The following is a 63560-nucleotide window of genomic DNA, read 5'->3' on the forward strand; positions in this document are numbered from 1 at the left end:
ACTACAAATTGTAATTAAAGATTTTTAAAAAGCAAGGTGCTTTTGCTTCAGATATCCTGTGGACTTTATCTTTAACTGAATTTATAAAAAGAAGTGGTCAGCAAGTCCAAGTCACATGAGAAACTTGGCTGAGAAGTTCAAAGGCTGAAGTACAAATTCTTCCTTCATGTTTCCTTTGACATACTACACCTTCTCCAGTTGACAGCAGTGAAGCTTCACTGAAAATGTACTTCATAGGACAGTTTTCCATTTGATTTTTACTCTGATATATTCCAAAGTAAGAATTCTCTAGGGACAACCAGAGCATCTGAACAACTACTTCATTCCTGTCAGCCTTTTTTTAACACAAGGACACAAGCTTGGAAGTCCTCTTACATTCAGTCACTCACTGTGTGTCTGCAACATCTGTAGCAGTGCAGGGAAGTGTACAAGAGCAGACAGTTTACCTTACGGCAAATTCCAAAGCCATACTTAAATTTCAAATGAAATTCCAGCATTCAAAGTGAGAGGTCTGAGGAAAAAAAGTCTTCATTCCGTCAGTGAAAAGTTTAACTATAGAGAAGATGACACACACATAGTAAAGCCCACAAAGGCAGCAACACACTGTGGAAGCACATTCTAATAAAATCTTAAAAGATTTCTTTAATAATAAACTATGCATTCCTGAGCACGCTATCACAAGATTAGTCACCATATTGCTTTGCTGCAAGCATACTCTTCACAAACAGTTATTGATACCACTGTCAAGGCATTCATGTGAGCTGATTTCTTCCGAAAGTCTCTGCACATTGGTGTTTTTATTTCACACTGCTTCCCCAGTTTCCACCCAGACTGGAATCCCAGTGATCCTAATAACAGACTGTGGTTTGAGCAGAGTTAACATCCAGAAAAATGATAGAAAAACTAAGGAGAAAGTTTCCAGCTGCAACTTCAAGACAATTTTAGACCTGCTGAAAAATGGCATGTGTTTGAAAAGTGCTTAGGCTGACACTGTTCTGTACAATAAGCAGTTAAAACAAAACAAACAAACAAACAAAAAAACCCACCCTAAAACCAGTGGGAAGGGCTCAAACCTACCCTGGCAATGGTAAGATCAGATACAAAAACTCTGAGAAAAATAGTCATCAGCCTGGAAACCATAACACTGCCTCTCTACTATAATATTTTAATAGTCATACTTAAAGTTGTAACAGCTATTGTGCATTTGATTCTGTTTTTACTGTAAAGAAATTTAAATCCTTTCACTTTTTACAAAGTGTAAAGCATGCCCTTTAAGTCCCACAGCACTGTAGAAATGAAATAACTGAATTCCTGTGAGCCCTTCTGCCTGGATTCCTCCTACATTCAGAAAGCAATCCTATTACATACAACTAATGTAACGGTTATGAATTTTAGCATTTAGCTCAACGATGTGGGACATCAGGAGATCTGTTCTAAGTTGAATTAGAAAATAGTCCAGTCCTTCAAAGCTTGAGAAATTTTTATTCTCTAAGAAATTTGTAAATTTTTCAAGCTGGTTATTAAACTTTTATCAGAAAAAAATTTTTCCCTGAGATTATTAATGATGTCCCAAGTGCTGGTAGATAGTGAAGACCTTTTGCTGTCTCTGTTAGTAGACGCATTTCCTTGCACCTCAAAAAGGGTTTTTGAACTGCTCTCTTTGGCAAATGAATAGCATATTCATATCTTCCAAATTCAACTACAAATAGTATAAATCATATTTGTAACCATTAGTGCAACTAGTCAAGGTAGTTCAGTCAAATGTGCCTGGGTTTTGAGTTGGGTAAAGCACAAACGGTAATTCTGCTTATGCCAGCACGAGGATGGGGCGCTTTATAGAAGTTGCTTTGTTACTGCACCATGTTTAAACTAGGCACCATGTCATCCTTCACGTTCAGCAGACTGTAACTCCCAGAAAGCACACTGAGCAAAGTATTATTCTTTAAAATACATACTGCCCCAGGACCAAGAAGCTCCAGTCCTGCTGGTAGGTGTTTAGCACAACATGTTCAAAACAATGTACCGTGCAGCGCAAGCTGTACAAAACCGACATTGTTAAACAGGAATACAAATGTCCCAAGGAATTCAGACCTAATCCTGCAAACACCATGTGTGTGGCCAGCAACTTAACTGTAGCAAATACCTCCTTACTTAAGTGGCATGCACTTCCTTCCGTGAGCACTAAGCTACTGTATAAAAATACATCACTCATGTCCTTTTTGGTTAAAATTAGAACTTCTTAAATGAAAGGCAGATACAGGCGAGTGAGATGCAATTATCAGCTTTTAGTCACCTTAGCCACAGGGCTCCTACCACTTTTGGTATTCATAAAAAAAGAAAAAGTGTACAACAGCACATAAGGGAAAGTACAGTAGCATCTGGTATCTTTGGATGTCGATGGTGACCAAATACATCCACCAGTTCAGTTTTGAACCCTGAACTCCCCGGTGGCAAAATCATTTTGTATTCAATTTAAAAAGAGAAAAAAAAAAGAGCAAGAATTTTCCTGCAGTTTTAATAGATTTCATAGACATTTCTAAGTGTTCTGGAAGAAGAAAATGTTATTATTTCAGAGGGCAATATCACTGTTTTGAACAGAAAAATTTAGCACTGTTTTGAGAAAGTCAATGTTTGGCGAAGCGTACAGCCTTGAGAAAAAGTTAAGTTCCTTCCTAAGGACAAAAGTGTGATTTTTTTTTTATCAGAGGCTCTTTCATGCAACTTGTAAAACAGCTGTACTGTGCTGGGAAACACAACATGGATAGATGTTTGAAAAAAGATGAGTGGGAAGTACAAAGGTCAGATCTGGATGTGACCCAGAAACTGAACTGCACTGACCCAGTATTTTGGTTCAGCTACCCACAGATTTGGGGCGAGGGGCGAGGGTAGTATTTTGGTTTTGGTCGCTTTTGGGGTGGCGGTTGGGGAGGGGAAGTGGTTGTTTTGGACTTGGATTTTTGAACAGCATCACCGCACCCACGTTTATGCAGACGGGGTGTGGGGACCCGTTTTCTAGCAGCGCGTTCCGGGCCCGTTGGTGCCTCGGGAGCTGCAATACCCGTGCCCCGCAGACCGCGGCCCCTCCCGGTGCCCTCCGGGGGCCCCCACCCCCTGCAGAGAGGGGCGGCCCGCGCCCCTGCCCCCCGCCCCCGCCGCGGGGGCTCAAGCGGCGGCTCGCAAGGGGTTAAAGCTTGTGAGCAGCAACTCGTTGAGGAGGAGTAGCCAAGGCCAAGCAGCAAAAACATCACGGCGCATTCCTGGGTAGCTCTCATCTGCCAGCATCTGATTAAAACCGTATCTCTCGCTGTGAGTGGCTAACTAATCCGAAGGCGAGAGTACAACCGAGTATTTAAGCGGGCCCCCGGCTCCAGCTAGGCCGTGGTTCCAGCGGATCATGCACAGGGCTCTACTGCTCTTGTCTGTAAGTAGCTTTGCCCGCGGGGCTCGGCCGCGGCGAAGCCCCCGGGGGGACAGCGGGCGTTACCGGGGCATGGGGGGCTCTTCTGCCGGGGCGGCGGCAGCCGGTGCCAGTGGTGGGGGCGACAAAGGTGGGGCGCTGTGGGAGGGGTCCCCCCCCCGCCCCGGCCGGGCCGCGGCTCGGCTGGACTCGGCCGCTGCCGTGCCCCGCGGGCGAGCGGCGCTGGCGGGGCCGCGCTTGGCCGCTGGAGGCCGGACGGGTCGCGGCGCTGCCCGGGGGCGGCTGGGGCGGTCCGGGCCCCGCAGGGGGGGGTCTCGGCCTTGCCGCGGGGGCGGCGGGGCGCCGTGTCCCGGCTGCGGCGGGGTGGGAGCCGCCGGCACCCTGGGGAGGCTCGGGTGCAAAGCACAATAAATGCTCGTTTTTGGGTTTGTCGTTGGGGGTAGGGAATTAAGGAAAAAAAATATGTTATGGCCAAATTTCACCGAAATAACTGATATGAAGGAATATCTCTGGTAGCTGAGAGGATGGAAAGGCTTAGGCTCCTGCGAAGCAGGGTTGGGGGTTGTTTTGGTTTTAGATGGAGCATCCTTGCTGGGCACCCCTCTCTGTCTGCTGGTGAATGTCTTGATGCTGCTTCTCTCTGTGGGAGATGGGTGTAGTTAGTCCTGGACATCTCTAACTGGAATGAGTCTTCTACTTTGTCAGAGAAACCTGACATCTGAGCTGGTGAGACTCAGTCTAATGATCATCATATCCTGACACTTACGACTGTACTAGTGCCTTGCTCTGAGCAGTACGATAGATGCAGGTGTTGCTGATACAGCTGGACTTCACTGTTGGAGGGCTTTTACTCCTCAGATATGCTGAGGCTGGTTTCTTGAGCACTTAGCAGGGAAGCATGCAAATCCACTGGTAAGGTAGAACTAACCTGATCTTTTAATGAAGGTAGTTTGCCTTAAAAGGCCACATTGTTGCCTAAGAAGTCTTCTGTAACTCCCATAAACAATGCTGCCCAAAATGGAGCAAATCTGAGAGCATATAGGGTTAGATTTGCCTATTGTATGCTAAGAAATGGGCATAGATATGATTAGGGATGGGAACATCTGTGCAGATTGGCAAAATAGAGATGCAGATTCAATTAGAGAAAAGTAAGTATGAAACTATGTATTCTAGCTGGCTTTGAAGAAATACCAGGCACTGGTAAATTGAAAATATGTCCTTGTGTCTGATAGTGACCTGTTAGCTATAATGCTAGCAGTCTCCAGATCACCTTTCAGTAGGTGGGTGAGGTAGTAGGTGGCTAGTTGGAGAGGCAAATCAGAACCCAAAGAAAATCTTTTCAGCTGAGAAGGGGATTGCCTGAGGGAGACATCAAAGAATCACTGCAGTTGCATCCAACACAATGGTTCCTGAGGCATAATTTGGTTTCCAAAATTCCCTGAATGGTCTGAGGATGTGGTCAAGTCTAAAGTAGAAATTTCCATTAATAGTAACTCACTAGAGTTTGCATTTGGAGAGGAACCAAGTGGTAGAAATGTTTAGGAGGTGAGTGCTAAATGCGTGTCAGGTGAATCCTCAGAACAGAGGCTTAACTAGCAAACCCCATAACTTGGAGTATAGGAAGGCTCAGGGTAAAGTGCCATGAATGCCAGGTTCTCCAGTTCCTAAATTAAAAGAGATGGCTCTGCTGAGGGGAAATCTCACAGCATCCTGCATGCTTCTCACTGTAGACAAGAGACTAGGAGAATGGCAAAGCACTATGCTGATAGTCCTGAGACTTACAATATTTCTCATCTCTTGTGCTCTTACTTCACAAAAAGCTATTGACTGAGCACCCTCGTGTGGAAGGATGGGCCAAATGCCAAAACTCTAGCATCAGTTTCCTTTTGTGGAGGGGTTATCCATCTTAACATGTGCCCTCTGCTACATTTAGAAGTATCTGTATATCTGCAGCACATAAGCCACTGTCTCACTCAGAAGGGTATTACTTGTTAAAGTACTTGCATAACCCTATTACCAGACACTGCAGACCAGTAGCTGCTGTGGACACCTTGCTTAAGGCCTTTACTTCATAAGCAGATACAGAAAGAAGCACTCTAAAATAGATGAATATAACGTATGCAAAGGTTGGCAAAAACAGCTCTTAGATTTTTGTCTCTGTGGGAAGGCAAATGTGTTTAATATCAAGGGCTTTTGTCTGGACAGGATGTTTAGGATAAAAAACATAGCTTGAGATATGAAGTGAATGAAAGTGTGTATTATGCAGTAATTGAGCATTGCTTCCAAGCCTGCAGGTTTTTCTTTGATGTTCTCTCCTGGTGAACTTTACAATGCTAGGACATTTGTGTGAGCTGGTAGGTTAACCCAGTTCTTGGGAATGTTTGTGGACTTCATTCAGCAAGGCTAGCAATATGTGAGCACTACAGAAACACTAATTTGCTTGGACAATGAAGCAATAAATTCCACATCCTGAGAAAGCCAGCTTATTCTGGAAACTACTGATGGTGCAGATCCTGCTTGTTGGCTGAATTCTGTCAAAACAAATATGACAACTCGTAATGGGTTTAAACTGAAAGAAGGTAAATTTAGACTGATATTAGGAAGAAATTCTTGACTGTGAGGGTGGTGAGGCACTGGCACAGGTTGCCCAGAGAAGCTGTGGATGTCCCATCCCTGGCAGTGTTCAAGGCCAGGTTGGATGGGGCTTTTGGCAACCTGGTCTAGGGGAAGGTGTCCCTGCCTGTGGCAGGGGCTTTGGAACTAGATGATCTTTAAGGTCTCTTCCAACCCAAACCAATCTATGAAATGATGAAGAGATAGTATGAAGGTAAACTGTAATCTGCAAGGGTTTTGGAGAAAAACCTAGATCGTGCATGGAGACTAAGAGATTATCAGTAGAATTAAGACTGTACCTCCTGGGGAGGGGTAGTGCTAAGATGTCTTAACCAGCTTCTGCTGTGAAACACAACCAACCATAAGCCACTACTCCTTTATTTCAGCATGGACTCCACAGAAATACAACTTGGGGTTGTGTTAGAAGGCTCAAATAGAATAAGTTGTCTGAGTACCATAACTGACAAAACAAACTGACTTTAAAAAACTGATTTTGAGGCTGTATCTCAGTTCAAGGGTCTTGGGTTATAAAGAAGCTGGATGAAGCATAGTGGCAGGCTTAGTCAATAAACAAGAGGTACTAGTTTCAACAGGATTAGCTTGTATAAACAAGCTGGGCAGCTGAGTGCTGAACAAAGCCCCTTCTCCTGTTCGGTTCTTGTCAGCCCTTGTTAATGGGGGCATAGAGCATTCCAGTTTCCCCTTTTCTGAAAGGATATGCTTTGCATATGCTTTGAGGGTGAAGTATCTCAGTTGAACTGCCTCCAGATCTTTTTTACTCCTAGCTCTCTGTGGGATTTTTAAATAATTTTTCCTAAGAGCTTCTAATAAAGCTTCATAGCTGGTGCATGTAACCTTAAACCTCAAAGCTCAGGCTTTATGGGGCCAGTCAAGGACAGGCTGTTGGCCTTGGAGCTGAATTTCCTGCTGCTTTGTCAGTTCATGTTGCATCCTTAAGCAATAAGATGACCAGTGAAATACTTGATGGGGGTTATCACTTGAACAGAACAAGTTGGTCTGGGATAACAGACCTTTACCTTGACTGTCAGGTGGCTTCATGACAATGTCAGCTAGGAACTAGCTCCTCCAGCAAAGTGTACTCAACTCTAAATGAAGATGTGTTGCAGAACAGCAAGTCTCCTCTTATGAGAACTCTCATACACCTGCCCTGTGGCTAAAATGTATATGGACGAGACTTCCTTCCTAGGATGGGACAAGACAAATGGGGAACACAAAGTATGTAGTGTTAGTATTGTTAATGTGTGTTTCTACCTTACAGACATCTTCAGCATTTTCTCAGAACAGGGTTATCTTTGCTTTAAGGGAGGGCACAAAGGTCACCACATGAGTGAGAACTAGTTTTCTAGTAGCTTGAGTAGCAGATCTATCTGCAAAGAGTTGCTAGCCTGGATGATGGAAGTTAAACTCCAGAGCAGGATGGAAGGCTGACACGTGTTCATCAAAAACATGCAAGGATGGGGGCATCCCCATAATATGATAACAAGACTGTCAAAGAGATGGAAAACTGGGGAGAGTCTGGTCATGTTTACTTTAGAGTCTGGATTTAGGAGCAATAATGTAGCCTTCCTTTAATGTACATCACAAATCTGTGTAACTGCAATTACCAACAAGGCAACTGCAGAATAGTCATCTCTGAAACTTGACTAGCTGTTTAGTAGGATAGCTGCTGAAGGAGTTGCAGTGGAGCTCTGAAAATCCCGGTTAATCTTTTTTTTTTTTTTTATCTCATGTATAGATCTTTTTGTACCACCTCTTTAGAATTGTCTTGTTTAGTTTTCATTGCCTTTCTCACTACATATACAAGGGAGAGCTGGGGCCTTTGGTAATGACTAATAGAGTAACCCTTGTATTAGCATTGCACTTCATAATACCTGAGGACTGAAACGACTGTAGAAGAGTCTGCCCTCCTAAGGTGCAAATCAAATTTTCATCAGTCTTCTAATAGCACATGATGAACATAACTTGCATCTGTTACAAGAGAGAGTGCAGAGTGACTCTGACAATAACTGCTATAACAGTGTATGTGTTGAGAGGCACAGTGGTAGGGAGCTACGTGGAGGGTTCTTGAAATACTGATGAAATTAATGTTTAAGGGTGGGGTTTTAGCTGCCTGTGGGATCATCAGTAAGCAAACTGCAGTACTTGACACTTTGGCTCTGACTACATGGTTTTAGGTTGATGTACTGCTGCTGCATTCACTCAGAATCCCATTGCTCATATAGATACATTGGTGAACGGGTAGAGAACACCTACAGTTCAGCAGAGACTATGCAGAACATACAGTCTCTCTTAGTACAGCTTGCACACACCCAAACTGTAAAAAAAAAAAGTAACTGCCAGCACTGGACGTTTAACAACATGCAGCTGAAATAACCTATGGTAACAACTTCAGTATGCCTTAAGTTCCTGCTTTGAGGCACGGAGAGAGAAGCATGGCTGTTGGCAAGAGTCCTTTGATATAGTAACTAGCAAGAAGATAAGAAATAGTCCTTCTGAGCAGGAGTGCGTTAGGGATACAATTAGAAATGAAGTGTTTGGGGTTGTCTAGTTCAAACTAGTTTGCATCTGAATAAACATTAGCCACCTTGATTAACAACTGCTTTGCTTCCAAGTTGTTTGGTATATCCAGTGAGCCTCAACAAGTAGTATTGACATAAGATCAAGTGGTATGCACTGTAGGCACATGGCCTGAAATTCCTCATCCTGTGAGTAGGCAGGTGATGCTTTCCTGAGCAACAGCTAGAACAGACAACTGAACTCTGGCTCAGGAGCCACTGATTTGAGGCTTCAGCACTGGAAACTGGAGAGTAGTATAGAGGAGCAGCTCCTTATCGTGCTGCAAAGCATGCTGTCTTTCTGGAAGACAGACATGAAGCAACTTCTTGTGGATAATTCAAGTATATAATCTAATAATAAGCCTGTGTTACCGACTGAATAGCTCTCTATCAAGAAAGAGCATACTGGAATACCAGTCTCTTCCTAGAAGAAGAACCTGGAGTTCAGATGCTGGTGTTGCTGGTACTGAGGGTGAAGGGGGTTTCTTAACCTACAAAATGAACTAATAGGTTGGAATACTAAACGCTGAAGAGACATCAGAAAGGCTGCTGCCAAAACTTGTTGCAAGATGCTGTGTTATTCCTGAAACAAATCATAATTTGAGATGGACTAGCTCTGTGTCTGGACACTACCTTTGGACACTGAAGTTCCTAGCTGAAGAATAACTCTGTCAAACAAAAACTATGACAGTGTGAGTTCCCTTCAGTTTAAGATTAAATCTTCAGGGAACCAGATTGCCCTAGCTCATGAAAAGAATTTCACTTTCTTTCTTTAAGCAGGGGGCAATACTTGCTGATTTATATAATTCCAAGTTGTTAGTCAGGTACAGCTTGTTTAAACTGGTCATGACTTCTCCTGAGCCCTCTGTTCTAATATTCCTCCAAAAGCTGGATATATTTCCATGACAAGTGGAAGAAAAATCCAACATAGAGCTACTGTGGTAGCTGTGCTGAGAAGTAACTAATTATCTCATCAGAAATTATGTGCTCAAAAGCACAGTACAATGGCAAAACATCCTGGTCCAGCTGCACCACTTGAACTGAGCAACCTGTTCAGTTCCAGCTGCTAACTTAGTGATGTTCACTTGGCTGTGATTTCAGTGATTCAAGTGTACAGAAAACGCTTTAAGGAACTTAGTTTGTGTTTCCATGTTCTTGCTAAAACCTGAACAGCTCGGAGGAGACTGATGCACTGATATGATGAGAACAGACTGTTCTGTTCAACTGATGAAATAGCAGTTGGCAAATTGACTGAAATGTTAAGATGTCTACGTAGTTTCACAGGCATGATCCTGCACCAGCAACGGTACGTGCCAATGTCAGTAGCTGAGATGACTAGGGTACCAAGATCTTATCTACCTTGCAGATGGTGCTGAGGGAAGAACCGGCATGAAGGAGATATTCCCTGATGTGTCCGTTACCACAATTCTATCCCACTAAGCAGATGAATGTTACCCTTCCCTGTTTCTCATTACTGGTTGTGTATGGTGAAGACACCTGGACTACGTGCTGTATCCTGTGGTGTCTTAAGTACAGTTGTAGCTTATTCCAAAAGGGTATTCCTGTTGGCAGTAGAAGGCTATCTTAATACCTCGGCAAAGTATTGATCCATCTCATGGGTGGGAGGACAGAACATCGAATAGGGCTTAAAGCAAGCTGCATGAAAGAAGCTCCCTAAAGTAAAATACTGTTAATCTAAAAATATTCTGTCCAACAGGCCAAGTGCCTGGTTTAGCTGAGGCCATGAAACCAAGCAAATGATCTCTTCACCATAAATCATGTTTCTAACTACAGCCTAAACAGGACAGTTAAAGAGACTTTTTGAACTTAAGCTGAGAATGCTGGTCTTTGTTTCCCTGCGATCAAGGAATCGCAGGGGAAACTGGTAGGGGCATTGCTTGTCTAGACCTTACTGACTGCATGAATGGCAGATACCTTCACTTGCCGGGTAAGGCAGGTCAGTATCCTTTTCAGTTATTTCTCTTACAAGACTAACAGAGGTGTTAGGCCTAGCAGTATAAGAGCCTGTATTTAGTCATCTTTCTGGCAAGTGATGCTGCTCTTGCGTTCCAGACATGGCATAAACTGGGGGGGAACAGTTCCCAAGCTGTCCATGAACTCTCTTCCACCATTGTCTTCAAGCAGGTATGTAAGTGTGAGCAATTCATATCAGGTATAACTTACTTTTAGGTAAGGCTAGTATCTTTCACATGTACTAGTTACTGGCTATGCTAGTTCCTAACAGACACATTTGATTGTTTTAATAGAGGAAACAAACTAATGGTAATGCTTGCATCAGAACAAGCAGCTGGAATTTTCCATCTAAATTATAGTAATCTTATGCCATGTTACAGAAGGTTTATTCAACTTGAACTCTTAGACACTGTCAGATGCTAGAGCAATGGGTATTCTAGTAATGAAACAAAACATTTAAGATATTTTATTTGACTCCTCAGCATGAATGACCCTGTTTAAAAGGCAAAAGTCTGAATAGCACATCTGTGTTTCTGATTTATTAATGCATGCCTAGTGCTTCTCAAGACTACTTGGGGCACTACCACTGTAGCAGGAGCTAGGCAGAAAATGTTAATAGTTATGCACACAGAGATTTGTTAGATGCAAATGTAAGTCAGTCATACAGGAGCCCACACAAATGCATTATTCTTCTAATATGGGTAGAATGCTGCTAGTCAGGATAGTCCATTATTAGTAAAAGTATCTGGCTTTACAACTTTGACTCTTGCTGGTCACTGTATGTATTGCTGTTTAACCTTTAGTCCATTTCCTCAGCCTGTAAAACTGAAGTCTTGAGTTCACTCAGGTGGATAGCTTGTTTACCAGCCTTCTGAAAACAGCTCTTCTGTCAGGAACCTGATGGCTAGAGATATTTCAAAGAATACATTGTGCAGGTCCTGATACAACCTTCTAACCAGAAGAACTGGACTAACTCTTCCAGAAGGCATGGGCAAGGAACAACCTGTCTTGGAAGCACAGTCAGCATTTGAAGTATTGCTGTGTTTCCGGTTACTACCTCATCCTTGGAGGCTATATTGCACTTGGCAGTAAAAGCTTCTCTTGTCCTCTCCTGGCCTCTCAGATTCTAATTTGAGGTTAATATTTACATGCAATAACTCTTTAAGCTGAATCATGTACTTGCAGTATCAAGGGACAAAGAGGGAGCACAGGCTGTGAAAAGGACAAAGTATTAGACTGCTGAGCAGATGTTTCATTTGTCTGCTTTTCCCCTGACTTTTTTTCAGTGTCCCTAACCTCTCCGCAGACAAGCCTTCATCAACACTGAGGCAACTATTTGTCTGCTTAGGGGAAAAAGCATATCTGTTTCTTTAAATCCCCTGAAATACTGCAGCCATAATGACAATTCTCAACCCTCTATGCACATGACAAAAACATAATCACTAAGGGTAGCTGCTATGTTGCCACCCCTTGCTCAAGTACAGGATAGTTGCCAAAACATCTCTTCAGGGAAGCTGGATGTTGCTCAAAAAATTCTTTGGCATGTGCTTAACATCTTGCTAAGAAACAGGCATTTCAAGGATGACTTGTCACCACCAATAGGTCTCCTTGGTGTCTTCTCTGAAGTCTCTGCAAGAGTACAGTATGCCCAGAGACTGACTTTCCCAGGGTAGATGTGTGGCAACTGAGTGCAAGGCTTGGATGGAGAGTTGCCTGACCTGAGGCAGTAGGTAACAAGTCATACTTCGAGGCCTATGCGTTGAGAGCCTGACATGGCCTTTCCGTGAAGAGTGGTCAGTACTCGCTCTTCACAGGATTGTCCCTATAGGAAAGGAGGAAAAATCTATCGGTGGTCTCTTAACAGGCGCTTTCTGAAGTAAATTGCAAAGTGGGTGAGCAAAATGTGGTGTATATGTGCCGATACAGGCAGGAGTCTGGGGTACTTTTCCCAGGGTGGCAACATCCATAAATCTGCCTGTAAGTCTACAAATAACAGTAAGTCTAAGGCTTTTTTTTAAATAGTGCATTTAGCATAGTAGTTAAAATGGGCCATACACTTGCATAGTGAGTAAGCTGTGTTGATAGCAAGATTCAGAAGGCATCACTTAACAGTCTCTTGGCATAGCTGATGTGGAAGTGATCTTGTTCTTCACTATGTCAGTATAACTGAAGGCATGACTGTCCTTGCATAAAAGCACATGCATCTCTAACACTGCCATACTGCTGGCTGGCTCTTTTCAGATGAACTCAGAGTGCAAATGCAATAGAACAGTCTAGTCTTTTGTTGCCTTACTCCTGCAGTTTAAGTAAGGAAATATTAAGAGACTGAGTACAGTGAAAGCTAGCCTCCATGCAAGGGCAAGAACTGTGAACAGAGGATTTTAACTCTTCTTTTTTTTTTTTTTTTTTCACTTGCATGTAGAGCACACTAGCACTTTCCATTAAGGTAAGCCAAACTTAAGTGTGAGAAAGAAAGACCTTGCACAGCTTTAATTCAGATTTAAAACACAGAATCCAAATATATTACTCCCAGCTCAAGCTACACAATCTGGTCCCCATCCCGGTAAAATCTTAAGGTAAAGCCTAAGGCAAACTTGTGCTAGTCTTGTGGCTTAACGATGATGTCAAGAAGTAGTTATTAACATTATGAATGTGTATAAAGGCAGCCTTTGACTATCCTTGCATTCTAGTTTAAATAATTCTCCTGCTCCAGAGATATGATTCCCAAAGACAATGAATTCTTCAAAGGTGTGATAATGTACTGTGAACTCCTGCCAGGTGAGCTGAGCTGTACCAAGCCTCAGATAGGTGAGTTTGTCCTGTAAACTGGCCAGAACACCCTCACTAACCTTCTCCCAATTGCATTGCGAACACTGAGAATGGGCTTCTTCACAGTGAGATGGGGGGCATTTGCAAGGGTTCTACCAGATTTAAATGTATCTCTGCCCATCTTCCTTCATCTTGGGATTTTATGCTGTCTGGCCCTATGCTAGTAAGTGGCCTGGCTTCTATAGGATGGAGGCAGATGGCAATAATGGAGGGACAACTAGAGTTTAAAGATGGCAACTGCACATCTGGATTTCTACCACTTTACAGTTGCCTGAGTGAGGTCTTACTTGTGCATATTTGGTCCTCCCTACATTAATTGCTTGTTATTGCCTCTTAGCTTTACTTCAGAGTGAGGTACTTACTGTGGCTGTATAACACCAGAGCTGGCTGTAGCTGTACCAATTAAATTGGGAGAGCGGGATCACTGACAGGCAGGGCTTGGTGCTTCAAAGTTGTTGTTTCTTCTTTCCAGCATGGAGCTGGGCAGAATGTCCTAAAGATGTGACTTGGCTCCTAGAGAGCATGTCTTAGGTCTGGTCTTCTCCAAGTCTTTCTTCTGTTTTCCAAACAGTAACGTTCCAGATGGGAGTGGGTGGTTAACTAATGATTCAGCCTTAACTCTGTCTGTCTTCTCTGTTTCTGAAGGACTTGATAAATATAGGGAGATGCTCATTACGCTTAAGTCTAAAGACTATTGCCATCCAAAACTATACCATCAGGCAAGCTAGTCTAATTTTGGAGTAGAATTCAGTTGGCTTCATTGAAAACCACATATAAAGCTGGTAAAATGGACACACTCCTTTTTACCACTGTTATAAGCATCCTGCAAAATCCCTGTTGGCTGCTGTAGTTTTTCCTTTGCTCCTTTGTCAGAATGGGCACACAAGCTACTCTTAGGAAATGTTATCACTGCAAATAATCATGGCTTGCTATATAAACTCATCCTCTAACATCCTTTTCTACTCAAAACCACTTGAAGTTTTCACAGCAACACCTTTATTCCCTTGCATCAAATGTTTCCTAGGTGTGGCCAAATAAGTTCCTTACGGAGGAGAATAGGTATAGCTGCCAGAGATCTGTCCCATACGAGCACTTTTATCTCTGACTTATTTGAGCAAAGCTAAATGCAGTTCACAATCTGGTAAACAGCTAGACCTAACTTTGCTATATTAACAGCTATTTCCCTAAAGGCCTCCTTCCTGGCTAAATGGAAATGGAGGTCTTTAGGGTAAAATTCTGTCTTAAGACCTGTGTTCTTCCTAGGCTTAAGAATCAGTTAAGTATTGACATCCATTGCGCTGTTAATGGCAAGCTGGATGAGTCAGTGTGTAGCTATGAACTTGGTAATGAATTGAGGAAAGAGAGGATGCCCGGAGTAAGAGCAAAACCCTGAATGCAACTTCAGGGTAATGGATAAACATTAGCTGTAACTAAGGCAAATGAGGAACAGGCTTTTGAGAATTAAAGCCTCTAATGCTAGAGGATATGCAATGCTTCAGCGCTCCTATCTGGGTACATAGTGTGTTTTAAATGGTGTGCTGGATAAAACGGGTGTCCTGGTCTGTGCCTGCCTGCCTGGATATAGGGGAGCTTACTAGTAGAGGATAGCCCAGCAACTTCATCATCTAAACAACCTCTTGGCTTCTTTTGTCATCCCAAAATTCAAGGGACTGACTGAAGCCACTGCAATACCCTAGACAGCAGATTCATCAACAGTTTCTGTAGCAGATGTGAATGTTCGGTTCTTTCTGGCTGGGTATACACCAAAACCAGGACAGTACAGATCATCTTCAGAACTCCATAAAGACAATGAGTGCCTCTGTTCGATAAGTGTGAATGAATGCTTCAGCTGTATAGGAATAAAATGTAGTGATTGCAGATTATTATTTTTTTTCTCAGAGGCAAAAGGGTCTCATGGCATACAGTTAAGTCATATTAGTCCATAGTTTCTGTGAACTTGCAGGGTTATTTTTTTTTTTAATCTAAGGTTACTTGATTACTGTTAAGAGCAGAGTGTGGAGTTCTAGTTTTGGGTTTTGTTTTGGATTTTTACCGGAACTGTCTGCAGCCTAAGGAATTTATTTGCTTTTACCTGTTGGGTGGTATAACATTCTGCTAGTTACAGAAACATGAGTTATGATCTAGTGGCTTCTTTTGGGTGTTCTGGTGTCACCTTCATAGGTATTTGGAACAGATCCTAGCAAAAGTTTCCAGTTTCCTGCAATATCTCCTATCCTCCTACAGAAATGAAGTGCTGAAGGAGAATAGAGCAAAATATTGGAGGTTCTTTAAATAGCTTTACAGAGTAAAAAGCTGAAGGTTGACAGATTAAAACAGGGTGATGCAACTACAACCTGTGGATGTAGGTCATCATGATCTACTGATTAGGTATTACTGAGATGAGGGTTTATCACCTAGTGGACATAACTTCATGCTTTCTGTAGCCTGAGATAAATAGGCAGCAAGTCAGACTTTCTATGTGGTCATTACTAAAACTTCTAGACATTAGCGGGCTTCAGTGTTCAGCAGAACAAAACTAGACTAATAGGTCTAATCAGAGGATTTCTCCTTCAGGGTAAAATGTCTGCCTACTGATAGGTTTTTTTCTTTTTTAAAAACTACAGCAAGCATAGCTGACCATCATCTGATCACCATGGCTAGTGAAGCCGAAACGGCTGCTATTAACAGCCAGCCTGAGGAACCAGCTTCACCAAAAGCACAACCTTTGAAGAAAGAAAAAAAGAAAGGTAAGAAATGTTTACTTCTTGTAGACCTTCTCTAATCAGTGTTCTTAATCTTTTGCACCTGTTTAAAACTAAGATCACTCTCACAACTTCGTTAAAATAACTCTGTGGTGTCAAGTTGACTGGAAGAGTGAATAAATAAGCTGGTAAAAAACATAACTCTAACTGGAAGGTAGGCTTTTAGCTCGAAAGGTGGTTTTGTTTTTTCTAGCTTTAAGTTCTAAAGCTCTCACTTCCACTTGTTTAATGACTAATTTGCTGAGCCTGACAAGTTGCAAAATACCAGAGAATTGAAAGCCTCTGGAGGAGGTGACCAAACGCAGGACCATCCAGATAGCTGTCAGTCTGAACCTGAACTCTCTTCCTCCATCTCTTCAGAGAGTGGCATGCTGAACACAGATACAGATTCTAGTCCAGAGAAGCTAGAAAACTAATTTCATGAGAATTATTCTAGGTCAGATAACAGATTTATATGATGTAATCTATCAAAAATCTAACTACCTCATACAGAAATACATACATCTGTACACACTTGAAGGACATTGAACATGCAGAGAGGAAAAGCAAGCAGTTCTAAGAAGTGGGAACAGCAGAAATAGAAAATTAGCTACAGTACCAAGTGACTACAGGTGTGGGGATACCAGGATTTATTGTAGAAATGATGGTGTTGATAGAAGGTCCTGGTACAGGAACTAGGAGGCTCTTACACACCAAAAATAGATCTGACTACACCAGAACTAGGAGCTGACATCTGAAAGGCTTATCGAATATCTTGTGTGACCATGGGGAGTACCATTTCTGCCAGGTGTCTTTGCTTGGAACTTATATCTACTTGGCTGTTGCCTATAGATATTTCTTTATGCAGCAGGCAATTGTTTTGAAGTCCCCAGATATTAAGCACTGACTGAACTCCACTCTGAACTGAGGCCAGACTCTGCAAGAGCACTCTGACCTTAAAGGAATAATTATCTTGCAATGCACATACTGGAAGGGCTAAAGGTTATTAGTTAGCTACACTCAAGGGACAGGTTTCATATGTACTTATATGGTGTGTATATACATGTCATTTTTTTTCAAAAAGAAAAAGGCACAACATAATTGTTTCTGTCTTTATGAAAAAAAAAAAAATAATACACACACAAACCCCACCTTTTCTTTGTTTCCAGGGCTACAAAAGACAGATGAATCTCTTCTGGCCAGATTCAAAGGTGATGGTGTAAGATACAAAGCTAAACTGATTGGCTTTGATGATGTCCCAGAAGCAAGAGGAGACAAAATGAGTCAAGAATCAATGATGAAGCTGAAGGTAAGGGCTTGAGCTGGCATGTAAGGAACAACTTCTGGGTAGCCTTCAGAAAGCAAATCAGTCAATTTGGCACAACTTCAAATACAGCTTAATGGTAATATAGTAATAACAGCACCATCCTAAACAGATGTTAATTCTAAAGCTGCAACCTCTTGCTGAAAGGACAACGTTTCTCTAATAGCTTGGGAACACTTCTTTAGGTCTTATTTAGGCATCCGGTATGGCTGCTAATGGTACAAACTTGATCATAAAAAGTGAGCTTGTGTTTTGGATGGCAGGGAGGGGTGGGGAACTCTGACCTCGTGAATTTAATACTGACCTCAAAGCACAAGTTGGCATCCTGCGGTAATAGTGACACCAAGAGATATAAATAAGCCAAAGAGTAAATGAGACCCTGCAGCAACAAAGATGATTGCCTCTGGAATGCAGAACACATGCATAGCTTCAATCGGGTCAGGAAAGCTGTTAAAGATGCTGCAAGAGTCTTGTGAGCTAGGATAGGAAGTTTTAAAGCTTTAGCACATACAGAGGAAATACAACACAGTTCTGAGGTACCACTTCAAACTTAGTGAGGTGTATATTGCAGGAAGACGCTGCTCTTAACTGTACAGTTACATAGGAGTAACCAGATTAGCAGTAGTACAGTCACAGCCATGGGCTCATGAGAAATGTAAGGAAACAAGTTAAAGATCAATCTAACAGAAGTCTCAATACTTTGATATTCATCCTCTTTAGGAAATGGCAGTGGCAGCCCGTTCCCAGGGTCAACACAAACAGAAGATATGGGTGAACATCTCCCTCTGTGGTATCAAGATAATAGATGAGAAAACTGGGGTAAGATACAACTTGTCCTCTTAATGTGATTCTTAAAGCAAGTGAGGCACTTGGAAGTTTGACCAATCTGAACTAAATTTCTTAATGGCATCACGTCCCCTACCCTTCCACATATAAAAATTGCCTTGTGAAATGGGTTGTAATGCTGAAGCCTCCTGCTACAAAGGTAGCTACATACTATTGTGGTTAGTCAAAGGCTAATAAATGTGAATCTGAACTGAAACCTTCGAACTGTCCCAATCATTCTAAATCAGAGAACAGCAGCTATTATGTCTTCAGCAATGTAAACCAATAGTTTGGTTTGTTTGCTTTTCTCCCAATTCTAGGTCATAGAACATGAGCATCCGGTAAACAAAATCTCCTTTATTGCTCGGGATGTAACAGACAATCGTGCCTTTGGCTATATATGTGGAGGAGAAGGCCAACACCAATTTTTTGCCATAAAAACAGCCCAACAGGTATGGATCAGACATCCTTTTCCACTTGCTATGAGTAATGCTATTGTGTAAACACTTGACATGTGATAAGGATGTAGTGTTTTGCCTGTAGCCCTATGAGGTATAGTGGAATACCAGCACAGATAAACAGACTTTTCTCCTGGAGGAGAGCAGTAGAAATTCACTATATCACCCAAGGCTTTTGTCTTTTTTCAGCTTCTCTGTAGTTCAGAATAAAATGACTCAAGTAGCCTTGCTTACTATGATTAACCTTGTTTAACATGTCCATGCACCATGGAAGTCATTAGTGAGATGAACAGAGCCTCTGACATGGGCTTTCCTGTGCAGTAGCCTGTTACTGTCAGTGAGAATACTGATTCTTGAGTCAAATAGCCAGAGCCTTACTCAGAATTAACAAGAATGGTGTTAGAACTCCACTAATCTAGTTCTTCTGATGCTTTGTGTTGTGCAGCAGTGAAAACAGACTTACTAAATTGCAGTAGTGTGTTTTGGGCCAGAGAGTGGCAGGTCTGGTCCTCCTAGAGTTACTTCTGGGAAGGTTTCTGACCCTTGTGTGACAGGTTTTTCCCCCATGCAGAAATCCTGTGTGAAGGGTTTATCTCTCTGAAGAGAATCTGTACATAAGCAGTACTGCAAACAAGCTACTTGGAATTACTACTATTACGCAGTTTCCTAAAATGACTTGAACTTAAGTTAGATATTTATCATTATAAAGACATTAACAACAAGCTTAGTCACTATAATGACTTGACAAGCCAGGACTTCAAAGTTACTAATTTCTTCATGCACATCCCTGCCTGTCCTCTGGGAGAACCTGTTGGCAACTTCAGACCCACTATAGGTGGGACTGAGCGGCTCCTTGTTGGGGTATGTTACTTCAGTAACAGCTGTAACACCCTCCCCTAAGCCTGTTTTATTAAATAACCAGAGTCCTGTGTTGTATCTGCTTCACTGGAATGGTAGGTTAAGTACAAAAGCCCACTGTGTACTCTGGAGTTGTCTGTTCTCTCGGAGCTTTTTACTGTGGGGTGCTTCTTGACATCCTGTAAGTTTAGCCAAGCTGTAGATGGCTCTTGACTTGCAGCTAGTTGTTTTTAACACAGGCTTGTCTAGCTGAGAAGTAAGGACTTCTGCAGCTCTAGACTCTGCAGCTGTACTGTTTGCCTCAAAGTTTAACCCTTCAAATGGCTTTTCCTGCAGTTGCATGTCTAAACCCCTTAATTAGGAGAGAGTGATGCTCAGGTGTAAACAGTGAGATCAGTTCAACAGATTCTGTGCTCGAGCCAAAGATAGTGTCTGAATGGGGCTATTTGTCCTACTCTAGACACTGACACAGGTGCTATATGCCTCAAGTAAAAGTTCCAAATTGGTGTATCTGAACCTGCAACCACTCAAACATTCTTCTTAATGGATGTGCATGAAATGCAGTATGTTTCTAATTCAGACTAAATTTTCATTCTAATACAGGTACCACTTAAAGCTGGTGTATGCTTGACGCTTTTGAGGTGGTGATAAACTTGCTTTTTGCTTGCCTCGCTGATTTATTATTTTCATCCAAGGAAGGTTTAGGTTGGGCATGAGGAGAAACTTCTTCACTGAAAGGGTTGTCAAGCATTGGAACCAGCTGCCCAGGGAGGTGGTGGAATTCCCATCCCCGGAGGTGTTTAAAAAAAAAATACATAGATGCAGTGCTGAGCAACATGATTTATTGATGGACGTGGCAGTCCTGGATTAATGGTTGGACTTGGAAAAAGACCTTAGAGATCATCTCACCTGAATGATATTTATAATCCTGTTCAAAATAAACAAAGCTGTAGAAGCTTTCTTGAGGTTCAGTGTTGGAGTTGGTAGAGAACAGACGGATGCAAAATATTTTTCCTCTCATGAGACTACCAGAAAGCTTGGATAAACTGCCTTTTTGAGGACACATGATTAGGACTTGCCACATACTTGCTAAAAATCTTGTAGCATGATTTCAAAACCACAGTAGGCTTAGCACAAATACAGCCACTTCCCCTGCAGAGTTAACAACAGTTCTAAGCTGGCTGTGGCCCATTACCATTGGATTCTACATAAGCTGTCTTGTATGGAGGCAGTTCTTTAAACTCTTCCTTTTCCTGTTACCTCAACCTTACTGTTACATCATTTAGGAAAATCTGGCTTGCTCACAGCTTGCTTCAGTAGAAGTCCATGGCCTAAAATCTACATTCTTCTACAGGCTGAGCCTCTAGTTGTGGATCTTAAGGACCTTTTCCAACTAATTTATAATATGAAGAAGAAGGAAGATGAAAACAACCAAAAGGTGAGTAAAATTATAGAAATTGCATTAGTCTGCATAGAAATAAAGCTTGCTGCAGCTATGACTTGGCTTTTAGGCTCTAAGACTTTACACCGAAGTCTAAGTCTGGGATCACTTGAAGTCATTAGTTGGTAGTTGTATCAGCAGTTTAATTACCTCCTAGGTCTGGTAAGCTCTCCAAAGTGAGAGGCTTTGGATATGCTGCATGATGTCTAGGTACTAAAACCCTTCTTTTCTTTAGAGTGAAAGAAGCAAGTAAGACTGAGGTAAGTCACTCAAACTCAGCTTCACTTCATCAGGTATGCTGTTGCAAACACAACTAGCTTTGACTTTCTTTACACATTACAGAGGCAATGTCAGATGCCCAGGTTCATTGAAATGGGGGTAAAAGGGTCCTACAGAACTAATACTGAGTAGTGATCTCCTGCATACTTCCTCTTTCCATCACTTGCTCTTTGAAGCCTGCAAGACCCTTGCTTAAGACAAATCTTGATATCCTAATTATTGCTGATGCTGTTATCAATCCTTTACAGAATGGTAGTAAACCACTACCAGCTGATCAAGCTGACAAAACAGAACTGGTAGGTTTAATTTTAGAACTGTAATCGGATGCCCTTAAGGAGTTTATAACTGTCTCCACATGGTGTGGAAAATGCAGCATTTACAGAAGTGTTTACAGTAGATCTGCTGCATAATGCTTGATTTTTGCTGTTGCAATAGCTCTAACAGATACCAATTCTTTCAATATTTCAAGGGAGCTGACAAGATGAACTTGTTTGAGGATACGTCAACATCTCCTGATATGAGCAGTCTCACAGTAAGTAGAGTCTATCTTGACTATCTTGGCTCTTGCTTTGACAACAAACTTATTCCTAGTAATGAGATCTGGGGGTTTTGTTAGTTCTGGTTTCATGGAGGAATCTGTCTAGTTATCATCACTGTACTAGTGTCTTAAGGCTATAATAGTACCTACTTACTAACTAGAGTAGCTAATGTCGTTCTTATCCAGCAGAGCTCACTTGAAACTGCATGACAGACTGTACTGTCAGTCATGGAATGATTTGGATTGGAAACAACCTTAAAGACCATCTAGTTCCAACCCCCCTGCCATGGACAGGGACACCTTCCACTAGCCCAGGTTGCTCAAAGCCCCATCCAGCCTGGCCTTGGACACTGCCAGGGATGGGGCATCCACAGCTTCTCTGGGCAACCTGTGCCAGTGTGTCACCACCCTCGCAGCCAAGAATTTCTTCCTAACATCTAATCTGCATCTACCCTTTTTCAACTTAAAGGCACTACTCCTTGTCCTGTCACTACATGCCCTTGTGAAAAGTCCCTTTCCAGCTTTCCTGTAGGCCCCCTTTAGGTATTGGAAGGCTGCTAGAAGGTCTCCCCCAAGCCTTCTCTTGTGCTAAACAACCTCAACACTCTCAGCCTGTCCTCATAGGGGAGGTGCTTCAGGCCCTTGATAGTGTTCATGGCCCTCTTCTGGACCTGCTCAGGCAGGTCCGTGACCTTATGTTTAAGGCCCCAAAGCTGAACACAGTACTCTAGGTGGGGTCTCACCGGAGTGAATTAGAGAGAGAGAATCACCTTCCTCGACCTGCTGACCATGCTGCTTTTGGCACATCCCAGGATGCGATTGGCTTTTCTGGGTTGTGAGTGTATACTGCTGGCTCATATTCAGTTTTCCACCCACCAGTTCCCCCAAGTGCTTATCTGCAGGGCTGCTTTCAATTCACTCATCACCCAGTCTGTATCTGTGTTTGGGATTGTCCTGACCTAGGTGCAGGACTTTGTATTTGGCCTTATTGAACTTAACGAGGTTTGCATGGGCCCACCTCTCTAGTCAGATCTTAGAAGTATGTACTAGCAGTACATGCATGTGCTGGTATAAGAGCTATTGGAGAAACTCTGCTAAAGAACTTTAAAGCTGAATCTCATTTTGTGGACAAGTGAATCCTTAAGTAAGTCCCTCAGTGTGGACTCCTGGCCATTCTAGATGAGTAGTGTAGCTTAAGGTGTGACCTAACTCCACAAAAGTGTGCATAAACCCTGTCATAGCTTGGTGTGACTTCAAAAATCCTACTAGTTTATTCTGGCACTGTAAGCCACCATCAGCCATGATACAATTGGTGCTGTTAATCCAGTTAGTGACCAGGTCTTACCCTTATACTGTCTGCTTGGTGGAGAGATGGCATGTTAACATCTTCCACTGGCAAATAGCTCTCCAAGCTTACTCTGAAGCTGAGACTGCAGCTTGAAGTCACACTGAGGCAGTGTGATTTCGCAACTTGTCAAAACAAAGGAGTAGAACTCAAACAGTGGTTCTTGGCTCAAGTGAAAGCCTCAGTGTAATTAGTTCTTAATGACTCTACAGTCTCTAGGCTGTAGAACAAAAGTCTGATATTCATCTAAGGGATCTTAAAACAGGTGCTTTAAACATTGAGTTTCTAAAACTAAGTAGCTGTCACTTGACCACAGCCAGAAGTGTTTGCCTTAATGACTTGTAAGATGAAGCTTTAGTGCAATTTCACTGTTAACTTTGAATACTTACTAGTGCAATGTATTGGATGCTAGGATCTCTCCTTTTGCATCTGTTTTCCTTGAGCTTGTGGATTATGCAGCAAGTCCTACATAAAACTAATTTTATTTTTCTTTCTGAACAAATAGGAAGATAAAGAGATTCTGTTAGTGGATCTGAATTCTGAAATTGAGACCAAACAGATTTTTACACAAGAGGACTTCTTCCTGAATGCCATCACAACTTCTTCTCCACAACGAAAGCCACAGTCAGTCTTCTTCTCTGAGAGTTCTTCTTTATCTACCAGTCTCAGCTTCTTTCCCACACCTAGTTCAGACCCTTTCAGTGACGATCCTTTTGAACAAAATGACCTGTCTGCACAGCTTTCATCTGACACTCTAAGATCTGCTGATCAGATGGAGGAAAGTCTGAGTACCTCGACACCGGTGGGTAATAGTGCTTCAAATGGTGATATTGATTACTTTGGTAAACAGTTTGACCAGATTTCTAGTAGAACTGGCAAACAAGAAGCACTAACAAGCCAGTGGCCACTGGAGAGTAAGTTGAATGCAGCAAGAACTCTAAATGGGGTACCAGAGAGAGAACAGAATGGCTTCCTTAAAGCCCCATCAAACCTATTTGTGGAAGGTTCTTCCAAAGGAGTATCTCTGCAGAATGGAGTAAAGCTGGATTCTGAAAACAATATCCAGCTCGTATCACATGAGTCTATTACAATTAACCCACCACCACAAAGTATCAAGCCAGGAAGAGGAAGGAGGTCTGTCAAGGTGAACAATGTTCAAGTAATTAATGGTGACACGCATGCTCTTATTTGGAGAGGCTGGGTGAAGGAAGCCCTTTCTTCATCCTGTGTAACTGGCTAAATAGCTTCACAACACGTCTCTGCTGCCTGCAATGCTTACTCTAACATCTCTGTGGCCGTGGTATATTCTAACATTCATGAATGATACATAGTAGTTATGGTCACTAAATTATATGCTCTCTTCCTTAATGCTGCCATGCTTCTGTAAAGGTCTGGTAAGTATGCTGCTATGTATATTGACACTTGATATAATGCCAGAAGCTGTTATGATAGCTGTATGCCCACTAACCTGTGGTTTCATAACAATGAGGTACTGGTACTAGCTTACAGAAACCTGTGTAGTTTCTCAGTGCCTGCCTACTGAGGGCAATCTCAGCAATTTGCCTGATTAGACACAGGGTGGGTCTGGGTTAGCTGCATTTGTCTTGGACTCTAATGATGCAAAACTACATTGCTGACCTTGCCACGACCACAAGGGTCACTGCAGACTGAAGAGGAATGTTTAGAGGGGTGTGGGGCAGAGGGAAGCTCATTATGATAGTAAATAATTCAGTCACTTCAAGACATTCTTCTGCTGTTGACTTGTGACTACTAATAATATGCCTGCTTAATGCTATGCTTCTCAATAAGCATGAACAAAATGGTGAAGTTTAAAACTCTTATGCTTGGTCTCTAAAGGGTATATGAAAACCCTCTGCTCTAGCTGAAATAAAAGCTTTTAGCTCTGGACTAGGGAGTATTGGTCATGATAATGTGTTCTGCTATGCCATCTCACAAAGCTTTTTTTTTTTCTTTAGATTGCACCAAAAGACTTGTTCAGCTCAGACACCTTTGGGCCGACTACAGAGAAATTTAGCTTTCCCTCAGTGGCACAAACAGGAGCTGTGCCAACTAGTCCAGTGAACCTCTTCAAAACACCTTCAGTGGCTGGTTTAGGTTAGTTCACAAAGTGGAGGTCTTGCTCCAGTCTAAGCTGCTAACAGCAAAAGAGGGGTTCTGGTTTTCCTTGATGTCACATGTAGTGCTATGCCCTTTAATCCTTGTGCTGTCTGCCCTAAACTATTAAGTCCTGTGAACAGAGGCCTAAACTGTGCATCCTTAACTGGAACAGGGTTTTTTACCTAAACTTTGACAGCAGATTGCTGCTTCAGGTACACAAGGTGCAAGTGAGGCAGGCACAATTGGGAGGCTACAGTAACACTGCTGCAAAGTCAAAAGTATCACTTACACAGGAGTAACTACATGGCAAATGCATCTGTCACTTCTGTGCTAGGACTAAGTATGTCCCTCCTTCTGTTACATCAACCACTATTCTGTTCTTCCAGGACTGAAATGGAGCAAAGTAAAAAATGTTATCCCCCTTCTCCTGCCCCCACCCTCAACCCAAAATGACTTGATTTTTAAGTTTAATTCAACAGATTTTTGCAAACAGTACATGAAAAAATGTTTTGATGGTACCCTCAGTGGAATTGATGCACTCCTGCTTGAGGTCCTCAGATCACTGAAGTGCTGTATAATAACAATCTCCCCCCAGGTGGCTTGCCAGTAACTTCACGATGGATTGCACCTTCCTTCACTCAGGCTGCACCAGTCTTTCCTGGGTCTATGAAGTCTGCTCAGCCTACAGGAGTTACTCAGCCGCTTGCCTTTGGCACTCAAGCAGAGCCAAGCTGGAGCCAGCCTGCATCTTCTGGTCCAGCAGTACCTCAGCTGTCCAGTCTCTGGACACAGTCAGTGCAAGTTACATCTAGTTCATGGGAGCAGCCATCCAGTGCTGCAAACCCTTTCCAGAGTAGCATGTTCCCATCTTCAACACTACCTACTCAGATGTCATCTGTACTGCCCTCCACGTCGTCAACAGTTAGCCTACCTCAGCCACCACCTAGAACTGCACCTCAGAAGGAGTTATCCAAGAAAGAGAGTGATGTTTTTATTCATCTGGATCCACTTGGTGATAAAGAGACAAAGGATGTCATGGAAATATTCAAAGACCTCCAGCTGACAAAGCTGCCTGCAGTACCAGCAAGGAGAGGAGAGCAGCAAAGCCTTTCAGGTGCTTCTGGAGCTTTCAGCAATTATTTTTGTAGTAAGCTAGGTATTTCTCAAGATAGTACAGATCATGGTGACATGGAAGCTAGAGGCTGTCTGCCAAAATGACTGGTAAAATTCCTTTTTTTTTTAATTCTGCCTGGATAGTTGCTCAGGGTTCACTATTTTCTTCTTCACTATAGTTCTTCTGACAGAACTAAAAATTCATCCAATCATTACTGAAACTGAGTTGAAGGACTGTCTCCCCTAATAACGTTACAGAATTGACCAGTGTCAGTGGCCAAACACTGACACCTGGTGCCTGAACTACTCGACTAGAATAAAGTAAACTAGGTCTGTACAGTGTTAGAAGTCCCACCTAGCTTAAGTGCAGTGAGGGACAAGCAAAAGATGAAACTGTGAGGTCACTCAAAGCAGCTACTGGGGGGGTGTGTGTGTGTATCTAATTAGATGGGCTTTGGCATTGCTATACAGGCAAAGCTGAGTACTTAATAAAGCTGTTGTGATTATAGCAGTATGCTTCTTTTCCTTAGAACTGCCAATGCCTGTTCCCCGATCCAGTGTGCTGCCAGGTCATGGTCAGCTTGAAGGTCAAGCTAAAATAAAGCCTGACAGTGCCTTCTCCGTAAGTAGAAAAAAAAAAAAAACCAAACCAAAACCCCAAAACAAAACACTTTCTTTCTCCTTAGCAGGTGTGCTTGTGTTTGAGCACTGGCTTAGCTCTGGCTTCAGAGGCTGCGGAACAGAACTACTTGCATGTCTGAGGCTAATATTTAATCTAACAGAGGGCACTTGTTGCAGGAAGGCTAACAAAGTATGATTCCATTTGGCTTGGGTCTGCAACCCGTTCCCTAAGCCGCAAGCCCTAGCAAGAAGTTCTTCAGTATTGAGAGCTTCTACAAGAGACTGTAAAAATAATGTAGCTGCAGAAGTCTTCCACTTACCTTCCTGTGGAGCAGACTGAGCACGTAGACTGTGCATCTCATGCTGAACAGATGGGACGCTCCCATGTTCAGTACCTGCTGGGGAAGGAAGTGGCTTAACCACGTCAGTCCCTTTGGGACACAGTATTTGAAGCCCTTGGTGGAAACTCTGGCTTACTTCCAGAATGCTGACTTAAGATATCTAGCACTTGGCTAAAACAGATCTCATCATGACAATGCTGGCTCAGCTCCAAATGAATGTCCAGTAAGCACATATTGCTTTTCTGAAAGACCCTGGTCTGAAGCAAGGTATAACTATTCACATGGCTTTAGAGCCCTTTTCTCTTGTTAAAGCAGTACAGCTATTGTGTATTTAGGAAGGACTCTGCAGCATTCTTTCCAGAAGATGTTTGGAACAGGAGCTAGCCGATACAGCCACGTAGAGTAAAGTTGGTGAAACTTGGATATTTCCTAAGAGCCTATGATCTCTCTTTTCTTAAAAGAAATCTCAGAAATCATCTTCTGGACCTTTTGATGATCCTTTTGGCCACCCATTTGTATAGGTCAGGTAAGTCTAATCAGACAACCTACTTCATTCTCTGAAACTGAATCAGAAAACCTTTGGTAAAGAGCTGGCTAAAAGCTATACTAGCTTAACTCTGATGCTCCTCTGAAGTATAGCAAACAGTTCCTAGAACTCTTCTGCTGGAGTACCCCTACTGAGCCTTGTACACAGCTGCATTCTGGCTAAGCCTAGCCAGCTTCACTTTCTTAGAAATATTTTAGTCTTCCGCAGACTCAAGGTCTCAATAGAACTAGATTTCCTTTCCTTGAGGAAAGTTAATGAGTAAATATGTGCTGCAAAACTCAGGGGCTTGACTAAATTCCTTCTGACATCTCTTCTAGAGAGTGGCATGCAGTGCTCCATGCAGCTTTCTGAAGTTTAGTCTTCTCAATAATTGTGGGTTTGTACTCTGGGTGAATTGGAGTAAAAACAGATCAAGTGAGCTTTTGTTACTACAAACTAACTCAAACTTTCATACAATTGACTAGACAACATGAACTGTCAAAGTAACAATTTTCATTCTCTGCCACAACTCTGAAGTCTTCTGCTGAAATACTGTCTGGCTTCTAACAGAAGACAAATGTGCTATTTATTGCTTTGGTTTTGTTCTCAGTGGCTTTAAGTTAATTTAAGCAATAAAACCTAACTTACAGCCATCCTAACCCTAGTACTTTTCATCATACTAGGCATAACCAGCAAAGGACGAATGGATTAACTGGACCTCTTCTCAACGTGATTTTTCTTCATGTTTCACTCTCCTGTCTGCCACTCCTGCTGCTGTTCCATGATGATAATCTAAAACATGTCCAAGTAGACTGAAACACAAACCCTTGGAGAACATGCTGTGAAGATGATAATTCAGGGCAAAGAAAATGGACAGTTGGACTCAGACTCATGCTGGAGACCCAAATTCAAATTGGTGGATGTTAACTTTACTTTAGTTCTTTGCAGGCTTCCACAGAAGTTTTGTCGTGTGTCTTACAAGCACCAAGTCATGTGTCTTGTTCACACAGTCCTCACAATTCTGTAGCACTTACTGTCCTAAAATACAGGAACTGAATGTACCTGGGGAGGAAGTGTTTGTCACATAGGGGAACTGAACTAGTAGTAAAAGCTCCACAGCTTAAACAACTTGGTCAGTTGCCTGTTATCACAACAGCAGCCAGTTGTGAAGTTAAGTGGACACTACTCAGTTCTAAGTAGTGACTGGACCTATGACTTGGTCTGTGAGCCACAAAGACAAATTCTGTGAGAGTGGGGGGAAAAAACCACCTGATACCTGTCTATTTAACTAATAGTAAAGTATCATTCTGCCATAAATGTGTAATAAGGGACTAACTGTGGGGTCTATAACAGAACTGCTGGAGTCCTGAGTACTAAAGCTTACACTGTACTGTCAGATAAGCTGAAACACTTCTTGCAGAACATTGGGGTAGTAATGGACAAGTAACTGTTGTCTCGGTGTTAATATGATTTTTTCAGAGAGGGAAATCTGCTAGCATCGCTTTTCTATTACGGTGGCTTGGCAGACAAATGGAACAAGCAGATAGGCTTCTTGCATATACTTCAGTGAATGTCCCTGATGTTTCCTGGTTTGAGTTGTCATATGGTGTAGGTGTGGCATATTTCCAGTATGTTAGAAAGCAAAAAGACAATCATGGCTTCACTCTCTGCCTAGATTCCTTGTGAACAAATGTACCACCTCTGTGCCGTTAATGTGAGGTAGTCCTCCATCTCTTGAAAACAATGCCTTTCTAAAGAACCTCTTTACAAACAGATCTTTAACTGACTGTAACACTTACGTTCTTGGCCAGTGATGGTGGCTAATGTGTCAGAGGTCTTTCTGTTAATGCTAAGTATAAACTTGAAATAGTAAAATCAAAAGCCTAAGCAGCTGCTGAACTGGAGAGCTAAGAAAGTCAACTTGGATACAGCCTTAGTAAAAATTCACCCAGTCATGCAATTAGTCTTGTATATAAACCTCTCTTGCACTTTCTGTAAGGCAAAAGAAGCCATGAATTTATGTGTTGCAAACTGGAAATGCAGAAACTTATGGACATTACACTGTTATATAAAACTGTAGTATCTCAAGTGGTGTTAACTAATGACACTAAATAAAAGCAACTTTTCATGGCAAGCAAACAGTGTGACTGTTGATTCTGTTCTCCATAACTCGATCTTGTGGCCTAGTTGACACTAGGAGCTTAGTTTAGAGCCTGATCAGTCTTCCTGTAGTTTCTGGCATCAGCCCTGTTCAACAAATCCTGTCCCACAGTAAAAACTAAAATTCCCAGCTGACTTAGTAAACTGTCACTTGAAGCTTATCCCATTAGCTGCTCAGCCTGAGCATTTAGCTTATGTTCAGAAGAAATTTTACAAATCCTTTAATGTAGATGGCTAAAAAGAATAAATCCATGAGAAAGTTATTGTTTGACTAGGCTTTAATACTGGAGACGGAGCTGTAACTGTCAGCTTAGTGTAAATATATATAGAACGGGTGCTTTCTTGCTTACCTTTAATACAGTTTGATTTGTATGGTTAAGGCATTGAAAATAACTCATCGAAAGGAAGTCAGTATCCAGCTTGAAATAAAAGTCTTATGGTGCTTTACAGAGAATCACTGATTTCTTTTTACTTATTTTGGCTGCATGGCAACATATAATGTGGCATTTGGATAACATTAGAACTAAAATAAACACCAATTGACTGTCTCAGTGCTTGAGTGAAGAATGTGTTTACCATCATTTGAGTTAAGCATCTAAATGACTATTTGCTGGTCAAGCTAAATTTAACAGTCCTGCTGTGCTGGAGTTTTGAAATAGCTATCTGGATCATCACTAAGAGCTAGTTAGCAAGACCTCTTACACACTGGCCAAAGACACTTGCTGGTCTGCCAGCTTAGTTTGAATAGCTGTTTACTCTGATTTAGTCTCTGTTTTAAAGAGCCATGAGCTGTACTGGTGTATATAACATCAATTTAAATAGGTACGATGAAACAACACAATATTACAAGTGTCCGTGTCTCACATTCTTGCTCAACAAATTAGATTAGTGCAACTGAACTCATCAAGATGGACTAAGGCTGCATCAGATTTAAATTCCTCTAAATGAAGTTATCTCAAAATAAGGACTGAATAGGGGGAAAAAAAAGCCTGCCCTATTGTACACACTCCCCTTTCCCTGCCACAAAAAGTGAGGAACAGAAATAATTAAAAGTAATTTTTTTTATTTGCCCATGGTAACTTGGAATATCCTTATACTAGATGATTATTTTAAGCTTGCATCCAAATACTTAATTCTTAACAGTTAAACAGCAGGTTATTTATGAGTTAGTTCTGTCTTGTGACTGTGTCCAACACATGATGCCTTAAAACTGGATTACAGCAAACTGCTGAATAGGAATGCACAAATAAAGAGGTAGCCGTGGTTTGGGTTTTGGTGACAGAGTAAAAGCTACAAGAGTTTTAGTCTCCTTCAAAACAATAAAAAATTGTGTTGTTCTTTTATATGGGCTGGGGAAGAAAGAAAAAGGAATCTTGGGGCTTTATTATTCCAGTACCTCAAATGATTCCAAAAATGTTAGAAGCTGAACTTGCTCTTGTAAACAGCTCTGCTTTAGGAACTGTTTGCTCCTTACATGAGTCACTGCTGTGGCAGTGGAGAGCTGCCTGGCAGAAAAGGACCTGGGGGGGGGCTGGTTGACACCCAGCTGAAGATGAGCCAGCTGTGTGTGCCCAGGTGGCCAAGGAGGCCAGCAGCACCCTGGCTGGTGCCGGGAACAGCGTGGCCAGCAGGGCCAGGGCAGTGCTGTCCCCCTGCACTGGGCACTGGCGAGGCCGCCCCTCGACTCCTGTGTTCAGGTTGGGCCCCTCACTGCCAGGGGGACGCAGAGGGGCTGCAGCGTGTCCAGAGACGGGCAGGGGGCTGGTGCCGGGGCTGGGGCACAAGGCTGGTGGGGAGCGGCTGGGGGAACTGGGGGGGGTCAGCCTGGAGAGGAGGCGGCTCGGGGGCACCTTGTGGCTCCCTGCAGCTGCCTGACAGGAGGGTGTGGGCAGGGGGGTCGGTCTCTTCTCCCAGGTAACTGGTGACAGAACAAGAGGAACGGCATCAAGTTGCACAGGGTGGAGTTAGATTGGGTATAAAGAAAAATTTCTTCACTGAAGGGCTTGTCAAGCACTGGAACAGGCTGCCCAGGGAGGCCGTGAAATCCCCATCCCTGTTTAAAAAAATGCATAGATGCAGTGCACGGGGACATGGTTTAGTGGTGGACTTGGCAGTGCTGGGTTAACAGTTGGACTTGATGATCTCAGAGGTCTTTCCAACCTAAATGATTCTATGATTCTATGACAGCTTTTTACAAGGCAGTTAATTGTTCTCTAATTAAATAAAATCTTTCCCCTATTTAAAAGGTATTAGTAAACAAAAATAGCTTGGTTTTAATCTTGAAGCTACTTTACACTATGTCTCAGTCTCCACACAAGAAAAAGTGGAATTTTCTGAAAAGTGGACTTTAGAGCACTTACTGTAAGGCAGTTTTGGCCATTAACTGGCATTCTTCAGTAAGCACTGCTTTTTGTTTGTTCTCTTGGTAATAAGTAACAGAATGATCAAATAAAGAAATGACAAATTCAGTCATGGCAATTCTTGTCTATTGAGCTACGAGCTACAAAATGAGAAGCATGCGTGTTACCTTGCAGCTTATATCCATACTATGCAGTTTAGAGGTGGCTGCCTCACTTTTGGGGGAAGGCAGAAGGTAAGTGTCCGTGGTCTTCTGCAGATGTCTATACTGTTTTGTTTCTCCAACACAGAGCGTAAACCTCCAGTGCAGGTACTTCTAATGGTAGCTCACTCAGATATCCAATGAAACAGGAAACGACTTCTTGCTAGTAAAGGAGTAAAGAAACTACAAGGAGTCAAATATGAATCTTTTATTCATTTGTTTTGGGTGTATGTGGTACAATAAAGGTGACTGATAGCAGTTAAAGCCATGTTTTTGCAGGGAGGTGTAGCTCCGGACACTGTTTTCTTCTCACAATACTTCTATTCCTATTCAAAGTCTCCGAGACTGCCTATTTCTAATTGTCTGGAAATAGCCTTTGTTTTTTCACTGTAAGTATCACTAGGAGGAGAACTAAAGACATCATCCCTACAAAAGTATCGTGTGAAAACAACTGAAGAGCTACACTACCAGGAATAGAGCTGTCTTCGAAACTAGAAGGATTGCTGCTTCCCTCTCTCCTTAGGTTTTGACGGTTATTATTATTTTGGCATTCAGCTCCAATTAAAGCACAGTTTTGATATATTCCGTAGAAAACAGTCAAGCCAGATATGATTATTACAGAAAGTCCATAGCAGGCAACATGGGCCAGGCCAGCAGCTTGACTTCACATCATGCCAAAGATTATGCAGCTTCCTGATGGTGCTAGCAACTAAAGGTGGCAAAATTATGCCCCCATGTGTTGCTATCATGTCTCCAAATTCAAGAGCGCCATGCCTTTTGTCTTGGTCAGTGCTAATTGTCAAACCAAGGCTTTTTCTTGAGACATCAGTTTTGTAACTGATGAACTGAACAGCTCTGTATTTTGAAGAATGGATCAACAACAAACTATCAAAGCTGTATGGCCTGAGGGTGTACAGAGTATATTGCGCAATCCGGGTCAAAGTGCGAGCAATTTTGTGTACTGATCATGAAATGGCTTTTCCTTTCCAAAGAGCATTCTTCTGTCCCTCAAACCTCCCCAATAATGGATAGCTGAGAAGATATCTTGATTTCCACACTTGTCTCTAAAGTTCTTACTCCCAACTGCCACCTTCAGTGACATTCTTCAGTAGCTGAACTGCTTTTACCTTCTCTCCTACTTAAATTGTGTGATTTAGTATCTCCTGTTTCAGCATGTTTTTTTAGTAACTGTGTCTGCCCAGGTTTAATGTGGAGGTGACAAGCTTGCCAATTTCCCATCTATCTTTGTTTTTTCTACACAATGATGTTGAATAAAACACTCTTTCCATATGTCTCCCTTTCAATTTCCAGATCAGTCTGGACAGTGGATGCATTGTTGGTGTTTCAGAGTTCATGAGACTCATTTGCAATGAACTTTTTCTGATTTTTTTTTTTTTCTTCTCTAATCCAAAACCCTAAAGCTGGATCTGCAGCAAATCATGTAAACCTTGTACACTAACCTGGAGGGAGCCCAGGGTGATGTACACAGACAATGAATATTCTTGCAGATGTTGCTCCATTGGGATTATGTGAAAACCTGTGCCTCCTGAAAGTCAGCTCAAAGACTACCATCAGCTCTGGTTTGCCGACAGGTGGTGGCAAGACTACCATTTGCTTTGAAAAGTTCAACTCAGCCTTTCCTGCCTGGGATTTTTATTTTAGACTCAAAATAATGACTTAACAGGAACCTTAGGATCTGTGCTAGCTTGAGTCTGATCACTGCTTTAGACGCTCCACCTAGACACTGCTCTTCACAGTTCATTCTTACTGCTGCAAGGGATTTTGGCTGCATTTTTAAGGTAATAATTTAAAAGTTCAGAAACCTATTTCAATGTAAACATCTAAAGTACCTAAATACCTAATTATTGCTATGAATAAGATATCCATCTGCCTTTAGAAATCCTATTAGGTGCCTCAGTATGTCTAGCGTCTAAGGGTTCCCCACTGCTACTGTCTTTAAGGACAACGTGTCAGTAGTCTTCAACCCAAGATGCCAGGATAGATGTTGTTACTCAGAGGTTTACAGTCCTGCATCAGTAAGGAGATAGAAAGGTCATATATGCAGCCATCTTTGCAGATACAGGAAGGAACAAGTTGAATCTCATCCATTTACCGGACCAGTAGATTTTCATTTCTCCCCTCCATTGATGTTACTGTCATGCTGAGTGGTGGAAAAATATTTAACAGAATACCGTACGGCAACTTTTCAAAGCATTGCCTGCTTATGAAGTTACAGTAAATTGTAGTGTTGCTGAAGGTTTTGTAAGATGAGCTAATTACAGGCAAAGGAAAGAGCCTGGAGGGCTACATCAAACTTCAAATACATTACAACTTCCCAGAATTCCAAAGAACTGTAGAATACATTGGAAAGTCTAGATTGGAAGGGACCTCTGGAGAACTTGTACAATGTTCTGTTCAAAGTGGGGCCTTAGGTTAGATTATCCAGGGGTCCTGTCAAAGTCTTGAATATTTCTGGTGGGGGACATTCTACCATGTCCCAGGGCAACCTCTTCTGATGTTTAATTGTTCTCACAGTAAAGGTGTTAGTTTTCTACGTTCAGATGGCATTTCTCCTGAAGCAACTTCTACATGGTGCCTCCATCTTCCATACAACCACCTTCTAGGATTTAGCCTTTTCTGTAGAAGTTTCAAAGAGATACTCTATACTTCAGGGGTCCTCAAACTTTTTAAACAGGGGCCGGCGCACAGATGCAGTGGCAGGCAGCCATCTGCGGCTGCTTGGTTCCCCCCCCAACCCCCGGCGGGGGGGGGGGGGATCTGTAAATACCAGGGGCCGGATTGAGGACCCTGGGGGGCCGTATCCGGACCGTGGGCTGTAGTTTGAGGACCCCTGCTATACTTCTTTCTTATTCTTTCTTATTTTTTAATTATAAGCCTTAATATAACATGGGGTAAGTGTGGCTGCAGCACAGCTCAGGTGGAACTATAACTGCAAAAATCTGTACCAGTTCCCAAGCTGAAATATTCTTCTGATGTGTGTAAGCATGCATGCTTAGTCAATATTTAAAATACACACCTTGCAGACTGTTTTGCTGTAAACTTGAATAGCACCGAAGAAAGCAAGCTGGCCCCTAAGTGTGCATATGCAAGTAGAAGAAAAGGCTCAGATTAAAAGTACCATGATGAATGTAATCACTGTCTTTCTGGGTCAGAGAAAAAGAGACAGCCAACCCATTACCCTGTTCCTGATAGTGATCATTAAAGGATGTCAGGGAGAAGTCTAAGAACAGGACAGGTATTCAATGCCATCTCCAAGTTCCCAGTGCTTTCAGCTGCCAACCAGTGGGTTACTGATTTAGGTTCTCAGAGTCCACCAGAGAATTAGTGAAAGGGAATGCTGTGTAAAACAGACTTTTCACAAGGCTGGATCAGCATCCTCTCTCAGGTACCCCAATTCCTGGTGCCAGGCACACAGCACAGCTTCACACTTCCCTACCAACTAAGAGTCTGGGAGGTCCCTCTTGTGTGGAGAGACTCTTAAGTCTTCATCTCATTTCTGCTGCCCACAGATATTGGGCATATTTTTGCTTTTTGCTATTTCCTTTTTGTCAAAATCCCACCTGTTGAAAGCAACATCCTCAGCCAAGAACCTGTTTACTGCAGTCCTTAGCTTGAGGCCAGGAAACTTTATGAAAGGAATTATTTAGGAGCAGCAGGCAAGGCAATGGGAGTGTGTGATACAAATACTACCAGCAGCAGCTGTGGTGCATGTTTACAGCACGTGTGTGTCACAGCAGAAAGTCTGAAGCATCAGAGCCAGTCAGAGTCAGCTGAGAGTATAAAAGGTTGCATAACAACCCTGTGATCCCTGAACTGTTTAAAATTCAATATCTGGAAAGAGACATAGGTCAATTTAGTGTCTCAATAACACTATGTATGTAACCTGAACATACAATAAATGGCACCAAAAAGCTGAACCAAGTGGTGTCCCTTCCTTGTCCAAACTGCAGATTGCTCAATCTTATGGAATCAGGTTATATTTGTTTGGAGTCCCGATGTACTTGTATGAGGGAAGGGGGTCAAAGAGTGGAGGACAAGGCCTTGCCTGCATCGAAAGCGCATACATCACATTTCAAGAGCTGCAGATGTGCCAGCTGGATGGGCTCAGCAAAGAGGGTCCCATTGTAGGGCAGAGGCAGTAGCATTAACCTTGAGAGATGCAGAGAGAGAGTTGTTTCACAGTGGGTGAATATTCAGCATGTGAGGCCAAACTGGAATAAATTACAGACAGTAAACTAGGTAGGTCAGACTTCAATGCTCTTCCATTCCTCTGCCCTCCAGCATTGTTACCTGTAAAGATGAGGTCACCAGTAAACAATTGGCCTTGGTTTTTAAAATTAACAAGTCATCCTACAGTGCACCAGTTTCTAATGTCTAACTGTGGTTTCTTTGAAAAAAAAATGCAATTTCTATAAAGTGATAGCCTTTCACTAACTGAACACCAGGAGTTTCATGGTATTTAAAACTGGGCGCCAAAATGAAGAGTCACTCTTGAAAATACAGGCGTAATTGGCGAAGTATTCAACTTGGCAAGCTGAAGAATACTTTAGATAGCTGAACACTTGTCTAGCCTCTCCAACTATATAAGTTGTCCTGTTTATTTATTTATTTATGAGCCTTTTTTTTTAATTCAGGAAAGTGTTTAAACTTTTATCTAGGTTTAAGGGCAACCCCATTAAAGTTAATAGCTAAAACTCACAATGACATGTGTTGGAAGTGCTATGTCTATTTCAGATGCGCTGCTGTGCCTTTGTCTTCAGCTTTAAGTACAGGGAGCACGACCACTGTCTGAACAGGGGAACTGCAGATGTTCCCTGTGTATTATTGTTTGATTCTCTTTAACAACATGACCCACAAGAAGAGCATGAGTACATGAGTTCTGAAAAAGGGAAAAAGAGCTGGCTTATTAAGTCTTCAAAGCTTGTTTAATGAAATTTTAAACCACCAAAGAATTTAATAATAGGCAGCTGTTTATACATCTGAGTATTGAGCACTGCTATGAAAATGAAGCAGAGAATAGTTTGAAGATGCTTCCAAAATATTGGTCTATGGTTTAAATACAAACTCACATGTGAGTTCTTCAGTGTACTGCCCAGAACTGTACTGGAATGTTTTGTTTGACAGCTCTTCAGAAAAAGCTTTCCACAGGGGAACAAGAGAACTGAATGCTCCATCTCCGATAGACTGCAAGCTTAGCAGCTGGAGCACTTGGGGGCCCTGTGACCCATGCACTTATCAAAGGGTAAGCTGTAGTCGGAAGTCTTTGTTCCAAAGCCACAACCAAAGGGACAGTATCTGTCTGCCTTTTGGTTATAGGAAAATAGCACATTGCAACTCTTATATTGTATGTTCATGATTTGATGAAACCTATGATCATTTCTGTTCTGAAGCATTTAGAGTAAAAGACGACTTTTTACAGATTTACAAGACTGGTCAAGCATTCTCATTTAAAATGTATTGGTGATAGTAATTATCTATTTAGGCCATGTGGATGTTTCTGTTAAGAACATCACTTTTCAATATATCTTCCTTTTTAAAATAAAAAGTAGATTTTGTCAAAAGCAGATTTTTATTTTATTTAGGGAGGTTTTTATGAAACTTTAAAAAAATTAAAGATTGAAAGCATACAAAATATATATGATGCATTTCCTCCCTGCATTGAAAGTAATGAAAATAGTGAAATAAATTAAATAGTGAAAAATAAGCATCTGTACATACCTGCTAAGACATTAATTCAATGTTCCTTTAAGACATTAATTCAATGTTCCTTTACACCTTTTTTTACACCATGAGCTGTGCCTATGGATTTTCAAACAAAAATTTCACTAAAGATGCTTCATTTTGAAAAGTTTAAGTTCAGCTGGAAATCCTTCAGTTCTGGTAGTTCTCGTTTCTCTTTAATCAATGTTAATAGTGTTATTTATCTTTCAAGTTTCGGTCTAGAAATATTGAAAGATTTGGACAGTTTGGTGGAACACCATGCCTGGAGACCTTAGGAGATACCCAAAGCTGTAAGACGAGCAAAGTCTGTCCTGAAGAACCAGAACTAAACTGTGGTACTGACTTTCAATGCAGTTCTGGTAGGTTTTGCTTTCATGCCATAGCAAGTTATGAAGTAACTCAGGAAACTATGTTTTACTTAGTTCTGTGAAATCAGTTTCCATTGAAGACAGAATACATCACAAGAAGTGATACATGCTTCAGTGCTTTTCTAGTTGTGGAAGATTTCCTGAAGCGGTGCCGGATTGCTAGGGTTTAATGACAATCCCTGGTGTCTAGACAGGTGGGTTGCAAAACCACAATGCCAAAACCACAGCATGAAGAATGCTTGAGAAGGGGTACATTGCATTTCATCAAGTTTAAATTCTTCTCCTGTAATTTCTACTCCATGGTTAAAAGCTGACCATACTGTATGTCCTTTGTTGTAGCACAGCTTCTCCACCTGCTTCAGAAACACCTTTTTATGAAAAATCACTAGCAAAAACCTGGACTTAAGGAATCTTAACAAAATGGGTAGGGATAACCGAAGTGGTATGATAGATGCTAGCTGGAGACCAGAATGCCTCTAGATCCAAAGTAAGATGTAACTTTGTAGTGATATATGCACGGCATATGAATGAATGTAATGTTCATAAACGAAATAATAGGAAAAGTTAATAGTAATAAAACTAGTAAAAAACAGAAAAGGAAAGATGGTAAGTGAATTTTGAGTCCCAAGCCATTCCATTGTCAGTATTGTCTTCATCTCAAATACTGTGAAGTGCAAGTAGAGAAAGAAACATTAGAAAGTATGTATTTAACTACTAGTCCACAGCCATTGTGTGGCACTTACAGGACAGGCAGCTGATATCAACAAACGTTTTATTATGCTAGGGCTAAATTTGCCCCAAATCTAAATCCAGTAGGAAAAAAGTCAGTCTTTGTAAAACCTGTGATGTGCAACCTCAGGAGATTTGTTTCTTCACTGTTGCTTTAGAACAAAAATAACTATAGTTTTGGACACCATGGTGTCCATATTATTCAAATAATATATTCCAAATAGCAACAATTTAAACAACTCAGAAATAATCCTTTGTTGATATTAATATTTTCCTGTATTCTTTTAATATAAATTGAAAATATCACTAATAATAAAAATTAATATAGAAACAATTACAGAAAGTAACAACTTTATGCAAATGACAGTAGTTCCCACCACTTAGTTTTCTTAGCAATCCTAGTAAACTCATAAGTAAATACAGTAATAAGGGTGGAGTTTTTTTCATTTGAAGGAGGCAGGGTGTAGGACTTTAATTCCTTGTGACAATAATAGGTATATATGACAAGGAAGATCTCAGTAAAAAGTAGCGGTATCATTCACAGTCCATCTTGGAAAAAAAATCCATTAATTCAATGTTCTATTCTTTTATTAGGTCGATGTATAAAGCAACGACTTGTGTGTAATGTAGATAATGACTGTGGAGACTTTTCCGATGAAGATAACTGCGAATCTGACCCACGATCACCATGCCGTAACCATGATATTGATGTGTCTGAAGTTGGTAGGACCGCAGGGCAAGGGTATGTAATGAAGGAAAAAGTAGTATTTGGACTTCTTAAGTCTTCAACGCCAGCTGAAAACACGGGGCACGCTGATATTCCCACAAATGGAATCTGAATCATGTTCACATTTGTATTCAGAAATGTTACTTAGCTTTTGGAAGAACACCTAACTACTGGGGGTTTTTTTTGTACTTATGGAGCATAAAATATTTATACAGACAGTGTAAATCAATCATTACACTGATACCCAGAAACATATACAGATGTTACATGAATATAAAACTTACTATTTAAATCTAAATTTTATAGAAAGAGATGTGTTTCAAGAGATATTTCATAATGAATCATTCCCAATTACTTTACTAACATGCAAGTCTAAAAGAGAGAAAATGTTTCTTGATTGTTTATACAATGGGATGCCTTACTGCAACAACACTCTGCCTGCAGCTTTTTTCCAGTATTGCGCTCTGCATTTCCCAAATCTTCATTATTTACAGGAGTTTTCATCATTAATCTAAGTCAAAAGTTAATCTTTCTATTTTCAGGCCCTGCTGAACTTCTTTTGTTTCAAACAAGAAAAAGTGTGACAAACTGTTTATCTACAAATAGAGTTAAAAGGCAGCTATCCAAATTGGAACAGATGAAAATAAAAATATACTACAGCACCACCTTGTGTTTAAATGAAAAGGATACAACCTTTTAATTTAATTTTGATAATAGTATTATTGCACAAGAGCGAAAATGCTGCCCTTGTAGCACAGGGAAGTAAGCCAGGTACTTCGGCATTTTTAGAAGTAGCTTCTTTATTATTTCTATTACAATCTGTTACTAAAATTTTCCACAAGAAATGTTATATACCTGTGCAGTAGTGACACTGGAGACTTCGATGAATTGATAACCACTGAAATACTGAAAAGGTTCAAATCTATGAAACACACATAGAATGGCAAAACAATCATACAGAATCCTCCAAAGAGCAGTTATTTTTGGAAGTATCTCCTGTACATCGGTATGTAGATGCATAGAGCTATGAAGCCAGTATGCCCATTTCTCTGGTTTTGTAGTGGTTTAGATTTCTTCTCCTCTGCTCCAGAGAACACCATGACTCTACAAAGTCCCACCCTGTGAGAAAAGACAGGCTAGGAGTTGCTGTATATTCCTTCTACCGATTTGATGGATCTTGTACACACTTGATACCACAGTTCCTACTAGGAAACAAACTAATATAAGTGATTAAAACAACAGGTTGAAATAGCTGTAGAGATGTTCCTTTTAAACCTATAAGGAATGCTTCCTCATGAATACATTGGTCAATGGCCAATGCATGTTTTTTCTCCCTTTATTCCTAAGGTTCCCCCAGTGTTTGATGTTGAATATCTATTTTTTATTTCTTTATTTCTCATACATAGCCCTTAAAGTTCTTTACAAAATATTTATCATTATCTCCATTACACAGATGAGAGGTCCAGAAGACATGAGGCAGGCTGGTGTGGATGAAGCGAAATTCAGTTCCACAGCTATAGTCTTTCTCCATCTCTTACAGAATCTGCATTTTCCAGTCACAATACCATTGTCTACAGGCTATGGGTGCTGACACCTCCTTTTTCAAAGTGTAACCCCTTCTTTATTTCTCTTGTAGAATCAATGTCTTAGGGATGCAGCCAATGGCCAGCCCATTTGACAATGACTTTTTCAACGGCCTTTGTGAAAGGGTGCGTGATGGAAACACACGGACATATTACCGCAAACCGTGGAACGTGGGTGTTCTTACTTATGATGTAAGTCTAAGTCCTTCTGTGCAAACTAGGATGTGTTTAAGTGAATGCTGAATCCTGACATCCTCTTGGAAGACTTTGTCTATCTCTTGAGTCAGGCAGCTGCAGCTTTGTAGCATCAAGCTTTTGACAAAGTCCAGAGGGAAACAGGTGATATCATTTGCTTTACCAGTTAAGCTCAGATGCCCCAGATAAAGTCCCACATGTTAATTGCAGCACTTGTGCCTAGTAAATGAAACTATCTTTTTGTAATGTTTACAGTAAGAGCCGATCAGATAAACAGGATATGCACAAAAAGCATATGATACCTAACTTATACTGGGTCAAGTAGCAATCTGCTTTTCAAGGACACACAAAAGACACTGATAAAAAGGCAGGAATAATATAATACTCTGGTCCTGCTTCCATTTTCTAATCAATGATGAATGATGACTTTCTCTGTTCCACTGGAAAAAAAAATTAATAGGCTTTTGAGATTCAGATTATGACTTCCAGTGAGGTTTGAACACCAAAAATATTAATGAACTTAGAAATACCAATGTCAGATGCATTTCAGAAATCAAAACAGTATTTTGCTTACCAAGTGCTTTACTTATTACTGTAAGTAGGAACTCCATAGAACAATTACAATTTAAACCAGATCCTGCACAAAATGAATAAATCTGACCCGGAGGTCATTGCTCGTATTTGATTTTGATGCATAGCTATTTTCCATTCTAAAACTGTATGTTCTGTTGAAGTATAAAAATGAAACAGGTATTCTGAAGTAGCTATTGTCTGCTATGAGAAAAGAAAGCAAAATCATAGTTCTGATTCATTTCAGATGTTGGGACCTATTAGCAACTCTTGTCTGCATTCCAGGAAGGAGCTGGAGACCACTACTCCTTACACGTAAAGGAACTGTTGACACACATAAATTACTTTGACATTGTTACATGCTGAGATTTAACACTCACTGAATAATCCTCACTGCAGTTTTCTGTTCACTTTTGAACCACTAAGCTGGTCCAGATGAGGTGGTTTGGGTACGGAGTGGTATTTCCATTTGAAAGAAAAAAGATCAGTGAGAAAATGTATTGCTAAGCTATGTTAAACATGCAACTTTAAAGTGCTATGTAAAAGTGCTATGTATTTTTTTCTGTTACTGACAGTTTTGTTTTCTCATTAAATCTTTTTGTTATTATTTCTAAGACAAAAGCAGACAAAACCTTCACATCTGTGTTCTACCATGATCGGGTAAAAATGTTAAGAGAGGTTTACATAGAAAAACGAAAACAGTTTAATGCTGACCTGTCTCTGAAATACACACCTACTGAAGGAAGTAAAAAAAATAGTTCAGAAGGGAATTTCAAGTATTACTACAGCAAGAATTCAAGTTTAAGTTCTATCCTGGAAAGTTCCACAGAAAGGGTAAGTTTAATCAAGCTAAATATTTTAATGTAACTATTTTACAAACAGTAAATTTTACAGAATGTTAGAATAACACAGTATTAATCTTTCTAAGTATTGTAGCTGCCTGCTACTTTTTTGTCATTTATTAAAAATATATATATATATTAGCAATAGTGGGGTTAAAATTTCAGGCATGGCCCAAGGGTAACCAAATGTAGCTTCCACTTACCACTGTTCACCCTTGACTAGCAACCACCCTCATCTTCAACAGGGGCCTGATGTTAAAAAGGGCCAAAGATCTCTGCTCTCATCTTGGTTAGAGGGCAGCTCCACTTCAGTGTAATCTGAGTAAATTAGGTTAAGTCTTAGGGCAAAAAAATGCCACTGAGTAGGCCTACACAAGGCAAGCACAAAATAGGAATGCAGAATAATAGCTGAAAGGTCAGGTCTCAGCCATTTGGGTACGTCTGCACTAATAAACAAGCCTGTGCTGAGAGGCGTGGGCATTAGCACTGGCACAGGTAATCCACAGCTTCACTAGCACACTGCCATGATTTTGGTCTGTGCCAGCTCTGATGCTCTCACCAGCAATGCCCGTCCTGTGGTCCCCTGCAGCATGTTCAAAGGGAATGTTCTTATTAGGCAGCATGGAGAAAGCAAGCCTGTCTTGGGGTTGCACATAAGCCATACCACTCTACTTGCCCTTCGAGTCAGAGGAAAGGCACTATCCCATTTAATTTACTAGTAAAGAAGTAGCCTTAGCACATAGTGATGTCAAAGAGAGAGAAAGTACAAAAAGTGATGCTAGACACTATGGCCTAATCCAGCGGCTGGGTGCTAAGGGAATTAACTGACTGGGTCATATGCCTTTTCCCACCATATATGCCAGAGTCTGTGATCACAACATGCCATCGTGCACAAGGTAAATCAACTTCACAGTGCTGAAATGCAGCACAGGCAAGGAAGAATAGATTTGCCTCAACTAATTCCATCTTTCAAGTTTCTTGTCAGCCTTGTCTAGGGCCCATTCAGAGCTCTGGAGACCAAATGGATAAAAGGGAAACTAAGATAACTTTTATGAGTGACTAATTAAAATAATGCTGAAAAGAAAGGTATTTGCTATAAGGAGAAGCTGGCATATAACACTGGCTTTGTATCGGTATAAGTTTTCTTGGGAAGGAAATGGACGGTTCGAATCTCAAAGCATTCCTCTCCGTGGATGCAATGCATCTGTAGCTCAGGGTGTATTACAGACTGCTTTTAATCTAGTGGCTTGTGACAGGAGTTCGGGCCTCAAATTCTTGCTCAGAGATCAGTTCAGAAAATGAGTTGTGGTTTGTCACTGGCCGAGTCTATCGCTGTAAAGTCACACTACTGCAGGTTAGTGGAGCGACAGTCCCTGGTGGGTCCCCTCCAGGGCCCACCCGCACATTGAAGCCAGGATTAGCCCAGGGACACCAGGAGGGTAAGGGATTGTGTACATGCTGGATGACAGGAATGCTTGCACCACAAAAATTTCCTCACAGAGATTTAGATGCCTGAAGATCTCTGCCAGTCCTAAGCAGCCTCTGAGTCAGCAGTTTAAGATCCTTTGAATGGTGCCAGCAAATGTCATGGTCAATTGCTAAATCCCTTTTAAGTACCCCCTATTAGGCGCTACTGTTCAGGGATTCACATAAGTATTGCAAGTAATAATGGGGTTTGGAAGGCATGTGTTTGCTTAGAGTCTGAAGTGCAACTATTTCACAAGATGTCATGTGTTATGGGCAGCAGCTAGGTCCTAGTTTAGACTGTGATATAAAACCATCTGCAGTGTAATTTATGAAAATGTCAGTCACTAAACCTAGATTTAGAATGTATGTATAGGTCAAGTGCCTCAAAGGGATTTTTTCCTGATTAATTTTAATTTTATGATGTTATTTGGGGTTGGGGTTTTTTTGTTTGTTTTTGATTGGAACCGTGCTCTTCCTTTGACAGTCTGAGAATAACAACGTGATCCAAAAACAGAACTTAGTTCTGCTCTGACTGTAACAAACACAAAACTCCAGCTGTCCTCAGTGGGCAGCTTTTTTGTTAAGTGAGCCGTATGGAATTACTTTTCAATGTTATGAAAGTCAGAAAAGCATGTTCAGTAGATACTGTACTTAAAGACCTTGTTATCAAATAGATCTCAAAGGGCTTGCTGAAATTGGTAAGGGGAGAGTTCTGCAAAACTGAAAGAACTAAATAATTCACATCTCTTGCTGCCTCCTCAGTTTAAATTGGAGAGCTTTTAATTTGAATTATATAAGTTTGTCCCTGTTCCAAAACACTAGATTGAATGCCATGTTTAAAAGCACTGGCGTTTCTTGGTAAGTAAAATAGAACAGATTTTTCTGCTGTGCTGCATACCAGAATGGCACTCTCATCTGCTTTATTCTCTCTGCACTCAGAACCAAAGCTTTCTGCATGTAAAAGGAAAGATTCAACTGGGAAGATTCCAAATGCGGAGTCGTGATGTCCGTCTCACAGATAGTTTCCTTGACGATCTAAAACATCTGCCTGCTGAATATGATAAGGGAGAGTATTTCAAATTCCTAGAAGATTATGGAACTCACTACGCGATCTCTGGAACTGTAGGAGGCAAATATGAACTTGTGTACGTGCTGGATAACTATGCTATGTCTCGAATAGGTATGCATTCTCTTGGCCTTGTTATGGTATGCAGATTATCACCAAGAGTCCAGTCATGCAAAGAGATGTATGAGGATAGATTTGTGCATATGGAGCACTACTGAGAACAGCACAGTTCAGTGTGTGGCACACAGTGACATTACAGAATTACATGAGATCGAGAGATGAGAGTCAGTCTTTGTAACTTCCAGAATTATTTGAAGTCTGTAACTAAGAAAAAAAAAATCTTAAACAAACCTCTTCAAAATATTAGCAATATAATTGGTGTGACATGATTCACAAGTCATCCTCAGTGTCTAGAAAATCTGCCTAAACCTTAAATCCACTTTGCTAGTTGGTACCTCCTTATGGTACAACCACTCGAAAAGTATGATGGTGGCAAAAAATAAGGAATAAATTGAAGAGCTTCCTAGACAGCACATGGTGCACTTGTGTGTGTTGAAACTGTCTTTACAGACTTTAACATTCACACTGGAATTCTCCTTGCCCTGGTTAAGACAGGAAAACAGCAATTTAATCCTCCCTCACGTGCAGTTCAGAGATATGTGGTTTTGTGATGGATTAAAGTGATCACTCTGGAATAAAGCTGGAAAAGGCAATTTTCATGCTGATTTTGGGGATCAGAACATAAGTACGGGATGCATGCAGCACTAAAAATAGCATTAGGATAAGATACTCAGACTATGCAAAAAGACATGGGGCAAAGATTTCTGTCACTTATGTATCCCACTATTACTCTGTTCACCTGGAGATTGTGAAGCTGGATTATATTTTTTCTTGAGCACCAATCTTAAGCAAATTTCTTTCCGAACACAAAAAAGTTCCAGATTATATGTTTGAGTTTAGTAAATAGAAAGGAGGTGTTGAAGGCGTAGTGAGGAAGAGGATTAGAATTTATGGGAATAGATTACTTGTAAGAAATCAGTGGCCTTAATTAACTTTATGGGGGAAAGGAGTGGAGAAATAAGTTTGAGGTTGGGAGAGACTGGGAAGATCAAATAACTCAGCACATAAAAAGAGCAAATCATAAGCAGCTGAGAAATTTCAATAGAGTATAAGCAAAAAGTGGTCCCTAGAAGAAAATCTGCTTTCAGCTAGGTCAAGGGAAATAGAAAAGAGGTTTTGGAGGGTTTTGGTATTTTCTTAATCACTGTAGGTCTCACCTGCCTCTGCACAGGCACTTCAAATAGAATCATCCTCACATTCATTTCATAAAAGAGGAAAAAGCAGAGGATCAATAGGAAGAAGAAAAGCATAAACATTTCCAATAGCCCTGAAATTAATTCTCCAAGAATAATAATATCACATTATCAATGGTCATTCAATTTCCTCTAATCAGCTGGTTGTTTCCAATTTCAGGTGTCACTGTAGAAGATGTGAAAAGATGCCTTGGCTATCACTTGGATGCCACTATTACATATAAAGATTTACATGCAGATTTTACTATTGATAGTGATAAATGTGAAAAGATTAATATAAAGGACAAGTGTAAGTATATCCTTATTTTACATTATATCTTTTGCTTAAGGAAAGATGATACCCATCGCTTCCCTTTTTATAATCAATATAGTTATTGCTGTTAGGGACAGAAAAAACCCATTAGATCAGGAAAGATGAGGCTGCCATACTTCCATGCTCCCAGGTCAAGCCAGGCTGAGCATGTTTTCCCAGTAAGCACTCAGAAAAATGTATTTATATAACACATACATACACACATACATAGATGGCCACACAAATCAATACAGACAAAAGCATGGCACTCAGGCAAACACAGACAGCACCAATGGCTTCATCCTGTTCTTCTCTCCACCTGATCAGGGTCAAAGTCTGTTAGTGGGAAATATCACAGAATCACAGAATGTTTGGGGTTGGAAGTGTCCTCTGGAGGCCATCTTGTCCAACTGCGCTGCTCAAGCAGGGTCATCTAGAGCAATGTTCTCCCCAGGCAGCACAACACACAGGTATTCCAGCCCCTTCTCAAGATACATATATAGCAAATACAGAACCCTCTAGCAGCTGACCTTAAACATTCAGCTGAACTGGCAACTGGATCCTTCATCTCCCCTGTTCCTGGCACCCAGATGCACAACCCACCAAGGCCTACAGCTGCACTCCTATTGCTGGTACAGACCACATGGTGCACACCAACACACGTAACGGATGCCTTCAGTAACTGGCTTCAGGTTCTCAGTCTACCCAGCAACTGCCCTTGGATCCTCTTATCTCCAGCTGCCTTACACTGACACGCTCACCTGCAAACAGGTTTCAGTCAACCCAACAACTTTGGGGTCTCTCCAGTATTTGGCTTAGAACCCCATGTCCCTCCAGTAGCCAGTTCCTCCAGCTGTGTCACTCTGGAGACATGTACATATCCAAGCCAGTTTAACAGCCACTTTGAGACTTGGCTCCAAAGCCACTTACCCTATTCACCTGCTAGTCTGGCATGGTGTTTGCTAGTGATCACACACTGACATAGGTACCCTCACTTCCTCCAGTTCTTGGCACCACAAACACTAGGTCCTATCAGCCATTGTCCAACTCTAGTTGCTGACACAGATCTTCATATACATGCATGCATGCAGACTAGAGTCTCCTCACCTGGGAAAACAGTTCAAAGTGGAATTTAATGGTAAACCAGGACAGACTGCAAAGATCTGTGACAGTACACGACAGACAAGCTCACTGATCAGCCACCTGTCTATATGAAATCAGTCACCTTTTTTGCCTTTATCCCTCTATTTTCCCATGCTTGTTCTTCCCAAAGCCACCCTGATCCTCCCTTACCTCTTCAATGACAGTCCCCTAAATATATTCTAAGTATTTAAATTTGTACAATCCCAAAATGCCCTTCTTGCATCTTCCTGTTGACTCATCCTCAGCCCCATCCTGCTAATGGTTCTTCTGGGACAGGGCTGGGTGGAGTCAAGGCTTTCCCTTCCCCTGATTAGGCTGCTTGTATTCCCCTGCCTGTCATTGTTCCTTTCTGCCCCTTTGTGTGTCTGGAGATGAATCTTCTATCACATGATGCAAATGCTGCAGAAGGCAAGGAGATCTACTACTGAGTACAGAAAAGGCAATTATTTTCATTGCTTTGTTCTTATGTTTTAATTCTGAAACAAAAGCCCCTGCTGTTCTAATTCCTGCCCTTTTCTGGTTCATCTCAGGTGATACAGTAATTACTCATATTATCTTTGGCTTGTTATCACATGGCTATGATCACCATAATGTCTCTCATTTTGCCCTTCTTTTCCTTTCGGATATAGGGGTTTCTAATTCAATTGCAAAGTAGATGTCCTCCTACATAAGAGGTATGAGCAAAGAAAGATTGAATTTCACCACAACTAGTGAGTGAAGGGTTCTCTTTATAGTCATTTTATAGAGTTGGACTGGTTGCACTAAAAGGATAACTGTTCTTTAAGATGCATGGGCATTAAACTTTCTTCATTCTTTCCTCTTTCTGTAGCAGAATTTAAGGATGATGCTGTCATTGATGATGTGATTTCCTTAGTTGATGGAGGGAAGATTGACTTTTCAGTTAAAATAAAAGAAATGTTACTGCGAGGATCCAAAACGGTTGATGTAAAGGATTACATAGAGTGGGCTAAGTCTTTGGTTGATGCTCCAGTAGTGATACAGCAACGAGTAAGTACAACTTCTTCAAAGCTTCTGTTCTTACAGTTTGAAAGCTTGTCCTAGGATGGAGGTGAGACTCCAAGTTTATCATGAACTTTCAGGTATTTTTTTCATCTTGGCAGTTTCTTCAGATGCTTACACTAGTGATGGGTATATCAAAGGGATTCAGAACTTTGGATGTCTGTTATGCATGGGCTTCTTTCTTCTACAGCCTTCTCCAATACATACACTTGTTCCAGTTAAGATGAGAAATGCATATTTAAAGAAACAAAATTTGGAAAGAGCAATTGAAGACTACATTACTGAATACAGTGTGTGCAAATGTGAACCCTGCAAAAATGGAGGCACCCTTGTGCTGGTAGATGGAGCCTGTACATGCATGTGCTCAAGCTACTTTAAGGGAATTGCTTGCCAGATTCCCAAATCTACACTAGTCAAAGGTTAGTAAATACTCCAGACAGACTAAAATGAGCATATTTGTTATTTTGAACTATATCCTGACAAAACAAGGCAGAAAGATATCGTAGTACTCCCTTATACCTGGTGCTGTTGATTCCAACAGGTATATGGTGTGGAAGTTAGTGTAAGTTACTGGGTTCTTCCCATAAAGAGAGCACTCTAAATTAGAGTTCATTATTGTCCCACATATATTGTTGTGTCTTGGAATTATACCCCTGGGTCATTCAGGTAAACAGGAGCTTTTTTTTTTTTTTTTTTTTTACTGCAATAAAGCTTGGTGCAGTAATGGTAAACTGATCTCAGGCAAAAGCAATCTCACCACATCATGAGCTACTTTGTCTTCAGTTTCCTTAAAAATCACTGTGTTTGCTAACACATGATCTCATTTCATAATTACTGTGCTAGCTTAGTATTAGGTTGGTCCACAAAGGAGAAGAGGGTGATGAATGCAGTTCTGCAACCGACAATGTAAAAAATTTATGTGCAGTAAATTTATCCTCTGTGGCCAAGTTTTTAAAGCACAGGTGCCCAAACTGGGCCTTGGAACTTGATATTCAGTCAGTTTCCTAGGGTGACAAATACACTGAAACCTCTGGGCTCTGAAGTAGTGCCACTGACAAGGGCATTTTCAAAAGCCAAATCTGTGCAATGGGTTGTACACTGGAGGCTGCAAAGATTTGCAGTCACTGTAACTGAGAACGTAAGAACTGAGTTCTACCTTGTCCAGCCTCAAAAGTGCCAAGTAAAACGCTCTAATTAATCTTTCTGTCACTGCACAGAAGACAAAGAGATGCTGGACTAATCCTAGTATGGTGTCTTAATCCCAGTTGTCACTGATGGAGGCTGGAGCTGTTGGAGTGCCTGGTCTACCTGCATCAATGGAGAAAGCACTCGAACTCGCCAATGTAATAATCCTACACCAGATCCTGATGGCAGACCATGCCAGGGAGAAAGCATTGAAAAAAGGCCCTGTGGAGAAACAAAATAGTTATGCTGGTCCAAAACAGGTAAGCAGACTCTGATTACTAACGTGTTACTGCTGTTTAGAATAAATGGTCAGCCAATGTCTGGGGCATTTGAGTGACACATTTGAAGAACTGATGGGTAGGTCCATGTTGGAAGAAGGGTTTGCCGGAGTCAAGAAGATGCTCAATATGAGTTATGCATCTTGCTCAACTTTATTATTTTCTAACATTACTTATATAGAACCGATACATATGCATATTTGTAAAGCAGAAATAAAATTGGTTAGTAGTCTCTAAACGCGCGAGGTTTCACACCCCTAATTATCATGACTAAAATAAGCATTCTATCCATGTAGCTAATTGAGTTGCTGTGCTTCAGCCTTGTAGTTTGTTACTCCCTATTTTCCCATACAGGTCCCTATCTTTCTTGGTCCTGCACCTGCTTTCCCAGCAGCTGTATCTTGTTACAGCCACGGCCTGTTGGCACAACATAATTACTTGGTCTCAGGATTCGAGAATAGCTCAAGGCTACCTTCTTGTTAACTTCCGCACAGCAACTTCAGTACAATTCTGATTACAGGCCTATTCTAATACCAGGCCTGGATTGTGCAGATCTTCAGAGATTCTAAGGCCATGCTTCTGCAGCCGTTCTTCTGCAGGTCCACTTACATGTATCATTTAAGTCTGTGTTTTGATAGTTTTTTAAAAACAGTCACCTTGTAGCTCAAATTTATGAATGGCTGGATTTATATTTGAATGTCTTGCAAGTAATGTTATACCACAGAACTCAAGAGTAAAATGGAGTTATGTATAAGAACAGATTAAAAATCCAGCTCTTAAAATCCAAATTTCATCTCCATTCCAACTCTCCATCAAAACACCTATGTCTTAGGAAGAGGGAAAGAGACATATTTTCCATAAACAGATATAAAGTCAATTTGGGAGTCTGAATTCTCTTACTTGATGAATAGAATGCTTAAATCCAACAAAGTTCCTGTTATAGCCATTTTGTAACATTTAACTTGGAAAAAAATAGTTTAAGTATATGTCTAGCTACATGGTTTTTTCAGGTTTGGTTGTTTTTCTCCCCCCCCGCCCCCCCCCCCCCCCCCCCCCTTATTTTTAATACAATATTGTAATGCAAACATAACCAAAGAAACAAACAAACAAAAAAAAAAAAAACGAAACAAAAAAATCCCCCACCAAAACACCCAAGCAGGATTTTGGGAACAGATGCTCTGGTCCATAAAATGTCAAGGTGGTCTCAACTTTCTTCACCTGCTGAGATCAAAAAGCTTGCATGCCAATTGGCTGTGACAGTAAGGTTTTCAGGTCAATGAGAAAGAGTTTGGGTTTTATGTTACCCAAAGTTCCAGAAGTTCCTTTTCTGGGAGGTCAGAAAAATAAAAGAGGTGGCAAGATAGGGAAAGGATTTTGAATGTTTCCCCACTGAAACACTCTAATGGTCAGTCTTGTGGTATGGCCTCTCTCTGCACCAAAAAATATGTATCAAAAGATTTTTCTACGCCTGCCCTCTCTCAGCTTCAGTAGGTCAGCTACATCTAATACTCTATTTGTGAAGCATCCTGAAGAAATCATGGTCAGCGGGACAGCACTCATGGGCCATCTAGCTCTACATCTAGGAAATTACAAACTACTTCCTACAGCACCGCATCTACAGGCTATCAAAGATACTTATTCGATAAGTTATTCTAGAGGTAGGAGAGCGAAATTTGAGAGTAGAATATAATACAGAGCTGGAAATTGAGAGCCATATGAGGAAGACAAGTATAAGAAGTACGGGAAATTGAATAATACTAGCAAGTGGCAGACTCAAAACAGACTGAAGGCTAGCCCTTCACACAGTGGGCTTGCCAAAAGTAAATATGTATCTAAAAAACCTCAACATGAACTAATGGAAGGCTCCCAAATACACAGGTAATCATGCTTGCTCAGGAAGTCTCTGAAGCATCAATTTTGGCAGGATGGGAAAGTATTCTGGGGAAGTATTTCTATGTGTTTTCCTACTCCTGGGTGTTCCCTAGGCTGATGCTATGGCTTTCTTGCTAAAAGCAGGGTATCACATTAGCTTTTTCTTGATCCAGTGAAATTTGTCTTATTTAAAAAAAAAATCTCAACAGCAGCTTAATATTATTCCTGCACTGTATCTTTGACATGTTTCTGTTTAGTCATGACAGTGGATACCGTGTGATTATTGATGATACATACATATTCTGATATGTTTACTATGGTACAGCATAGTAAAAGCTCTTTGAAGAAAAATAACCTCACTTTGGCTCCTGATATATCAGACATATTAAGTACTTACTCTTCCAGTAGAAGTCATATACTTAAGTCTTCTGAAAATCACAGTATGTTTTCATTCATTCTTCATTAGAATTAATTTATGCTAGAGTCATATTTGAGACACAGTGAAATCATGATCTTGCTGAGCTATGAGAGTACTATTTCGCCTACATTTTGAACGATATATATGTTGGAGCTACTGTCCTTTACTATTTCTTTATTATTTTTTCTCCTTTTTTAGAAAACAACAGTGGACTCCAAATGAATTCTACAAATCACGGTGTCTGCTGGCCAGCTAGCTACCAAAGAGCAATGGAATGCCATGATTTAAAAACACCTGCAGCTTAAATGATTGCTAATTAAAACAAAACAAAGTAATACATGAATAAACATCTTAACAGAGATGAACTGATGCAGTGGGTGTGGTCCATCTTTTATTAGTCTGTGGCCACCATTAAAGCGTGGATTATCTATCTTCGTTAGTCAATGGTATAACAGTGCCTCCTTGTTAATGTTTTTTCCATATTTCTTTGTGGTATGTTTTCAAACTGATTTTTAAGAATTCAGATCCAGCAGGAATATCAGAATAATGTATTTAACACCAGCTGATCGACGGTTTATTGTTAGTAAATAACCTGGGAGAGTCAATAGCTTCTTCAAAATGCCCTTGTGGATTTATTTCCAACCTCTCATGTTACTTCTAATTCATGTCCTTAATCACCAGTATGTTTATGAAGATGTGCAGCTTTACTAGAGTTACTAGTCTTGCTCCTCCCAATATTTGCTGAATGGCCTTACATTGTATCTTGTTGATGTCAATGTGTTAATAAGGTTTATATGAAATCAGAAGCACATTACAAAGGGATAAGATTTGTTATAATACCATCCATATTTTCGGCAAAACTTCCAAAGGAAACAAAGCTGAGGCAATTGTACTGTCATTGCACCTATTTGTCAGTCTTGCTCAGCAACTTTTGAACCTAGAGGACGACCACCGGAAAATTTGTTTGAGGTGGGGAAGAAGGATATTTCTCAAAGAAATTTAATGAAAAAAAGGCAGCTAAGAAAACAAAAATACATTAGTGTTCCTGTTGAGGAAAAAGTATTAATGTTAACTTAGCTATTGTGGTAGACATCAGAAGATCTACGTGGAAGCAAGACACAAGAAAACAGATTTATTTTTAAAAGAACTAAGGTATATGAAGGCTGAATGGTTTGGAAACACAGGAATCATAAAAGCCATCAGATCAATAAGATCAGTCCTTTGCATACTTGATGTCCAGATCTGGAAGAGGCCCCGGAACCTTCTTTACCTGCCTCCTGCCCACCACAAGTGACCCTGAAGACTTTGAGTACGAAGACCAAACATCACGAGAGAAAGCAGGAGAAAGAACTGTTTCCCAGGTCACTACGGCAAGAGAGCATTCAAAAAGTGGAAGTGTACTGATGCTGACCAAAGAAAGTGAATCACACCCTGTGCTAAGACCAGAAAAGGCCTTTCACTGGTTCCTGCCACCATGAACAGTTCCTTTCACACCACAGAAGTGGAAACAGGCTTCCACTAATTGATGTTCCCAAGTTCAAACTTGGATATTCTTAATGGATAGAGCACACACACCCCTAGCATCCCTGTGGCCTTCCTGGGACATTTCAGAAAGCCTCAGACCTAACACTTACTTATATACTTTGCTGCCCTGTGCACCTGGAATAAAGCTGCTCCGGATGGAAGATCTGATGTTACTGGATCAGGTGTGGGAACAGCAGAAATATTCATCAAGAACACAGTTATCAGATATCAGGAAATCCCTAGCAGACAGAGCAATTCCTCAAGGGCTGCACATGCAAAAAGTCCTAGTTGAAAAAAAAAAAAAAAAAAAAAAAAAAAAAAAAAGGCGTAGGGATCAGACATCCTGACCAAGCATCTTTCCAGTACTGTTAGTGTTCTCCATCTGACAAATAATTTTTTTTCCCTTAGGTCAGAATCCTCCCTGTCCTGTCATTAAGTCTCTTCCATAAATTCCTCACCTAGCATATGGAAGCTTTTCTGATCCTCCTCTACCCGCCTTGGAAGATTATTATTGAATATGAATGAATATAAATGAACATAAAATTTTGTTTAATTCCCACTTTAAATGTACTCACAACCTATTTATATCTATTTCATGCTGGTCCTTTATTTTTTAGTATAAATAAGCATTCTTCCTTGATACTTACAGGCCTTGTCATAGCTTCTCCACTTTCTTAAGTTAGACAAGGCAAGCCCTTTTAGTGTCCTTCCAGAAGCCAGGAAGTTCTCCTACTCATACTAGAAGACTTCACCTGTACCTGTGTCAGTTTAAATTCATGGTTGCTTAACATAGTTGACTAGAATTGCACACAATACTCTCAGTGAGCTTCCATCAGTGCTCTGTACAAATTCTTTTCCTGCATCTCCTAAAAATCGCTTGCCTACTGTGCACTCAAATCATATGCCCTTTTCACATGTTCATGTCATGTTATTGACTCATGCTTACAGTCTCAAAGCAAAAATTCTTGTTCTTAGCCCTAAATATATGACTCTGCTATTAAACCTTGCTTGATTTCTATCACTCTCAATATACAAAGTCTTCTCATTCTTCCTGTGTCATGAGCTGATTCTCCCCAGTATTAGTAGAAACACTCTTGTTCAGTAAATCTTCAGATAACATCAGTATAGGCCCGCTCTTGAACCAGGTTCCTGAGGCAAGTAATGAGCAGGATCAGTCCCATGACCTGTGCCTGCAGAACACTGCTAGTAATCTCAGGTAAATCTAGTTAGACTCAAGAACTCCCTTTCCACTTCTAAACTGATGTTGCTTTAGCCAACTCCTTGCAATCTTTCTGAAATGTCACAACTTCTCCTGATTCTCATCACAAAGGTCATTATGTGAAATATTCTGCTTAAATCTAATAGATCAAGTTAATTGTATTACCTTTGCCAGTTAAACTTTGTAAAACAGATACTAAGTTATTCAGACGTAATCCATCTTTAATGAAACCTTTAATAAAATCTACCTTAAAGTAGCTACATATACCTGATATTTTCTCTTTCAATTTGTTTTTTTTAAATCTGTTATTAGAGTTGCATAATTTTGCTCTTGAGCAAATAGGCCTACAGCTGCCCTAGTAGCTTTCTGCTTTTTAGAAAATAGGTAATATGTTTGCTAATTGCTACTATAGGTATCTGTAGTGGTATCTGCTGTTATCTATATAACAGACAATATTGATATATTGCATTGAAAGTTTAATTGAAAACCCATGGTTTGGGACTTAGAACAGTGTAGCAATCCTATCAGTGTTTTAGTACTGAGATTACAGGCAAATCCTGATTCCATCACAGAATGCAGTTTAAATCTTGCTTGTGACACAGGCATGGTATTTTCTCTTACTTTGCTGTAATTTTTTGTGTGTTCCCTACTACTTTGTACAGAGAAGTTTGTTTATTGAAAACTTAACTGATTTTTTATTCAGTAGTTGGACATCACTCAAAATATACCAGTGCTGCCCCTCCCCGCCCCCCAAAAATTTCTCATGTACTTCACTCCTTCCTTCCTTTCTTCATCTCTTTTCATTAAACCCCCTGTTTTAGTTTTTTTTTTTATAGATTCAGTAAGCAAGGTTTATGGCCACATGCCCTGTTTTCCTTCAATTTTTGTGCATAGGAAGTCTGCAGCAAGTGCAGAATTTCAATATCCTGTCGAACCAGGACAACCCTGTATTTCAGATAATATCATCTATGAAGAGTTGAATAGTCAAATGTTAATTGACTGAAATATATTTCAGCTTATTTGTGGAAGAAAATTATATCAGATTTTAAACATGGATAAAAATATGAGCCAGAAGCAGACATGCACAAGGTTGGTAGTGAATTCACTGCAAGAATTCAAGAACCCTGAGTATGAAAGACAAAACCAAAATATGTTTGATTTTTTAGTTCAGCCAAAGATTAGTGAAAACAAAACTTCATCATTTTCTCATCAACATAGACTTGTTTTTCATTATAATCTTGAGGGTGATAAAAAGAACGAATGCTCATTCACTGTTATTTGTCTTTCACAGTGGTGCAGTGTATCCCAAAAAAATGCTGTTAAAAATTCTGTTGTCTCTTATAATATGCAAAGCAAGGATTTTGCTGATATCTTTTCCTGGGAAGGCTAGATAGATAGACTGCACAAACTTTTATAGAAGGAAGTGCACAGTGAAGCACAAAGAACTTTTTTGACTCTCTCTAGTATAGCACGTCATCTTCAGCAGACTTGTGCAGACAGACAGCCCAAAACTATGGTAAGTACAGAGATCTATTCTTTTACTTTTTATTACATGGAAGCATAAGATTTAGTACTAAAACTGCAGTGAATGTGACTGTTAAACTTAAATCATATTTCTAATAGCTTTCAATTCAGTTCCTTGCAGTTGACTTCCTGCTTTTGAGGGCATGAAGAAACATTTTAGCTTTTTTAGCTCCTTCATCATGTGAACTGATTTCTATGTGCTTTACTGATCCTGGCATTCAAAATTAAGGAAGAGAAAACAGCTTCTTTCAAGGCTAAACCGACAAATGAATTTGTGTATCATCTAATGGAATTCCACAGTAAAGTGTCAAGGTGACACAAAGCAAGAAATTGGAACTGGTCAAGATTTTTAATTAGATTTCCAGAAAGCGATTGCACTATTTTATTTTGATTCAGAAATAATTTGTAACTAAAAAAAAAATTTAAAAAAAGAAAAGATTTGTGCATTTATGTGTAAATCTCTAGTATAGTTGTTGGGGTTTTTTAACTAATCTGTAGAATTTGTTTCCTTAAAGACAGTTTCTTTAAAATTTCATACTCTATATATGCATCTGGTTTTAGAGATATTTTATGAATAATCCAAATCAATAATTTCAAGATAAGTGATTTTACAGATGAATGTTGAAAAGTATGACACCTGAATATCTTTTCAGGCCACCTTTGCTCTGGGAAATAGCTCAGAACTCCTGGAGCAGCTTGTATACTTTTCGTTATGTGTTCAACATACTTGCATATTTACATGCTGTTCCTAGACAAACCCTTTTGTGAACGCAGCTAGACATTTGAATCATGCCAGAAGGGTAATTGTGTTTGCCTTGAAAATTTTAATGTAAGGTAACATATTTTTATATTTAAAATATAAACCTGATAGTTCTTATTCTATTTATATTTGTAATAATGAATCCCACTGTGTAGAAGCAAGTATTAAAGGGAAAATTGCTATGTTTGTTTACACCAATAATTCTCTTCAAGTCACTTGACCTACTCTAGATTTACATACGGATATATGGGATCTGAATAGGGCAAACAGTTCTACCAAACTACCACTCACTGTGCTGTTCATTTCTGTTTGCCACAGTGATTCTTGAACTTGAGCTAGTCATTCAGGAACCCAAATATATATCTGGAGACTTTGTATTTACAAAACCCTACATTAAAATTTTCAAGGCACACACACAATTACCCTTCTGGCATGATTCAAATGTCCAGCTGCTTTCACGAAAAGATTTGTCTAGAAACAGTATGAAAATATGCAAGTATGTTAAACACAGGGCTTCTGCTGTTGCCAAATGCAGTTTGAAAAGAAGCAACAATTAACAGTTTCACTTTTTTGTTTAAATCTTTTCAAAACTCAGAGTTGCTCTCTTTGAATGACTGAAGTCACTGGACTTCAGATAGCCATAGAAGACTAGCAGGTGCAGGTGTCTTGCATAACTGGGAACACAGCAGATTTTTGAATTGATTTGTGCAAAATGCAACTCACAAGGCTAAGGATAATAAAATGTTCAGGATACTATTTTCTTTGTGACCCAGGCACAATTTTCTGTCAAAGCCAAGTGGAGCATAAGAAGTAGAGAAACACTGAGAGACACAAAATTTTTTCCTGATCTTTAGGCTGCTTTAAAAAATATTATAAATATCTGTTCCAATGAAATAAAAAAAAGTGTTTTTCTGCTCACTGTATGAGACACCAGGGAAAATATTGTAAAACTAGTCAAGCAGTGGAACAGTAGTGGATTGTCTACAGTACTCACTGACAGCTGTGCTCTGTGCATACACAATATCCAGTGATGCTTCTAGATTAACACAGAGGACCAAACTGCACTCAGAACATCCCAGACTCTGGCCTCCTAGTTATCCTATAGCATCTTGCTGTCAACTTGAGAGGTCCATGTTATTGCAATGTGTTAATGAGACCCCAATGACATTAAGGAGGATGTTGTACTCCCCTCAGTAATGCACAGGGATAGAATGACAGTCACTGGAAAAAAAAGACATTGAAAACAAGATGCAAAAAAAAGGAAAATCCCAATTAGATGGGGGGGTTTCCCCTAATTTTTAACAGTGAGGGAAATCAAACACTAGGACAGCCCAGAGGGGCTGAAGATTCTCTATCCTTGCATGTAGTCAAAACCCAGCTGAAGAATGCTCTGAGCAATGTGGGGACGCTGGCCCTGCTCTAAGCAAACAGCTGGACAAGATGACTTCCAGAGGTCAGCCCCTGCCTAGATAGATCATGCTGTGATGCTAAGTTGTGTAACAAGGAGTGGCTGCTCCATCAGAGGTCACTGTTGTGCAAGCACCCAGCAGTGACACCACAGAAAAGGCACGAACACCATAATTGTGCAAAGCCCCACATGAGGTAGGGTTCCCGTCTGCCCGGCAGCTGAAGGGTGAGACCCATCTGGCTGCAGGGCAGGTGCATGATAGAAGAGGGACCACTTCTCTCTCCTTTCCCAGGTAGCACATTCCAAGTATGGAATCAAAAGAGGAAATTATGGTTAACTGAAGAGAGGGGAGTCTTAGAAAAAAAACGGAATAGAGGGCTTGAAGGAAGAAGTATTCTTTTTGAAAGAAGAAACTCTGAGTGTACCAGCAAGGTTTCAGAGCACGGGATTTGTGAACATTCTCTGCCTAAGCTGACTTTACCAACAGGACTACCAGCAGGTGGAAGATTGATCCTGGTTTTCTGCTGTGGTTGTCAGAGACAGGAAGGAATGCATTCTTACTTAACCTGACTTTCCATTTCTTTTGTTCATGGGTTTATATCACAGGTTAACCCGTCACTTCAAAGCCAGCAGGCTTTGTGACCAACCTGCTAAGGATCAGGGATCAGAATTCATTGACAGTCAAAATTTTTTAAAAGCCCAAAAGACGGCGTCATAGGAAGGCTGTTAGGCATTACACAAATCCTATGCTTGAAGGGCTTAGGAAATTTTTTTGTTGAAACATTCTTTTTAAAGATGTTTGAATTAAACTGGGTTTTCATTTTTAAACTTCATTGTCTCTGATTAAAAGTTCCATGGGAACATTTCTGAAGTTATTTTGTGCTTTGTACTCTTTACGCTGTGAGAGCATGCTCTTTGTTGTTGTTATTTAGGCCACATCATTGTCTTTGTTACTGATGTCAGGAATTGTACTAAATTCAGAAATCATATAAAGGGCTGCACTTATTTTTAGTTAAACTTTAACATTCTATATTGAACATTTTTCCAGGTGCCTGATTTCATGTCTGACAAACCTTGAAAATGTGTTGCTCACACAAGAAAATTCACACTAGAGAATGTGAGATCGCTTACATGAAAGCAATTCTGAGGGCTGACCAGTTCTGTGATGGGTCAGATGGTCGAGGAAGAAAAGTATAAAAAGGAACAAAAGGCTGTTATGGAAGACCTTGCAGTACAGCACTGGCTGGGAGATGGGAACAAGAAGGATTCTGCCCATGTGCAGCACAGAAATTGTCCTGTTTGTGTTTCACTTGTTCCTGTCCAACCAACCAAGCTGTCCTACAACTACATTTGAAGCATGTGTTCCTACCTTCCTTCTCCACTGCAAGAGTAGTTTAGATACTCCTCACCCAAACACACATCTCATGCAATTGCTCTAATCCCGTGTTTCTTTGTACTGCTGGTACAAATGCTCTGCCTTGTAACCTCAAGCAATCAAATGATCTGGACTGACAAACACCTCTCCTCCCATGCCCTAGTCCCTTTCCTTTTCTCTCATTTTCTTTCCTTTCCTTGTATATTTTAAATCTGTATTTTCTGTGACACATGTTACAGAACAGTCTGCAACTTCCATAGCAGCAAGCTTGAGGGGAAGTGCATGAGGCACCTTTACAAACTGCAGTGAAAAATAGCAGAGGTCATTGCATAGTCCTCTAGGCTCTTGGGGAAACAGATTAACAGTGTAATTATTAGGTGTCCCATGCCCCACATAAACACTTAGAACATATTACTTCCTCAGATAGTACAACTAGTCGAGGCAACTGAACACCATGACAGCACAGGTTAATTTTTTTTCTATTGTGAATTTTCCACTGATGTGGTTAAACTGTTGACTTACAGGAGGAGTTGCAGAAACAGTGCATAGGATGTGTGGCAAACGGATGAGTGATGATTTATAAATAAGTAGAACGGGTCTGCAGCAAGAAAGAATGCATGCCAGGCCTACACAGTGGATTCCTAAACTATTTACACAGTGGCAGTTACGTGGACATGAAATGTGTTCTTGTCTTCCTTTCCACTCTTCCACAATCCAGACCCATCCTCATGCTCCTACCTGATAGTACACACAAACTGGCATCCCAGTATGTTACCTGCCCCCTTACAATACAGCTTTAGCTCTATAGAAAAGAGCCCTAATCGCATGCTGTCGCAGATCCTGCTTCACTCTGCTTTGACCTTAACCCTGCACTCTCAGCCACTGCTTGGGGTCTCTGCAGTGACTGAACTCATGAAACAGACTGGGAAACAGGGAGCTGGTGGTCCAGCTGTAGAATCTGGCAAGTTATAGTGTATCAGCTGATCCACAGTAACTGCCTGTGTGAAGGCTCTCTTCAGCCACATGATAAGGACACTAATTATTTGCACAGAAGCACTATATCCTGCAGTTCAGGTGCAGAGGAGGTAGCGTTTCAATGCTGCAGAACCAACTGCAAGCAAAATTGAGAGTTTTGCTACCACTGCTATCACAGAATCATAGAACAGCCTAGGTTGGAAGGGGCCTTGAAAGATCACCTGGTCCAATCCTTAGAACTACATCTCTTTTTTAAGTAGTTCACAAACTGCTAATAGTATGTATCAGTTTTCATCAACTGCTGGGTATGGGTCTGCATTGCTCATGAACTTTCAGAGCGCAGAATCTATACAGGAGGGCATTAAGTACTACTAAAGGACAAAATCCATGAAAGCACTTAGCACCTCTCCATTTCTGGCCTTTGTAAATCAGCTGGATCTACTAGAATCAGTATTAAAAAAACCCAAACAAACAAACAAAAAAAACAACCCCAAAAACGCAAACCAACAAAAATCTCAATGAAAAGGACAAGAAACTGAAAAAACTTCATGAGAGACAGAGAAAAATATCCAATGCTGGATTAACTGTTCTCGAAATTGTGAAGCCTTGTAAAGATTGGTTTCTGTTGTGTGCATTTCGGATCTCTTGAGAAGTTTGCCATTAAAAGATCCAGGAGGTAATAGAGATTTTTTGTAAATACTTCCCAGTGCAAAGTAGCGTAATAGCTACAATAAAAAGAAACATTACAGGATGATATCAGAGATCAGTGTTACATGGTGTCTCACCCACATAAACATGGCATTTGGTGAGCTCTACAGTGTAGTTCGTGTTGGGTGCTTGTGTTATTCCTGGCACAAGAGCAGAAGAAAAGGAGCTCCAGCCTAGAAATAAGAGAGGTTTTCTTTTTTACTCAGCTCTTCAGTGAGTCAATGGGACTTGCATGAGAAAGGAATCATCTCTTTTCTGCAAGCTGTTAATGATACACAGACAAAAACACACACTCTTTAGCTGTGTGACTCCCTGGGAAAACTAACTTGACAAAGTGAGTCAAGGTTTCATTGCAATATAGATAAAATTTCTACCATATAAATCAAGTTAAACTTAAAGCACTGACTTTATTTAACTTGGCCTTTCTACCTGAATATTTTAGAATATAAAAATATTTTTAATACCGCATGTATGGTAACTAAAATGTTTAAATCCAAGACCATGAGAAGAGACTCTAAAATTATTAGCTACAGTTATGGTAGTACTAATTATCACAGAAGCAACAGGAAAGGATGCAGAAGCAGAATGGTGAAAGGTTC

The 63560-nt window shown here is 40.7% G+C and overlaps 2 protein-coding genes across 5 annotated transcripts; both read left to right on the top strand.

Moving 5' to 3' along the window:
- The first annotated feature begins 3025 nt into the window (after positions 1-3025).
- Positions 3026-30077, top strand: DAB2 (DAB adaptor protein 2). Of its 3 annotated transcripts, none has more exons than XM_056325239.1 (13): positions 3036-3421; positions 16035-16157; positions 17321-17460; positions 18196-18294; positions 18621-18752; positions 20971-21054; positions 21806-21868; positions 23725-24021; positions 25196-25334; positions 25933-26451; positions 26981-27072; positions 27883-27938; positions 28622-30077. In XM_056325239.1, exons 2-12 carry the CDS (start codon positions 16064-16066, stop codon positions 27931-27933), a joined length of 1710 nt encoding a protein of 569 aa, XP_056181214.1. In that variant the 5' UTR covers positions 3036-3421; positions 16035-16063; the 3' UTR covers positions 27934-27938; positions 28622-30077. The 3 variants fall into 3 exon arrangements, with proteins under 3 accessions (XP_056181213.1, XP_056181214.1, XP_056181212.1); XM_056325237.1 differs by having other exon boundaries at positions 3038-3421; positions 23725-24363; XM_056325238.1 differs by lacking the exons at positions 27883-27938; positions 28622-30077 and having other exon boundaries at positions 3026-3421; positions 23725-24363; positions 25933-26558.
- A 2484-nt stretch (positions 30078-32561) lies between these two features.
- On the top strand, positions 32562-51160 carry C9 (complement C9). 2 transcript variants are annotated; one of them, XM_056325329.1, is made up of 11 exons: positions 32562-32691; positions 37804-37921; positions 38612-38759; positions 40092-40239; positions 41861-41999; positions 43188-43406; positions 45821-46061; positions 47421-47549; positions 49525-49703; positions 49906-50134; positions 50981-51160. In XM_056325329.1, exons 1-11 carry the CDS (start codon positions 32606-32608, stop codon positions 51139-51141), a joined length of 1797 nt encoding a protein of 598 aa, XP_056181304.1. In that variant the 5' UTR covers positions 32562-32605; the 3' UTR covers positions 51142-51160. The 2 variants fall into 2 exon arrangements, with proteins under 2 accessions (XP_056181304.1, XP_056181305.1); XM_056325330.1 differs by lacking the exon at positions 37804-37921.
- Positions 51161-63560: the final 12400 nt, after the last annotated feature.

The sequence above is a fragment of the Falco biarmicus genome, chromosome Z, assembly GCF_023638135.1.
Source record: "Falco biarmicus isolate bFalBia1 chromosome Z, bFalBia1.pri, whole genome shotgun sequence".
In the NCBI taxonomy this organism is placed as follows: domain Eukaryota; kingdom Metazoa; phylum Chordata; class Aves; order Falconiformes; family Falconidae; genus Falco; species Falco biarmicus.

Coding starts and splice junctions, on each gene's coding strand:
- DAB2 (XM_056325237.1), top strand. CDS start 16,064: ATGGCTAGTGAAGCCGAAACGGCTGCTATTAACAGCCAGCCTGAGGAA. Junction 21,869..23,724: donor CTGATATGAGCAGTCTCACA/GTAAGTAGAGTC, acceptor CTGAACAAATAG/GAAGATAAAGAGATTCTGTT. Junction 25,335..25,932: donor ACCTTCAGTGGCTGGTTTAG/GTTAGTTCACAA, acceptor ATCTCCCCCCAG/GTGGCTTGCCAGTAACTTCA.
- C9 (XM_056325329.1), top strand. CDS start 32,606: ATGAGAAGCATGCGTGTTACCTTGCAGCTTATATCCATACTATGCAGT. Junction 40,240..41,860: donor GGTAGGACCGCAGGGCAAGG/GTATGTAATGAA, acceptor TTTCTCTTGTAG/AATCAATGTCTTAGGGATGC. Junction 43,407..45,820: donor TGGAAAGTTCCACAGAAAGG/GTAAGTTTAATC, acceptor CTCTGCACTCAG/AACCAAAGCTTTCTGCATGT.